The 72,089-nt window shown below is 37.3% G+C and overlaps 3 protein-coding genes and 1 non-coding gene across 5 annotated transcripts; 3 read left to right on the top strand and 1 right to left on the bottom strand.

The window, feature by feature from the left end:
* Positions 1-3,011: 3,011 nt before the first annotated feature.
* On the top strand, positions 3,012-7,263 carry LOC119992773. Its single transcript, XM_038839565.1, has 5 exons — positions 3,012-3,089; positions 3,406-3,498; positions 3,817-5,893; positions 5,969-6,288; positions 6,385-7,263. The coding sequence occupies exons 1-5, from the start codon at positions 3,012-3,014 to the stop codon at positions 7,261-7,263; spliced, it is 3,447 nt and encodes a 1,148-aa protein (XP_038695493.1).
* Positions 7,264-28,699: 21,436 nt separating this feature from the next.
* On the top strand, positions 28,700-33,237 carry LOC119992775 (MDIS1-interacting receptor like kinase 2-like). Its single transcript, XM_038839566.1, has 2 exons — positions 28,700-31,165; positions 31,248-33,237. Exons 1-2 carry the CDS (start codon positions 28,927-28,929, stop codon positions 31,580-31,582), a joined length of 2,574 nt encoding a protein of 857 aa, XP_038695494.1. The 5' UTR covers positions 28,700-28,926; the 3' UTR covers positions 31,583-33,237.
* A 5,954-nt stretch (positions 33,238-39,191) lies between these two features.
* Positions 39,192-39,297, bottom strand: LOC119993894. The gene has a single exon (XR_005466589.1). It is a non-coding gene; the product is annotated as a small nucleolar RNA R71 (small nucleolar RNA).
* Positions 39,298-58,930: 19,633 nt separating this feature from the next.
* On the top strand, positions 58,931-63,249 carry LOC119992619 (ras-related protein Rab5-like). 2 transcript variants are annotated; one of them, XM_038839408.1, is made up of 7 exons: positions 58,931-59,368; positions 59,880-59,957; positions 60,046-60,213; positions 60,797-60,845; positions 61,412-61,485; positions 62,258-62,351; positions 62,875-63,249. In XM_038839408.1, exons 2-7 carry the CDS (start codon positions 59,895-59,897, stop codon positions 62,973-62,975), a joined length of 549 nt encoding a protein of 182 aa, XP_038695336.1. In that variant the 5' UTR covers positions 58,931-59,368; positions 59,880-59,894; the 3' UTR covers positions 62,976-63,249. The 2 variants fall into 2 exon arrangements, with proteins under 2 accessions (XP_038695336.1, XP_038695335.1); XM_038839407.1 differs by having other exon boundaries at positions 58,931-59,346.
* The last annotated feature ends 8,840 nt before the right edge of the window (positions 63,250-72,089 follow it).

Consider the following 72,089-nt stretch of genomic DNA (forward strand, 5'->3'; position numbering starts at 1 on the left):
CGGTCAATTGGTGGTTATCACGAGACATTTGTTTTACATTTTCACAATAGTGAAAGTGTATTCAAATGCCCCGTAAATAGACTTGTTAAGGATTTATTATATAAGTATGTCATATGTGATAAAAAAATTCTCTCACCCAATTTTTAAAATTTAAAAGATATATCTTTTTCAGATTCTAATAAACATTTTTAATCATTATCTAAACTTCATTTGGTAAAACAGTTGTTGTAATTTTTAACGCTAATTCAAAAATTATGTAAAAAAGTTGTAAGAAAAATTGTGAAATAAGGTGAGAAGTATTTAGCAAAATTTTTAGATTATACTAACACATAAGATGTGAACATTATTTTTTATTTATTATTAAGATGATTTTTAATAAAATAAATTTATAATTATTTACAATTTAATAAAACAAAAAATAAAAAAACTTTTGGAGTATTGAGAGGTCCAGCAAAAACCTCCATAGTGGAGCTCTTTCCATTGCCAGCGTTATCGCTAGCTGTAACCACTAGCTTTTGATAGCCGTTTGATGGAGCGGCACCAAACAAATACTTAATGTTTTAAGGGCACACACTACCATTTTTCAGAATGCTCCAATAAGAGAATTGAAAACCACAAATGGACAACAACCCTTGGGTCCTTCTATGAAACGATACTTGAAGTTCCATTTGTTACAAAAAATTGAGTTGTCCATTTTGACAAAATTGACAAACAAAAACAACTTCCACTACCCATCAACTTCTTTTCTTTTTTCTTTTCTTTTTTTTTTTAGGCCACCACCCACCACTTAAATGGATTAAATACACTGCCGAGTGCTTCCACTTTTCTCTCTCCGCATGTAGACCACTAAAACATTTTTATTTGAAAAATGATATAAAAAAATTTGATATAAAAAAACTTATTTTAAAAAATTTAATAAAAATAACATATTACTGAATTTATAAACTTAAATGCGTGTTATATGTTATTGTTATTAAATTTTTTAAAATTATTTTACGAATTAAAATAACAGCTAATTGCCCATCCTCCAAGTAATTGGAAAGGAACTGGATCCATGTGTCACTATTTGGATTGCCAAATTTTGGCATTTCAACTTTTGGGATACCCCCATGTGAATGCTTTTATATTGGGCCACGCCACTTTTAAATCCCTTTTTAACTTCCTCATCCATCGACTATAGGAATTTGCGTAATAATATTAATATGTATGCGAAACAAATATTAAAATAGCTTTTCCATTGTTTTAAAATAGATTGTTAACGAAAAGACATGTAACTCATCAGTTTAGTAGTACATAAAAGTCCAACAGGCTAAATCAATGTAATAACTTTATTCTATTCTTTTATCCCAGAATTCATTGTCGAAAATTTATTATTCTAATATGAATTCCATTATTTTTTAAAGCATAGTTTAAAATTTATTATTATAGTTCTGAATCCATTGTTTTTGAAATTTCATTGAAAAAACAATGGAATTAAGATCCACCCGATAAAACTCATCAATAATGTATCTTGCTAGAAAGAGTTTATGCGTTGATTCTGAATATGTAATTTTTTTTGAAAATCTAACATGTATTTTAAAAGTTAAAACGTATTAAAATTTCATTTAAGAGACTTGGACTTTCATGATCTAACACTATATGGGCTACCTAGCACTATTATTATTTGACTCCATTCAAAATTTTCAAATATCTATATTCTTTTTCTTTTTTCAAATTTTTGACAAAATATCAAATGTTATTGTGAAAAGTTAACTTGATTTCCAACCGCCTCATCTTTTTCTAAAGTTTCTCTCAACCAGAGTTCTCTTGTAATACGATTATGAGGAGGAGGAGAGCACCATCTCTTCCTCCTTCATACACTTTTTATAGAATGTTCTTTTAGTTTTTTTGTTGATTTGTTTATAGTTTGTACATCTAGTCTACAATCTATGTTATGTTCAATAAGCGATATACAAAATTTCTTCACTACACGTAATCACCAAATAAGAAGCAGGCAAAGCAGCTAGAAGCGCTCGCTTCTAGCCCTTTCATTCTTATTCACGAATTGGGAAAGCCAACAGAAATATTCCTATGTAAATGAAATATGATTCTTCTCATTCATTTGTTATGGATTCTTCACAACATCGATTTTGCTGGTGTGTTCCGCCAACAAATATTTGGTGCATAGTGATGGGCCTCCTAGATCTGGTAGGATATAGGCTTTTCTTGATAAAGGGGAAGTCAATAATCTTGATCCAATGCATGTATATTGTTTTGCCTTTTGTTTTGTTTAGTCTGTCCAGATTTATCCTATGACAAGGTTATTCAGGTACATCTCGATGTTGTTAGGTGTTTATTCTTCTGCTTTGTAATTCCTCTGTTGGAGTTTATAAATTTATAGGTTACTAACATGGTACTAGATGTAATATTTACTATTATGAAATGAAGTGACGAGTTTAAACTCTTTTCATAAAAAATAAAGGAAGAAGTTAACTCGATTTCCTAAATGAACGAAATTGCTTCCAACCAACTAGATTGTTCCTGAGTGGTTGACTGAGTTATGGAGTTGACTGTAGATAAATCCTTCTAATTTTTTATGCTGGACCTTATATACAAATGTGCGACAACAACAGAGTAGACAAGCAGATGGCTCAATGTGGCTTTTCTCTTGGTTATCTAAGCTGTAGTGGTCATCCATCCCAATGGGGAAAACAAGAATAAGAACAAATTGACCAGTTGAAGAGTATGACGACGTCCAAATTTTGTACAAAAAAGACAGAATTAATGTAATAAACGGAACGAATTTAAGAGAATTGTCACTTTCGCACACAAGTTCAAACAAAATTAGGAAACTGCGAAGATGATGCATGTATTCATGCATGTTATGTGTGTATGTCATGATGGCCATGATGATGATATAGATCACATAGAGTCGTCGATGACCACCGTAGGTGGGTCCATCAAGTAAATGTGTATGTTTTTGAGGAGCCCACGCGTCACGTCCTGCACGGCTGGATCGTCGGCGTTTTGACATGGGGACCCCAACCCCATTGTCTTATGGCGCACCGCGTCCTAGTACACGTCAACGCGCATACAATAATCTGAATCACGTAACATATAGTAGCAAGCATACGAAAGACTTACGTTTTGACTAAAATACCCCCACACATCATTGACGGAATATAGAAAAAGTAAAACACATTTTAAGATTTGGCCGGAGTTCAACATAAGGATTTGAGAATTCCGTAATTCGTTGGTCTGAAACCAAATATAACGGTTTTAGGGTTCCGCAATTAGTTTATGATTATAAAGTCTACAATTTGAACCCAATAGTTAAAGAGTTGTGTCACGTTACACCATATTATTTTATTTTTTAATTTTTAAAACTTATCGAACTTTTTCTTCACCTTTAAATGTGAATTATAGACTTTAGAGAATTGCGGAATCCCAAAATTTCAACCGAAAAAGATGGGTTTTGGGCAGGCTGTGTTGTGTTTGGATTATGTGATGTTATTACGCGTAATGGAATGGAACGTCTTTGTTTGGTTTAGTCAAAATTAAATAATTAATTAATTGTATGACTTGAATTAAAAAGAACGAGAGACAGAGAGAGAAACGAGAAGTCCGGCTGTTATTTGGTGCTTACGTATCAAGTACGACATCCCACAAAAAAAGGAGGAGGTTGAGCTTATTTATAGTATATGATTATCAATTTATCATGTGAATTGTTGTATTCATTCGGACTCGAAAAGTTGGATACGCATGCATTGGATGAAGTTTCGCTAAAAAACTACCTATTTTTGCATGCTAATTAATGTGTGTAGTTTAATTAATAAGACTTATGAGCCGACTTGGGGAAAGGTTGAGATGTGTGCAAATATTATAAAACAGCAATGGATTAAACGTGGGGATGTTGGAGCTTCTCATTCTGGTCTAAAGCAGTTGAGAGTGAACTTGAAACGGTGTGGTCCGCCGTTACAGAAGTGGGTAGTTAAGGGGAGACAACAACAACTTAATGCTGCTAACCATTTGAAGCATAAACTTGATAATCTTGTGGGATGTGAATCTCATGCAAATCAGGAAGAAATTTCTCTCATTCGACATCAAATAAGTTGTATTCAAGATGAGGAGGAGAAGATCATCAAGCATCAGTGTAAACAACACTGGTTACAAGATGGAGATAAAAATTCTAAATTTTTTCATTCAAGCATGAAGCAGCGACAATGTTCTAATCATATAGACCAGGTCATAAATGAGGATGACTGCTTAAGGGAGTCTGATGATGCTATTCATAATGCTTTCCATGAGTATTATACTCGGTTGTTTACTGCTGGTCCAACCCAACATGATTTATCTTTTCTAAACCCACTAACGAAGGTTGTGGATGCAGGTATGAATGAGTATTTGTGTCGTAGGATCACTAAGCAAGAAGTGTGGCATGCTGTGCAAAGTATTAGTTCACACAAAGCACCCGGGCCTGATGGATTCTCGGCTGGTTTCTATCATTCTCATTGGGATATCATTGGTGATGATGTCTTTGAGGCTGTGATGGATTTTTTGGAGACTGGTGTGATGGATCCTGAAATCAATAACACGCTTATTGCTTTGATACCTAAGAAGAAAGATGCTGTTAGAGTTACAGAATTTCGACCCATAAGTTTATGTAACGTCTCGTATAAAATCATTTCGAAGGTCTTGGCTATCAGATTGGGGAATCTCCTTCCTAAAATTGTTCAAGGCAATCAATCAGCTTTTATTAAAGGAAGGCTCATAACTGAAAATGTGATAGTTGCCTATGAGGCATTGCACACTATGAGTTTCTTGGCGAAAAGCAGGACTAATTATATGGCAGTTAAGCTTGACATGAGTAAGGCGTATGACAGGGTGGAATGGAATTTTTTGAAGGAGGTTATGGCAAGATTGGGGTTTTCGGGCAAGTGGCAGTGGTGGATCATGAGGTGTATTAACTCAGTTTCATATCGGATTCTCATCAATGGATCGACTACTGATATTATTCATCCCACGAGAGGCATTAGACAAGGGGATCCTCTTTCACCACTCCTCTTTGTTTTGTGTACAGAAGCTCTAAGTAGTAATCTTCAAAGAGCACATGAAGCAAATATGTTTCGAGGGGTACCATTTGGAAGGGGTCGAATTCGGGTCTCACACCTTCTCTTTGCCGATGATAGTCTGCTCTTTTGTCGTGTAAAGGGAGAGGATTGGCCATGTGTCCATGATATCCTTTCAGCCTATGGACAGATTTCGGGACAGCTAATAAACTTTGATAAAACCAGCATTTATTTTAGCAGACATACAACTTCTCAACAGCGAGTAAACATGGTTTCTTTGATTGGGGCAGTTGAGGCTAAGCATTATGATCGATATCTGGGTTTACCGGCAGTGGTGGGCAGATCGAGAAGGGAGGCTTTTCTATATATTCTTGACAAGATGAGGAAGAAAGTAATGAGCTGGTCGCACCGTAGTTTGTCTCAAGCGGGCAAAGAAATTTTTGTTAAAGCGGTCCTCCAAGCCATACCAACATATGCAATGCAACTATTCAAGCTTCCTAAAGGTCTATGTAATGAAATGGATCAGATCATGCGAGGAGTTTGGTGGGGTAATTCAACGAATGGCAATTCTAGATGCTGGTTATCATGGGCGAAACTTTGTGAGCCTAAGCATGTTGGAGGTATGGGATTCCGTAATTTTGACTCTTTTAATGATGCTTTATTAGCCAAACAAGGTTGGAGGATTATTACTAATCCGGATTCTTTGTCTAGTCGTATTCTTAAAGCAAAATATTTTCAGAATAGTGATTTCCTTCATGTAGCTAAAGGGAGGAATGCATCCTATGTTTGGTCAAGCTTGTTGGATGCCCGAGCCATGCTCCTAGATGGATTGAAGTGGAGAATCGGTAATGGAGCGGTAACATAGATTTGGAATAGTAATTGGCTCCCTAAAACTTTATGCTATAATTCTCGGGCTGAAGTTTTGGGGTTTCAAAGACTAGATAAGGTGGAAACTCTAATTGATTGGAATAGTGGATGGTGGAACGTTGAACTTATAAAGCAGGTGTTTGGTGAAGAAGAGGCACAACTAATATTGCAACAACCCATGGGTTCACGCTTTATATCTGATACGATTTACTGGTCGGGAACGTCTAATGGAGTTTATTCTGTGAAGAGTGGGTACCATAGATCGATGGAAATTAAGAATCGTGCCTTAGCTTCTACTTCTGTCCCAATTATTAATGTTGAAAGCAAAGTATGGAGGCTGGTTTGGTCACTAGTCGTACCTCCTTCAACTAAGGTCTTCATATGGAGAGCTGTCCATGAAATTCTGCCAACTTATTTTTTCCTACTTAGATGACATATTGGTAGTTCCTCTATTTGCCCAATTTGCCAGAATGCTGATGAGACTTTACTCCATGCTCTTTGGGAATGTCCAGCTGTGAGTGATGTTTTTTGTGCAAGTCTAAAGAAGTTGCAAAAACTTCATATGGCTCACCATGGGAGTTTTGCCCAATTTTGGATGTACATGTCCCAGATACTTTCAATTAGAGAACAAGGCATCATGGCTATAACAATGCGTATGATTTGGCTTAGACGTAATCGATTCATTCATGAAGGTGATTTTATGCATCCTACTCAGGTTGCCCAACATGGCATTCTCACGGCCGATGCTTATGAGAAAGCCCAGGTGGAGACTAGTCTATTGAGCACAACAACAGATTCTGTGGTTTCTTCTCCGGCTTTAAATATTTGGAGAGGCCCATCTTTTAATTTTATCAAAGTGAATTGGGACGCTGCTGTTCACTCACAATCTCAGTGTACTGGATTTGGGGTTATTCTTCGAGATATCTGTGGAGATGTTATGGCATGTAGTACAATGGTGAGGAGGAGTTTGATTGATCCTACTTTAGCGGAAGCCATGGCTGCACTCTATGCAGTTCAGCTTTCCTTAGAGCTAGGATTCAGACATATTATCTTAGAGGGAGATTCCTCAGTTATAGTTGCTGCAATTAAAGGTGAGGAGCTCAACCTTACAAGTTGGCGTTCAGTTATCCTGGAAATTCGAAGATTGCTACTGAATTTTTCTGGATGGTCGGTGTCTCTTGTGCGTCGTGAAGCTAATGCTTCTGCACATGCACTAGCCAAGATTTCCTTCCAGTTTCACGAAGCGAGAGTATGGATAGAGGAGGCTCCAAGTTCAGTCATGCAAGTTGTTAATTCAGATAAAAATTCTTGGGAGAGTTGGCAGCAACATGGTCACCATGAGTACTGACTTAGCCGGTTATTATAGTTTTCTTTCTCTAGTAATTTTGATTATAGTATGTTGATATAGTCTACCTTTTTAGGCTTGTTTCATTCCACCTATTGGTGGCCCGAGTGCTAATTTTGGCCTCATGTTCTTTCACGCAGTCGATGAGTTGATGAATATATATATGGTCCCTGACCTTTTCAAAAAAAAAAGAAAAAGACTTTGTTACGCACATTTCACATTGCTTAGATGTGGGGTGTGATGTGTTAGATATTAGTAGTGTTAGGTAACTTATATAGTCGTAGTCCATGTAAGCCCAAGTATCTTAAACGAAATTTCAAAACTTTTAACTATCAAAATACATGTTAAATTTTTTAAAAGAATTACATATTCAGAATCAGTACATAAAACTCTTTTTAACAAGATCCATTGTCAACGAGTTTTATTGAGTAACTCTTAATTCCATTGTTTTTTTAAATGAAATTTCAAAAATAAATGAATTCAAAACTAAAACAATGAATTGTAAATTGTGCTTTAAAAAACAATAGAATCTATATTAAAACAATAAATTTTGGACAATGAATTATGGGATAAAAGAGTAAAAATAAAACTATTTAATTGATTAAATCAATGGAATAAATTTGTTGGACTCCCATGGGCTACCAAACATATGGGCTATATGTTATTTTCAGTTAGATATAAGGGGGTCCAACTCCCATAACAATTAGCAATGATTTTCCTAACGGTAGGGCCAATGAGGGGCCCAGCTCATTAGTACTGAGGGCAGTCATTTTTTTTACCCTAAGTATACTAGATGCTTATCGCAAATTGAGCTTAAGGCCCCAATCAAAAAAATTAGGCATCCAGTCTACTAATTCTAATCCAGCCCACTAACACACACTCATAAATTGTTAAGCCCAAGCCGACATTCATAAGTTGTCAAGCCCACTTGCTAAGCCCATATCCATCAAATTCTTTAATCACTCAACCCATCTCCTCTTCCTCTCTCAAAAGTTAACAAAGCCCTAAGCCCCTACATAAAAAACCCAAAAAAAAAATTTCAGGGACGTTGTTCCAGGACACCCACACCAGTTTTGTGCCCCTAATGATTTCAATTCTTAGGTCCACCACTGGTTAGGGCTACAGGGTCGGGCCTTCAAGGGGCTATTGCTAGACCGGCTTCTTGGGCCCATTATGAGGTGGATTTGGGAGAACAAATTCGTGAGGGTCTAGAACCAAAACGGACAAACTGCCAATTTTTGAAGGTGGGAAGGGTTCTTCGTATCACACTCTTGAAGTTTCTAGTCTAATAGAAATCGACTCCAAATTTTGGACTATTAGATTAATAGATGGAAAAACTCGTTTGGAATCAAGTGTTATCGACTTTGGGAGGAAATTTGAATGTGCTTATGTAGTATGCCTTTTTCATACGTAATTTTCATGCATTATGAGGAGACAATAGTAGCCCAATTAGTTTTTAGGTGCGTAATTCGGTTTTTTGGTTTTGTTTATTTGGACATGAGATTACAAACATACTAATAGGTAGTCCAAAATTTTAAAGTATGACGTGTTTGTTGTGATTTGTTTATATTTTCTGATGATGTCGTAAATAGAACCGACCTTTCAGACGAATCAACCAAATCGAACCGAGCTGGAATACGTGACTTTCTTCCTTATTGGTTAGTATTCTTCTTCCTTTCTCCCTGAATAGTGAACAAACGTAAACGACGATAAGACCTTAAGCGTGTGCTCAAAGGGGACCCCTCAACACTCGAGTCAACACAGAACTCAACTAGGGAGAATTGTTCGATGTTCGGAGTTTCGCCTCTCTCTCAGTAAGTAATTTAAAGTATTGAAGTTGGAATGCTTACCTGGTACTTGAGGTTCCTTTTATATTAGCTGAAGTGTTATTCTTGTAGTAGGAGTATGACTCCTTCTCATTGTCTTTCATGAAGATTTTTCGGAGAGGATATAATCGAACTTTGTTAAGAGTTGGTGTCCTATTGGGACATTAATTAATCAAACTATGTTTATCTTGGTCGGATGAGTTCAACTCACCTTGGTTGAATAAAGGGAACCTACCTCGATCGGACAATGATGATGTACCTCAGCCGAAATCGAGCTACCTTAATTTGGGTAGTCTTGTTAGGATAGTGCTGAGGAAGGCACCTTGATTGTTCTTGAGGTACTTCTTCACTTTTGCCTAACTGAGATTTAGAGGTGTCACATGGCTATATATAATTAGTGGGGTTATTTTGATGACATCATTTCCTATTTAGAAACATCCAAATCCTTTTTGAGTAGGTTGTCCATTCCTCCTCGAGGGAAAAAAACGTACACGTTTTTTAAAACTAATAATGCTACAGATCCTGGCTTAAATCGTCTTTAACCATTCTAGTGATGATGTGGCTGGTTAACATGACAAATGAAGTGGGCTCACTTCAACTCTCTCAACCTAGGTTTATTTTCCAAAATGGTGCTTCAGTATAGTAAGCAAGTCCTCCCAGGAGCCTTAAAAGTTGAACCTTTAACCAAGGGCGGAGTCAAAAATTAATTTTTTTGGAGGTCGGGGGAACTATTAAAAGTTGACAAGGATTCGGGCACGTCACCATAAATATTTTTAAGATTGTTTACAATATTATACCTATTTAAAATGAAATTAATGATATACATTCATCTTGATATTTGGTGACATAAAATAATCCGAAACGTCAGCATAAATACTCGCTTGCACAAGAAGATAGTAAAGACTTAAGAAGACAACTTAGTCAATGAAGGCCTTAGATGGTACAGTTAGGCCTTAGATATTTAGGTATTGACCTATATATAGAGTGTATTTTTATTTAGATGGCTAAGTATATATTTAAATATGAGCCTATATAATTGTATTTTTATTTTTTTATGTATAATTTTATAAATATATATTTTTTTATCAAAAATCTGGGTGATTACACTAGGAAACACTAAATGAATTTTTCGTACATTATTTTATTTTAAAATTCTAGTCTCCTATGGAAAGAGCAACAAACTTTATGTTTTATTTTGATTTATTTTAGGGTTAAGATTTTGATTCCCTCATGATAGAGTTGAAAATTGAAATCAATTAATTAAGATAAAAAAGAAAAAGTTAATAGAATCTACTTTGTGGAGTGCATGTGATTAAATTGAACGTAAATACAAAGAAATTGACCAACATAAACAACCCGCTACCAATCAGCTCCGTGAAATTAGGCGAGAAAAGTAGGAGGTCCACTTTATTCAAGCAAATGAAATTATGACAACTACACAAAATGCCTCAAATTTTTTAAAAAACCCAAAAAAAAGCAAAAACAGTAATAAAGTGATCAAAAATAAAAAAAAAAATTGGGAAGAAGAGGGCGTTGCACAAATAAAATACACTTTTCACAACTCACATTCATAAAAGCTCGCGTCAACAATAAATTTTACCAAACACATACAATTTATTTCACAGCTTATTTTTCATAATTTATAAATTTATGTTAAAAATGACAAAATAAATTCTACCAAATGAAGACCATTGTACTCTGCCTTACCAAATGTGGTGGATCTGCTGAATTTTTTTTGTTTTTAAAAATAGTTTATTAATTCTACTTAATAATTTTGGTTAACATTTCTTTATACTGTTACTTAAAAAAATAATTTATTAATGTATTATACTTTACCATTTCTTACTTAACATTTTTTTACTTCATAATTTTCTAGTTATTGTACTTAATATTTTTTAATTAATTTTAAAAATATTTTTAATTTATACTTAAAAATAATTTTAATAATAAATTATATTTATTATATGAAATTTAATACATAATCATAAAATTTAATATTATAATACTTTAATTTAACAGTTTTTTCGCTAGCGTCAGCTTTTAGTTTATTAAACATAAGTTCAGTTTTTTTTTTTTTTTAATTTCATAACTTTTCTACTAGTATTGAAAATCAATTCAACAGCTCTACCAAACGCACCCATAAATAGAGTCATAGACAGAGAGTGAATTGAATAAAAACAACGCAAATCACGGATTCAAATTTGGAAGACGCACCACATCCTCATCATCCTCACTTTGGTCGGCAGCGTCAACTATGTCTTTTAACGTTTTCAATTTTGGAGCCCCTAATTAATGGGACCCAATAATCCTCAAGCATCAAGAACCACATGATTATAGTACGACGTCGTATAAACCGAGTTTGTCCTTTTTTTTCGACCTGATAGAAAGATGTCTATATGTGCGACAGAGAACGACCTCTATAATGATACGCATACGCATAAAGTTTATATCAAGCTCTAAATCTTGTTTGCTATGAAAATTAACAGGTTTTTGTGGGATGTAATTGTTGCACTGCTCATGATTGAGTTTGTTTCCAGCTATATTTGCTTAACTAATCACAACAATTGAGTGCCTAATCATGGGATATAGGAGAACCTACTGCTACTGGTCCCAAATATATATTCATTCGACAGTAGTTGCACAGATTCTCCATTTGACGTGGTGGATTAATTTCTTTATCAAACAACACTTTATTTTTTATAAGCAGCAATATTATATAAGCAACCAAGAGTATACAAAAGGGCATCAATGAGGATGGCCTTAGCACAATGAAATAGTAAGCAAATTCAGGTCAGTTACTATAAGGAGGTAAGTTAAAGCCATCAAATGAAGTCAGATGATCTCCTAATCCCTTCTTTTGCAAGCAATTCAGCTATCCCATTTCCTCTTCGACTTCGAATGTGAAGATATGATAGATTACGAATCTGAAAGTTAGATAAGGCGATGGCATTCGATAGCTGTGCAAATTTCTATGGAGCCTTACACTGTTGTGCAACCCATTTGAAAGCATTGAGAGAGTCAGTTTCTAGGACGAGTGAAGATGCAAGCGACATAGAAGACGAGAGAGTGAGTTGTAAGGCTTTGCTCAATTCCCTCAGTTCCGCCTCATTTGACTCGCAAATTCCCACATTGCAGGAGAACATACATCGCAATTGCAGCCCTAAACCCTATCATTTTTTTCTCGAAAAGAAAGGATAGTAGAAAAGAACGCAGCGAGCGTGCAAACTTGTGTTGAAGGAAGAATTTATATACATTAACGTTCAAAAACAAAGTATCAAACTTGTCCTCTGCCTGGCTTTCCCAACGAAGCCCCATCCACATTCCATTTTAATGGCCCGGCATCAGGAGGATCCCATTGTATGTGAGGTGGAGGTGGAGGGGGGGGGGGGGGAGTTTCCTGATTCTCTCCCAAACTTTGATACTTTCAGCAGACTGTATTAACTGGGCATAAGAGTATGGGAAATGGGGATCTATATATGTGTAGGCACCAAAGTTGAAATCTGACAAAGATCATCATGAAAACATTATCCCACTCCACAACTTTGTTTTGGAATATCACCTCATTCCTCTCCTTCCATATGGACCATACGGTAGTGTAGAATAGAAGTGACCACAATTTCTTTTGCATGCAGCCCTTTTCCATGAGGCCATTCCACTGCTCAAAAAAATATGGATATCTCCTGCTTGGCACCATACTATCCCCTACCAATCCACCAGTTTATACCATAGTCTTTTCACCTCGGGGCACTGACAGAATACATGGTCCACAATTCAAGAGCAGAAGCACAAAATGGGCATAAATTTTCGGATGCACTGATAATACTTTTCACCACAAGGTAATTGTTGCACCATACTATCTCTAGTTGGTAACTTTTTAAGAAGTAGGATCCATGTGAACCATGTAAGTAGATGTTGTTGGTGTTAGGTGGGGCAGATGGATTTTGAGCTGTAATTAATTTGAAGTACAATGACTGGACACTGAAATCTCCTTTTGGTGAAAGCTTCCAGACTACCTTCTCTGATCTGTTGGGGCATAGAACAACTCCCGAAAATTCCTGTTTTAGAACCTCCATCATATTTTCCTCCCAACCAAACAGTCTTCTCCACCTAATCTCCATTCCCATCTAAAATTTTTCCACACACCCATCTCAGAAACTAGACCATATTTCTGTTCAGAGATATTAAACGGCCTATTAAATCTCTCACACATAGGGATATTTGATATCCAGATCTCTTGCCAGAATCTTGTAGTTGTTCCACTGCCAGCCACAATTCCAATATCCTGGTGAAAGATCCTGCCAACAACCGAGTATGGGTCAGCAACTGGCGTTACTTTTTCTTTTTGTATCCCCTTGTCAGAGCCTTATTTTAAATGGCAAAAGTTGTCTTTCAAAAGCCTTCATTTCAAAAAAAAAAAAATGATATTCCTGACGATTCCTTACATTTGCTTGTATTGTTTTTGTCATACTTTTTCAAAAAAAATGTTGATTGATTGGGGTAAACGACTGGTCTTTTTTTTTTTTTTTTTTGCTTTTGTTTTTGGGATTTTTGTTTGATCATACTTTTTCAAAAAAATGTTGATTCACCTGAGTACTTGAGTCAAATAAAAAATGGAGTGCAAAAATGACCTCTTTTTTTTTTTTAACTAAAATTAGTTTTGTTTTAAACATAATCCTAGTTCAAATTAAAAAATTTGTGTGGTTTTTGTACACATAAAAAAATTTATTTATCTTTTAATTATTTTATTAGAGACAATGACATCATTTTATGCTGGTTTCATAATGCGGTAAAACTCATTTATTGAAGGCACAACCATGCATTTTACGTTTCTATTCTCCCACTACTCTTACAAATTCTGTAAATTATAAAACAATGGTTTCAAGAGGAAATATAGCACTGCTACATTCAATATATGTTGTAAGTTGTTCTATATACGGTGTAGCCCATACAGCTGCGCAATCGTATCTGTATCTAAACCACTGAATCATAATGAGAGGCAATGGATAACCTCTTGTCAAGCCAACCTGGATAAAGTGATTATTATTAATGAACCCGATTGTGATAGTAATATGTTCATGTGGCGGTGGAGCCATTGATCGTAGTGGCAAAAATGTCAAGCACTGCTCAAAACTAAGAAGATGTAATATGATATTGTACCTTGAAGCAATAAAGTGACCCATGTCTGACATTGTCATCCAGTTCTGAAGTGGAGCTGGTCTATCTGATTCCCAGAAGTTCAATGAGTTGTAAATAGAACATGCCCTATCATAACCACCAAATAAATCAACATACTCTGACCAGAATGTCCTTAACTCGTCAATCAAGTTTTGTTAGACGCTGATCCATGCATCCTCGCCAATACCAAGCGACCCCGCAATAGCTTGGAATCCATAATTTTCATCAGCTCTTACATCTTTTACGAACGTAATGTAATGATGCAATATAAGTGGGAACTGGAACTGACTAAGATATACATGCTTATGGTTAACTGAACTCGATCTTAAACTCTTTTGTGCAGGAAATGGTGGAGTATTGTAGAAAGATGAACAACTGTGTCTACTTGGTTCTTGAGAATGATTCGAATGTCCCTGAGTGGACTCGAATGCAGACGCATTACCACTAGTAGATCCGTCAAATTTCTTATTTGAGCGGGGACGTACTGATGAACAACTGCGTCTACCTGGTTCTTGAGAATGATTCAAATGTCCCTGAACGAATTCGAATGTAGACGGATTAGTACGAGTATATGTGCCTACTTTCTTATTTGTTGAGGTGCCTCCACGAGTATTTGTTTTAACAATCGGATCAAGAGGTGTAGTTATTGATGGATTAATTATCTCCCTCAACTTTTTTAGTAGACTAACTTTACCAGGCCTTGACTTATGTTTAAACTGTTCTTGGAACATTTGTAGCTCGACACTGCAATCGATATCATCATCTTCAAGGGAAACACATGGCAGTAGGTCAAGTTTCTTCCAAAATTTATCAATACATGCCAGTGGTATAGGACGACCTTCATTCATATACATTGCAAGCTCGTGTGCACATGGTAGTCCATAACTCGTATGAACTTTACATCCGCAAGAGTAGATATCTTCTCCGAGAACTTTAGACCACTCAAATTCCACCCAATCTCTAACCTTTTTGTGACAATAACAAATCCCAAATTACATCTTGTCTTATGAACCCATTCAATTAACGATTGACGTGAATTGAATACCTGACAACATATTAATTTTGTTAGAAATTAACTAAATATAGCATATATTAATTTAGTTATTTATCATACCATATTGGTGGAAAATTCATCTGTAACATCAACTACAATATTTTCTTCACTTTCATCTACAAGAGCAGGTACTTCTTCTTGTTTTATTTCATCTCTAATAATATTATCCTGCCAATAATACAAAATGACTTTAATATTTGCAATTACTAAAAATAGTTTTAACAAAAATAAAAACTGATATATTTACCTTATCACTAGAATCACTTGACAATCTTAGATCTTCAGCCCACAACTTTAGATGATCCATTTTTTCTAAACCTCAGATGAGAGAAAGTGATTATAAGCAGACAATTTAGCAGACATTGGGCTATATTTATAGCGAATGTTTGACACACAAATTAATAGAATACACATTTCAATTACACATTCTGAGTACAAATACCAACATGTCTAAGACTATGTGCAACATTGGCGATGAAATGAAAAGGTGAGGCTGCTATGAAAGATATCTGACATAAACAAACAAAGTTGAGTGCGGTGTAAAATATAACTTTTATTTATTTTTATTAAATTAAGTACATGAATAGTGATGTGTGTCAATCCATTGTCAATCTATCATTATTTTTTTGAAATTAAGACAAAAGAAAAGCAAAGCTAAGTTATCAACGTCAGTCACCATTTTTTTAAAATTAAGATAAAGAATAACATGTATTGGTGACTTGTACGAGAAGAAGAATAAAAATCAAATAAAGCTGACAAGACTCTGACAAGGGGGTGTGAGAAGCAAAAGTGGGGGTGCATATAGGAGCACCCGTCAGCAACTAGGGCTTGCACATTTTTCCATAGAGGTGATGTTGATGAGGAGGAGGGTAGTGATGTTGAGTTAAGCTAAAGCTGCCTTCTGGGACTGTACTTCAATGAGATGATTTTCCTCCATAATGCATCTTCCTCCTTTATGTACCTCCAAGCCCACTTAAATATCAAAGCATGGTCTTTTAGTTGGATGTCAGCTATCTCTAATCCTCCACACTCTTTTGGTAGTATGACCTGTTTCCAGTTGACATGGTGAAGCCTTTTTTTATCTGCCAGATCCCCCATAGGAAGTCTCTCTGCAGTCTTTCTAGTTTCTTGGCCACTGTTGATGGGATTTTGAACAAAGACATGAAATATGTTGACAAGTTTGTTAATGCAGACTTAATTAAGATCAATCTACCACCAATGGAGAGTTGCTTGCCTTTCCACTTTGCTAGCTTCTTCCTGAAGTTATAATCGGCTTCCAAGTCTTAGCCAGTTTAAAGTTGGCTCCCAATGGTAGCCCCTACGTACTTGATTGGCAATGATTCAACCCTACAATGAAGTTTTGCTGCCAACTCCTCAGTCCACTGGATACAAGTACCAATACCCACTAAGGAGCTTTCTGAGAAATTTACTTTCAGTCTAGACATAACTTGGAAGCATCTCAATATTCTCTTCACCATCTGGATATATTCCTCCTTAGGTTTACAAAAGATTATAGTATCATCAGTGATCGATACTTTTTATTGCAAGAAATACTTGCAACTCAATACCGACGGGTTTATCCCAATCGCAAGTGTACGTGCCGACTGACAGTAAAATAGTGAATGGGGTCGAATCCACGAGAACTGTATTAATTACCAACTATAACTACTAACAATAGGGTAAATTAAATATCAGACACTTCTAATATTAACTAGCAATAAAATTGAACTAAATATCAATGGATGAAAAACCTAGCTTGGGTTTGGCTTGCCAACTACCTCCACTTATGCACACAGATTAATATGCAATCACACAATTTAAAAGTTTAACAATGTCAATTGAAAGGCCTTGGTCCAGCTGCAGTCAATTAGATTTCCCTAAACAACGATCCTGACTTTGGTCCAGTTGCAAGATCTTTTCTTATCAAAGGAGTCTTGGTTGGTCTATCCTAAGAATTTCCTTAGACAAGCATAAGCACTAGGAAATCGACAGTTGCACAATCTAGGATAATGGTCTATTACCCAATCAATTATGTCCTATGTTCCCAAAACTTGGATCTTACGCAAGTTCTTGTTACTTTGTCAAACACCGGGTCATGGTCATCCGAGTATGTTTAACTAACAATTCCTAAAGTTATGATGTTGATCAGGCATGCATAACAATAGGAAATAAGCAATCAATCCAGAGAACAAAGAATTAAACTTAGTCTGATTATCAATCAAATCTGTGCACAAGGTTTGTGGTAGAAGAATTACCAAACCCTAGCTAGAAAAGAGTTTAGCTACACATGCTCATAATTAAAATCATATAACTACTCATAGACAATGTTCAAATTAATAGAAGAATTGACATCTGTCGAAGGAATTGAACTGTCAAGCGTGATGTCTTCTCTCTTCTCCTTCTTGCCGTCAAACTCTCTCCAATATTCAGTCTGTAATTGTGCAGCCAAAAAGTTGTCTTCACCTAAGCATATCACTGCTTATATAGTGCTTAGCAAGCCCTAAACTGGCCCAATTGTCCTTGCCACATCAGCAACTTAATCACACAAGTCTGATTCCCGCTATCCGCGGCCGCAACAGGTTACAAAACAGGTCACAAATCCCGTCCAATGCCAGCTTTATCCTCCAGTAATACCTGTTCATAAAAATGACAATATGGGCAGTATTTTTGCACTAAACATCATAGAAAAATAGTAATTTTAAGCCCATAAAACTAGGTGTATTTTACACCCAACAATCAGCATACTGAATGTGTGTTAAGGATAATGCATTTTTCTTCACTGTTATGTCTTTAATTAGACCCGTATCTTAAGCCTTTTTAAGCAGTTGGTGCAACCCTTTTGCTGCTACATTGAATAAGAAAGGAGACAAAGGATATCCTTGTCTGATCCCTTTTTGCATTAGGATCTCACTTGTTGGGGAACCATTCACCAGAATTGTCACCTTTGCTGTAGATAAGCACTCCATTACCCAACTCCTTCATTTCTCACCAAAACCCATCTTGAGCATTACTGAATCCAGGTATTTCCAATTCACAGAATCAAAGGCTTTCTCAAAATCCAACTTGAATAGGAGTCCTTTTTCTTCCTCCTCCTTATCAAACAACACTTTGGCACCCTTTGCCACTCAAAGATGACAAGTTTAGAACTAGAAGAGAAGAAAGCATAGTGATGAAGAGAAAAACTTGATCTCATTAACTTAACCTAGAAAAGAAACTTTACAAAGGCTTATATATCTAACCTAAAAGAAAGAATAAAAAAAACAATTTGTACAGTGAAAGGCGCTAACATTGCCGCCTAAATGTTCTTGTCTAAACTCTGCGTTTCATGTTGTAACATCTCCCCACAAGATGAGCGGTATGGATCAATAACGTTCAACTTGCGCAAAAGATAGTGAAGTTGTTGAACTGTAATTGTCTTTGTGAGAAGATCGCTCGGCTGTTCAGCAGAAGGGACATGTAAGAGCTTTAGCATACCAAGTTGAACTCGTTCATGAACAAAATGACAATATATCTCGATGTGTTTAGTTCATTCGTGAAACACAGGATTAGTGCCAATATGGATAGTTGCCTTACTATCACAAAACAAAGGTATAGGTTGAGTAGGTTTGATCAAAAAATCCCTCAAAAGACCATTTAACCAAACCAACTCACTACATGTATTGGCCATGGAATGATATTCAGCCTTAGCTGATGAACGTGAAACAGTGTGCTGTTTCTTAGACTTCCAAGAGATGAGACAACCACCCACCATAATGCAAAAGCCACTAACTGAACGCCGTGAGTCTGGATAGTTTGCCCAATCCGAGTCACAGAATGCACGAACTATGGAAGAAGCAACAGAAGGAAAGAAAAGTCACTGTCTTGGTGAATTCTTTAGGAATCGCAGAACACACTATGCACAGAGCAGGTGTTCATTAGAAGGAGACTGCAAATATTGACTCAAACTGTGAATGATGAAACTGATATCTTGACGTGTCAGCGTGAGGTTCATCAAGCGCCCAATCAAACGACGATACACTGTAGGATCATCAAGAGATAACCAAAAGAACTAGACAAGTGTGTGTTCAGCTTTTTGGGAGAGGACAGAGGCTTAGCATCAAGAAAACCAGTATCACGTAATAGATCCAAAGTGTATTTCCTTTGACTGAGAGCAATGCCTTTATGTGATCTACTAATCTCATCATTGGACCCAAATCCTTCAACTTGAAACAAGATTTTAAATGAGATTTCACCTCTTCAATTAGTTGAGGATTGGTTCCACCAATCACCATATCATCAACGTAAAGTAACAAAGCAATGAAGTGTCCCTTCTATCGGAAGGTAAAGAGAGAATAGTGTGACCTAGACTTTTTGAACCTATAACTAATCAAAGTGGAACAAAAATTTCCATTCCACTGATAAGATGCCTGCTTGAGACCATAGAGGGATTTCTTCAACTTGCATACCAAATGCGGTGTGGGTAGAGCATACCCTGGTGGTGGAGTCATGTATACTTCTTCATAAAGTTCTCCATTCAGAAAATCATTTTGTACATCCATTTGATGAGTGGACCAGTTATGCATAAAGGCCAAAGCAAGAAAAACCCTCATTGTCACCATCTTCACAACTGGGGAAAAGGTCTCAGTGTAATCAAATCATGGCTTTTGATTGAACCCTTGGGCCACCAAACGTGCTTTGTAACGTTCTATCAATCCCTCCTGAGTATACTTGATTTTGTACACCCATTTGGAACCAATAGCCCATCGTCCTATAGGCAATGGAGTGAGTTCCCACGTATGGTTGGCCTCAAAAAGCCTTCAATTCAGACTCCATAGCTGACTGTCAAGCTGGTAGTTTTAATGCCTCAAGATAATTGGTAGGTTCATGTGTGGTAGTGATGGCATAAAGAAAAGATTTGTGAGAAGATGAGAAATTTGCATAATTTAAGGACTTACAAATTGGAATGGTGCAACCTGTTGAGGAATGCTGGATGGAGGCATGCATATTGTGTTGTGACATTGATAGTCATCTATATATTTTGGAGCTCGAGTGAGACGTTGAGATCGACATTAAGATACCTCAGGTGCAGGGTTCAAATAAGACTGATCAGGGTCATCATTAGAAGATAGTGCATCAACTGAAGGGGAAGGTACACCTTCAATGGATGAAGGTGAAACCATAGAGTAAGCTTCCAGAACAGGTATGTTTTCATTATAATCTAAGAAAGGTTTATCTGGGACTGAGGAAGAATTAGACATGAGCGGAATGGTGGGAGAATTTAACATGGGAAAATACTATTGAAATGGGAATTTATTTTCCCAGAAAGTCACATCTCATGAGATGGAGATTTCATGAGTGATAATATCAAAAACCCAAAAATCTTTGACACCAAAAGGATATCCCAAAAACACACATGCATGAACCCGTGGTTCAAGTTTTGTATGAGCATGGGGAGGAATTGCCACATAGCACAAACACCCAAAAACACGAAATTCATTATAATCAGGAGACCTTTTGAAGAGAATTTGGTGGGGGCTGAACTTATCTAATTTTCGAGAAGGCATACGATTTATAAGATGAACCGTTGTCAAAATATAGAAACTCCAAAGAACTTCGGGTAAGTTGGAATGAAAATGGATTACTCTTGTAGTGTTTAAGATAGGGTTGTTATGGTAACGGTAATTACCAATTTACCATACCGATACCGATGCATTGGTTACCGATTTTTCGCATGGACTGGTATACCGTTACCAATAAGGCGGTATGATAAATTTACCGAAATAATTGGTACTGGTAACGGGTGTTAGCTTCCTACCCATCGGTATTTACCGTTACCGATACATGTATACAATATTTATTATTTTTATTTTTATCCATTAGATCTACTTCTCTATTAAATCATAACCATTAATATGTTAGGTTAACTTATTTTATTTATCAAAAATCATTTTTTCTTCACTTTCTCAGACTCACTCTCTCCGTGTCTAACTCTCTCGTCATCTCGTGTCTCTCTATTCCGCTAATCGTGATTCATCATCCAGTCACCACTGAAAGCCAGAGCGACAGAACCGGAGTAACACACTCGACACTATCAACAAGATGGTATATATAGCCCATGTGCTAAACCCTAGATATAAGCTTGAATTGATTCAAATTTCATTTGAAGACATTGGAAAGGATGCTGAAACAGTCAAACAAATTGTGGCTGAAATCAAAAAGTGTTTAGTACAATTGTATGATGCATATAAAGGGGATAGTGTTCAATCTTCCACAACCTCAGGCACCACCACTTGAGTAAATACAAGTTCAAGTTCGCAATCAAGCAACTTTCTCATGTTGAGATGAAACTCAAAAGAAAAAGAGAACAAATGGAAGTTAACAAGATTTCAAATGAAATTGATAAGTACATTTCCGACCCTTGTGAAAAGCTTGACGGTGACTCTTTTGATCTCTTGACTTGGTGGAAGGCGAATCAATCATGGTATCCTATTCTTTCAAAGGTTGCCAAAGATATATTCTCCATCCCAAGTTCGACCGTGGCTAGTGAAAATGCTTTTAGCATGGGTAGGAGGATTATGGATCCTTTTAGAGCTTCATTGACTCCGAGGATGGTAGTGGCATTAGTATGTACTAATGATTGGCTTAGAGCTAATGAATTCGATTTCTATAAGGAGCCAACGGAAGAGCAAATTGCTTTTAATAAAGATCTTGAAGAATTTGAAACAAGGAAGCAATTCTTATGCTTTTGTCAATTATATTTATATTGATATTATATGATATTTGTTACATTATTTGATAATGATATTTGTTACATTATTTGCATAGGTATCTTGAATACACAATCTCTACCTTCAGAACTACCTCCTTCGGCTTCAAGTCCACCAATTCCATAGCTTCATTGAAGAATTTGCCAATTTGGAGTTTGGACAATGACTTGCTTTGTTGCTTAGGATGCTAAATTTTTGCAAATTGCCAAGCATTGCTATTGCACTACGGCAGATTGCAGTATTGGACATGGCTGCGTAGTAGTTCCTATTGGAGTTGTTAATTTGAATTTGATTGTTTGAAACTTTTAATGCCTACTGGAGGGGTGAATGCCTATTTTAATCACTTGTTTGATACTTATTTGGAGTTGTTAATTTGAATTTGTTTATGGCTCTTAGACAGTTAGACTGATGGATGAGTTTGGTTTCATTGTTTGAACTTTGAAACTTTGAATGTCTACTGGAGACTGGAGTATTCTCAACCTGTGAAGATGAACAAAGTCTGTAATCACTTGTTAGATTATTTTAGTTGATTGTCTGCAGGTATAATTCTACTTATTTGGAGTAGTAAATTTGCTTATTTGAATGATTGTTTGTAAATTTAGAAGCACTGGTATTGTTTTAGACTTTCAGGTTAAAATTTGCTTCATTTCTAGATCGGTAAATTTATCGATTATCGGTTACCAATACCGATTAAATGGTATACCGACCGATCATTAATCGATGTTACCGGTAACGGTAACGGATACTAATTATGTGATACCGATACAATCGGTAACGGTAACAGTTACCGTTACCATAACACCCCTAGTTTAAGATGTGTTGGTGTTTGAGCTCGACAATGCCATTCTGTTGAGGCATATAAACACAAGTCCTTTGATGAAGGATCCCATTGGAAGTGTAAAACTCTCTCATGTTAAATTCAACGCCATTATCAGAACGAATGGTTTTCACATTGGCGTGAAAGTGAATTTGAACATACTTGCAGAATTGGATTATGAAAGTTCTAGCTTCAGATTTTGAATGCAAAAGATGTATCCAAGTAGCTCTACTAAAATCATCAACAATGGTAAAAAAATACTTGTATCCATCAATTGAAGTTGTGGAGTGAGGACCCCAAATGTCTACATGAACAATCTCAAAAGGTAAAGTGGTTTGGGATACACTTATGCCAAAAGGCTTTCGTTTCATCTTAGCTAGAGGACAAACAGGACAATGTTCAAAAGATTCATGCAAGGAAGTTGGCAAAAGATTGCTAGCTGACACAGAAGGGTGACTCAGCTTATGATGCCATAACATGCTAGTGGTTGATGGTGTCTTTGGTCCCAAAACAGAATTGATGACAGCTGAAGTAGACTTCCAAGTGTATAACCCATTATGCATGCTTCCCATTCCAGTCTTCTTCAAGGTGGCTGAGTCCTAAAGAAAACAATAATTAGAGTCAAAAGTGATGGAAAACCTTGAATCTACAGTAAGTTTGCTGACAGATATAAGGTTGATTTTAAAAGATGGTACACAAAGAACTTTATGCAATGTGATTTCATTTGACAGAGTAACCGACACTATATGAGTGACCACATGATGTTCACCATTAGGTAATGTGACAAAACGATTAGTAAGAGGGTGATGGAGAAGAATAAATTTGGGTGAACATACGATATGGTCACTTACACCACTATCCACAAGCCAAGACACATTGTGGGAATGAGAAACACTTTGAATGTGATAAGCATTATAAGAGGCATTACCTGCAACAGCGAAAGCAGAAGAGAAATCAGAACGAAGATTACTACCTAATCTGCCTTTAGAGTAAGTGACAGAACTTGCACTTTGTTGAGAACCTGCAGAGGAAGTCATTTTTAAGAAAGTCATCAACTTATTGGCTAATTCAGGAGACATTTGCATATTGGTTTGTCCAGAAGTTTGCAGAGGTGCAAGTTTCGCTTGATTGGCATAGTGAGTTTTATCATTTCGTAGCCGATTTCCCCCACATGATTGTGCTTTAAGCTGTCCCGAAGGATATCCAATGAGCTTGTAACATTTTTCAATGCTATGTCCAGGCTTATGGCAGTAATTATACATCAAGGTCTTCCTTTCCCTTTGATTTCCTTGATTCATATCATTCAAGGTGGGCTGCTTAACAGACATGACAGAAGAATCAGTAGAAAGAGACAGATGGGGTTTATGTGCTAGTTGTCTCTCAAAGTGAAGAATCATAGAAAGAGCTTTCTTAGTAGTGGGTAGCGGATCGACTGTCAAAACCTGATTGCGAACTCTGGAGTAACATTCATTTAACCCCATCAAGAAAGTCATAGTGTACTCCTTTAGTTGGTATTTGGTTAGCACTGCACGCGCCTCACAACTACACTCTAGGATAACATTGTAGTATGCAAGTTCATCCCAGTGTGCTTTTTGTTTGATGTAGTACTCAGTGACACTCATCCCTGCTTGCCTAGTTTCACCCAAAGCCTGACAAAACTCATACACACGCGTGTCATTAGAAGTTGCATATCTCCCTTTGAGATCCAACCAAAGCGCATGGGCTATAGTTGAACTAGACAAGCTACTTGTAATTTCTTGCGAAACACAGTTCAAAAGCCATGTGACCAACACACTGTTACAACGACGCCAAGAGGTAAAATGGGGATCAGTGGTACTAGGCTCATTGCAGGTACCATCAACCAAACTCTGCTTATTCCTGCCTTCCAATGCTGTGAAGATCGTGCAACTCCAGACATGGTAGTTGCTCTCCCCCGTGAGGGTAAAAGAAATGAGCTTAGTGACAGCATAATCACTCGTACTGAGATAAAAGGGATCATCCATAAGGATATTGGAAGACGATTGGGTGATAATCGTTCCAGAAGAAATACCAGCAAAATCGAAAATTTTATCAGTAGCTTTGAGAGTAGTAGACATGATTCCATGTAGAAGAAAAATTGGTAGTTGAAGATCAATAGTTGGAAGGCTCCGATACCATGACAAGTTTAGAACTAGAAGAGAAGAAAACAGAGTGATGAAGAGAAAAACTTGATCCCATTAACTTAACCTAGAAAAGAAACTTTACAGAGGCTTATATTTCTAACCTAAAAGAAAGAATGAAAATAATGAATGAAAAAACAATTTGTACAGTGAAAGGCGCTAACATTGCCTCCTAAATGTTCTTGTCTAAACTCTGCGTTTCATGTTGTAACAAAAGATAAAGATGCATGTCTACATTTATGCAAATTGTTGGTAGAAGACACAAAAAAAATTCCTTGTAGGGTTAGCTTAAACGAGTATATATGTGCTTATTGCTCATGATATTGACATTCCAAAGATGTGTACTTTGTTCCACTAATTATTTAGTCTCAGTCCTGCTCTGGTATGACTAGTAAACCAAACTTATTTTCGAAAGGGGAAAAATCTCACACTAGCCATGTTTAGATTGTAAACGAGCGAGGTTGGCGTAGCTGTGTAAACAGTTAGTTACGATCAATTTTTGACATGATTTAACAAACAAATCGGTTGGTTATTGGTGATTTTTTCGATCAATTCTAAGTATTTTTTTTTGAAAATAACCGACCAATCGGTCAATTTGACGGTCGGTTCAATTTCTATGATTTTTTTAATACCCATATGTTTGTGTGTTTTTACAAATTTTTATAAGATTAGGATAATATACAACCAAACTCACGAAAGTTTACTTCGGTTATGTAAATAACTTGTATGCTAAATTTATCTCTTTAAAGTGATTTTTATGCACCCACATCAAGTTTGGTCATATCTTTCCCAGAAGACATTCAAAAGCATCATGTCATTTGTAGTGAAAGTATTGAAAGAGAATGATTCTGTATATTATTAAAGTGGCTAAAGGGAAGAATACAACGTATATATACTAGGCTACGAGGATGCACTACAAATGAATAAATCAGAGTGCCACGTGGCACATACGTATGAGCTAAACTAACATACACAAAATGGTGTCGTAGGTTAGGTAGGTTCCTTAACAGCCTCCCTCAAACTTGTGAGTAGTGAGACTCTGTGAACGACTCCAAGTTTGTCACTGAAGACAGTAAATTGAGAGTACCACAGATAATCCTACTCGATCGGAATCTTGTCCCGAAACCAAAAAAGAAAGGAGTAAAAAGAATAAAGGCGACCGGGAACTACAAAGGAGGGTTTTGTAATACTTCAAGTGAGGGCCTTTCAATTAAGAAAATGATAAGTCTTGCAATATTTAAGGAAGAGAAACATGATATCTAGGGGATTCTAACTGATAGATCCCTTTCAAACCTTAACCTTGCAGGATGAGTAATGGTGGAAATGGAGGAAGAAGTTACAGAGAATAACAAGAACAGAGAAAGCAAGAACACAGAGAAATCATTTCGTTCATAGACTGAAGCCAAACCAAGTAATTACAGACTAATATATCTAAGGCTAAATCGACTCAACTCTCTAATGTAGTCACGTCATACATGTAGATTCTTATCAACTACTCCCCCCTCAAGAACAACCTTGTCCTCAAGGTTGGGTTAGACCATACTAGACAACTCACAATTAAAACTGAAATATAGGGAGCTGTTGTGATAGTTGTTGAGTCCTATTGTGGCACACCATTAGGAACATTTACACAGAAAACATAAGCCAACTTTCTCCATGTCTTCCTTCTATTGACAAGAACAACAACACTCACATATGTAGCAAAACTAATATCCACATCTACAATAGATGAGATAGCAACCAAATACAAGTTCCACCATATAGTTGCTCGCCAATTCGATTAGACCAAGAATGCAAGAACCTTCGTAAGATGCTGGGCACACTTGATTTGTGAACACATTTCTTGCCCCTACCCTTAACCCTGAATTACGAACAACCGCTGTAATTCCAGGATCAAATGAAAAGCTATTGATTCCATATGATAGAATCATGTTAAGAAGAAAGTCCACAGAAATCTGAGGAAGCATTTCTCATTGGAGCAATTTGTCAAACAACTTGTGTGCATAATGAAATAACCCTTGCAGCCTTTTGCCAAGAAGTGGACAATCTATTACTTCCTCCATTTCACTTTCAGACAGCTTCATCAACATCACTTCTGGTTGCGGCAACTCAACTTCAGCCAAAATGGTTGTATCGATATCTCCGGAAACCATCACAGCTGCAGTCGGTGATCCAAAGGCTCCATCATTGTGGTTGTTTTTTTCATTGGTATCTTTCTTCAATAATTCCTTAATAGACCTAAGCTGCACTGATAGGTTGTTGGATTTCAGAGGAACATCTTTATCAACAGGGAATTTTGGTTTTCTTTGAGCTTGTTCTGTAATTTTTTTGGTGGAGAGTTTTAGCCGTAACTCTGTGTGATCAACTGACACCGTATTTGAGATTTCAGTGTCACTAACTGAAGATCTCTCAACAGATATCAAAGATTTCACCGCAGGAAGACCTAGGTCACGGTGAAGTTTTGCAATTTCAGCGCTGAATTTGGCTTGTATCTGTGATTCCAAGGTCTTGGAGAGACTCATGATCTGATGTGAAAGCCATAGATAAACTCTTGATAGAGGCTTCAAGAGTGGACATACGATTCTCAAGATTTTCATCGACTATAGAAACTTGATTATCCATTGCAGTGGTATGATGAATTGGTTTGGTGGTGATACGCACAAGAAGGGAATAGTATATTCGATTCAGAATCGAATGACTCTAATACCAAATGATAGATCCCTTTCAAATCTTAACCTTGCAAGATGAGTAATGGTGGAAATGGAGGAAGAAGTTACAAAGAATAACAAGACCAGAGAAAGCAAAAACACAGAGAATGAAGTATTAAATAGATTAGGGAAAGTCTACTATCAACATGAGAATACTTAGGAATAACATGCAAAAGACTTGAATAGGATTGATTATGACGAAATTAATTGCCCTAGTGCCTTTTACTTGCTTGGTTAGTGTTCTTGTTTATTTTCTAGTAATTTTGCATTAGTTAATTTAGTTAAATTTACCATCTTAATTTCTTTTGTTCAAATAGAATTTAGGCTTAGTTATAATCCATACTTGGCAAGAGAACTACACGCCATTACATCACCATAGGCGTTTTTGAATACAACCCCAAAACTAGTACGCTTCGTTTGAGAATGAGTAGCAGCATCCTAATTTGCCTCGATGTAGTTTACCCATGACAGTATATCGTAAACAACTCTTGGCAAAACTGAAGTTGGACTTCCCTCTCCCGCCTGGGCAGTTTTGTAGTCAATCGCAGCCAGTACACCTTGGTTTGCAACCTGTGTTGGATGCATAAAAACACCTGCATGAATTGTACATAACAAGGTTACTTGAGCGATTTGTAAACTTGCGAATTTTACACAACAAGGTTCAATAATAAATAAATAAATAATTCCCTTTTCAAGACATCTAGCATCTCATCTGATACAATACATGGTATTTATTATTCGGGTTTCATATGATGACTCAGAAAGAAAGACTTGAAGTAGGAATAATGAGACAGATTTTGACTTTGGCATAGAGAGTCTTCTCTGTCTAAGTCTTCTTAGTAAAGTCACATACAATATCCACTGATTCTCCAATTCCACCTCACTGGCCAGAAGATTCAAGCTTGGACTTGTAGCTCCTTCAAACAAGTTAACTTGAGATTAGGGTCTTGTGAAAAAGCCAAAAAAAATAGACTCATTAGTCAACCACTTGAGAGACAAGAAAGGAGAAAAAGAGAATTTGACTAGACAAAGTGAGATTCTTCTGTGTCAAAGAATTTGACTCAGACAAAGAGATTCTTTTAATTCAAGTCTTCACAAACAACAAAAGCATATATAAATTAAGAGTCGTAGTCATCATTTATATGGTATACTGCAAATAGAAGGGCAAATACATAAACTCCATGGCAAAATCATCCTTTCATAAGTCACTCTCCCTTGTTTTTGTTTTCCCCTTCTTTGTTTTGTTACATGACTCGCTCTGTGTTGCTTCCTCCAAGTCTAACGAACAAGCCGAAGCTCTTCTCAAATGGACAGCCAGTGTTCAAATCAAAAACCAGTCTAGCCTAACTAATTCATGGACTTTTCCTCCTAATAATGCCACTAGTTTGGAACCATGTTCTTGGGATGGAATTTATTGTGAAGATGGAAGTGTTTCCAGAATCAGCCTTGCTTATTCAGGTATTTTTGGCACACTCCATGAATTTCCATTCTCATCTTTCCATAATCTTACACAACTCGATCTTAGCTCCAATGTACTCTATGGTTCCATACCACCTCAAATTAGTCATCTTACCAAGCTCATTTATCTTGACTTGTCAAATAATCAGTTATCTGGAAATATCCCTGCTGAAATTGGCCTATTAATTCATCTTGAGGTTCTGCGACTCGGGAACAATCAGCTTAAGGGCTCAATCACTCAAGAAATAGGCAAGTTAAGGTCTCTCAACAAGCTTTCTTTGTACAGCAACAATCTAACGGGACCTATACCAACTTCTTTGGGAAACTTGACTAACATGACCTATTTGGATCTCTGTAACAATCTGCTAACTGGTTCTATCCCTTCCACTGTTGGCAAATTGAAAAAGCTAACAATGATTTCCCTATCCAAGAACCCAATTTCTGGCTCATTTCCGCGGGAGATGGGAGATTTGAAATATCTTCAAACACTAAGCCTCTATGAAACAAACCTCGCCGGCCCAATTCCAAAATCATTGGGTGGTCTCACAAAACTCACCCATCTGTTGCTTTACAGTAATCATCTCTGTGGATCCATTCCCAAGGAATTAGGAAATCTAACATCTCTTGTTGATCTACAGCTGTACAGAAATCAACTCAATGGTTCTGTTCCGGCTTCGCTTGGTAAATTGGAAAACCTGGAGAGGATTAGTCTAAATAACAACAGACTTTCCGGATTCATTCCACCAGAATTTGGATCAATGACTAATCTTAAGCATCTGGACCTGTCCCTAAATAGTTTCAGCCACTCAATCCCAAAGGAGCTAGGAAACTCGTCGTATCTGGACTACTTGAGTTTGAGCAATAACCAGCTCAGCCATGAAATTCCAATTACACTGATGAACCTATGTTACCTTTCTCAGCTAGATCTGAGCAATAACTTGCTCATAGGTCATATACCAAATAACATTAGTGATTTGGTAAGCTTGGAGAATCTCAATCTCTCCCATAATAGACTCTCCGGTGGCATTCCAGTATGTTTCAATCATATGCCAAAATTGTTGTCCATTGATGTCTCTTATAATGAGTTGCAAGGTCCTATACCATACGGCAAAGCAATTCAAGATCTAGGCTTTGATGCATTGCGAGGGAACGAAAAATTGTGTGGCAACATTCAAGGACTGCAATCTTGTAGTATTAATGTGAAATGCAGTGACACTTCTAATAGATGCAAACATAAAATCCCAATTCTACTCATTCTACTCCCACTTTTAGGAGCACTTCTACTTGTATTTGCGGTCACTGTATTTTTCATCATCAGAAGAAAGAGAAAGGAAGATCCTCGAGCTGAAGAGAGCAATGCATATGATAAACGTTTGTCTTTGATATCATCAGCATTTGATGGAAGAATCATGTACGAAGAAATCATTAAAGCAACAAATGATTTCGATGCCACATATCGCATTGGAAGAGGAGGATTTGGAACAGTCTACAAAGCAGAGTTGCCTTCCGTTGGCATTGTGGCCGTAAAAAAATTTCACTCATCAGTTGATGGCAAGCATGCATTCCAAAAGGAGTTCTTGAATGAGATAAAGGCATTATTGGAGATAAAGCATCGAAACATTGTGAAGCTTCATGGGTTTTGCTCGAATGCTCGACACTCTTTTTTGGTATATGAGTATCTTGAAATGGGTAGCTTGGCATCATTTCTGAAAAGAGAAGAATCTGCCAAAGAATTAGATTGGAGTAAAAGATTGAATATTGTTAAAGGTGTGGCTCGGGCCCTCTGTTACTTGCACCATGATTGCTTACTGCCGATTGTCCACCGAGACATAACGAGCAGCAATGTTTTACTAGATTCCAAGTGCGAGGCTCATGTATCAGACTTTGGCACTGCTAAGCTTCTAAGGACCAACTCCTCCAATCGGTCTAAAATTGCAGGCACCTATGGTTATATTGCACCAGGTATTGAATTTCATCATTCTTTTCATTAAACAATCCTATTATTACACTTTCCTCAAACTTCATTTCAATCTTGAATCGACAGAGTTTGCCTACATGATGAAGGTAACAGAGAAATGTGATGTGTATAGTTTTGGGGTATTATCAGTGGAAGTGATCAAAGGACGGCATCCAGGTGACATAATTGAATCTCTATTGGCTACTCGGGCAGAGGAGAAGATGGTACTAAAAGACATTTTGGACCAACGCCTTCCCCCTCCTTCCCGTGCAATTAAATACGAACTGACAGTAATCCTGGAACTTGCAACTCAATGCTTGGACTCTAATCCAAAACATAGACCAACCATGCATATGATTTGTAAACAACTTTTAACTCGATTTGGTTTCCAAGATCCAGCTCCACAACTATGTTTGGATTAACTAGTAATGTGGAGGCTAATAACTTCTGTTGAGGCCTATAATAAGGCTCTTCCTGTTCTGATGGTTTATTATGTGTGCATGTGTGTTACTGTTACTAGCAGGCCTATCTAGTTCAAGTTAATGTGTTAGACTTCGTCAAGGTTACTGTTGACCATTGACCTAGCATATTATATTTGTTTTAAGTTGTGTGGCTGATGTAAGTCCTTCGAAGTCTTCTTTTAGGTTTGTAAGCACTAAGGTTGATGTAATGAATTATTGAGCTACAAGCTCATGTAATATATGTCTCTGGTTATATTTTTTCTTTGATATGAAGATCTATGTTGTGTGAGTGTTCTGACAGCTGCAACAACAATCATTAGAGCCCTTGAATTCAACAGTGGTATTGGAGCTTAAAGGATCTTAAAGGACCTGTGAAGAAGAAATGTATGTCATTTGGAACCTCAGGTTTACCAACTACTTCTGTATTTTCTGGAGAGGGTTATGATTTCTGGTTTGTGAGAATGGAAGCACTCCTAAATGCTCATGATCTTTGGAGTGCGATTGGGCAAGGGTACGCCCCTACTGAATATAATATCAGCGTCTAGCCCCACCAGGTGGGCGTAAAGTGGGTGGGGGTTAGGCTGGTGATGCACATGCTGATGTTGACCCTTTATGAGGAGATGGCATAGGACAGTAGCATGCTTTTTAAGACAAGCCCTTATATCCACTTGGTGTTGGGTAATATAACATACGAATTTATTTTTTCAGTTTTATGAAACAATTTAGCATAACCAGAAAATAGTATAATTTTCTTAGTTACAGAGGGGACCGGAGTTATGAAAATAATCCTAGGCAAATTCTTTTATTCTCTAAAGATGAGCTAAATCGATAAGGCCCATCAAGTACTGAATTTACATTATTATTTAAATGATTTAAAATTTAACAGTATCCAAATTAATTTAAACATTTATGTTTACAAATGTTATGATTTTGTTTGATAAGTGGTGTGGATGCCTTAGACGCTTGTATGATTGATGACAACACCAGTGGTTTTTCTAGAGGGTAGTGGACTCTAGACAGCCGTCGTACCCATTATATGCTTTGAGATAGTGTAGCTACATTGTCCTAATCGTGTTATGAGACAGTTTGGACTATCTCAACATATCACTTGGTGGATAAGAACAACAAATTACATGATAGGACTAGGAGAGGACGTGGGAATGAGAATTGCAAGTATAAGGAGGTCATCTCTCACATTCTATGATTTAAGTTACTGTTAGTTCTCTACACTCAACCAGAAAATGCGGATGAAAACACAACACATTACTTTATAAACAAGCAAACTTGAGTAAATTACCCTTTTTTCTTTTTCAAATGACAAGTGCCCCCAACAGAAAGCAAACATAATATATTTCAAATAGAACCATTGATTACCATCTTTCTACTTATTCTACAAGGTTATTCTAAAACCCTTCAGTATAGTATATGCAGGCATTCAAAGGGTGTATGCACTTGGGGAGAATTGCTTCAGCGTACTAGATATGCATGTCACTTATAGTGCAAGTGATCCTATTTTCACAGCAAACAATACTTTTCAAACACGATTCAAATACAAGTCTTATAAATTGTGCAGCTCACCCATAGTTCCAAGTCATCCATAATAGAGGAAAAAAGTTCCTTACCTCAGTGTAACAATCTTGACGGACAATGTCGGTTGTTTGTATTTACATAGACTTCACATGATATTCTCCCCTGAAACACATGGCAAACACAAATTAACATTTTGCAGCAGGTATTGCATGACAAGTAGGAAAGAAACAAAGAACATGAAGAGAGATAGAAAGACAGGGTAGTGAGAGGTTAAACTTTAAAGTTAACAACTACGCAGTTCACAGTAGCTGTATCTCAAAGTTTTGTATGTCAGCACGAAAAAAATTAACCACGTTAAAGGGAAAGCTACATTCAGTGCCTGTCATAATTATGCTGCTATAAAGCCTAACTTGAACAAAATTTTGAAAGTAAAATAAACCTTTCTTTTAAATAAGGCAAGCGAAACAACAACAAACAAAAAGAAAGGGGCTTAGGAAGGACCTAGCCCAAACAAGTGGGATGGTGGGTCGTGCCCACTATCTAGCCAGTAGCCACCATTGAAAATTATTAAAAGAGCACCAAGGAGGTGCTGCCCAGCAAAGCATTACAGACGAGAGATCAATGAAATCATCAATTAATTCCATATTTTATAAGTTAACAATTGTCAATCTTAAGGGACTGACTTACTGCTAAGTGCTAACTCATCTGTTGTTATGCGACATAGTTGTTTATATGTTCCTACTTGAACATTCAAACGTAAATGCTTCTCAGCATTCTTATAAGTTAACCCACTACTGAAGTAGCAGTTCTCGAAGTTCTCTTTCGGTCAATAAGGAAACCATCATATCCAAATTATTTTGCAAATAGGTTTTTTCAAGCTTATTTTCCCACCTGAAACCCCTGTTTTCATAGGACCCTCATAATCATAAATGAGTCAAACCAGTTACTTCTTAAGTAAGTTCAACCTGTTGAAGTTGTGGTAAACACTATACGTAAACTAAGAATATTGAACCTGAAAATATAAGCAAAAACAAACAAAGCCTATTTCAAAATTTAGGGGTGGCTATATGATCATTTTGCCAATCATATCTCTCATGTCTAATGACAATTTCAATCAGTGTTCACTGCATTAGCCACCCTTTTTCTACTATCTCCACCCCTTTTTATTTTTCTTCTCAATTACGATCATTGTACCTGTTTTGAGAATCATACACCAAACCAATATGTCATGAATAATAATCCCGCATTGCCTTCAGACAGGCCCAAAGCAGTCTTTATTCGAGGATCCTGGATGAAACCATCGAAATTAGTATTCCTATTCATAATGCAGACAGGAGGAGCTTATCCTCTTAGCATATTTCTGATTTCAGCAAAAACATAGGAGTTACTAACTTAACTTACTACAGTTTGCAATGCGCATAATTGTGACAGTTCATTTCGCTGACACATACACGTGTGTGAGTGAGAAAATTCAAGGAAGCTAAAGCAAAGCAGAGAACAAATTCAAACCCCATACAAGAAAATCTTCACCTGAAAAACGAGAGAGAGAGAGAGAAAGATTACCTGTATCGAAATGTTGAATTTATATACGACGATATTCTCGCCCTCAATTTCCCATCATGAGAGCGGACAAACCCTAGCTCTCTCCCTCTGTACCCGACCGAAACAACGAGCGAATAGTAGTCGAGGGAGAGAAACTCATTATTGCGGGACCTTGATGGTGAGGGAGAAAGAAAGGTCGAGCGTGATTTTGGCTGACGAGTTGACTCGGATGTGGTTGAGTTGGAGTCGGACGACTTTGATAGATGGATCATAGGGGTACAAGAAGGGAGAAAAGGAGCACGGGTAGAGTGGATGTGACGCAGCGGCGGAGATATGGAGGCGTGCGGTCGTAGTCGGAGAGAACAACGACGTTTGGAGGTTGAGTATCAAGAGGAACGTAGTAGACAGTGGTATGCGGATGCGGATGCGGATGCGGATGCGGACGCGGACGCGGACGCGGACGCTATGTTTTGGCTGGGGTGCAAAGTCAAAAGTTCGTTAAACAGTAAGTAAATCCGTCTTTGAGCTAAAAATAAAAAAATATAACAACTATATGAGGCCTGTTGGAGTTGGACCGTTGCAGCCCATTTGGGTATTTCACTGCAACCCAACTTTGAAACACTTTCAGGCCTACTCTAATCAATCCAAGAAAAAATTAAGGCTTTTATGCATAAGTTGAATCAGAAGAAATGCGAGCAGATAAGGACAGCTTTGAAGAAAATTGTGGAGGAAGAGATTGCCTTCTAGAGGCAGTGATTCCATCGTCACTGTTGCAGGGTGATACTGCTTCTTCTTGTTTTTTCTCCTTTATATTGGTTCTTTATGATTATATCATTATCTGCATCAAAACTTAGCAAGCACACCAAGTGTTTGAAGAAAGGCCTCACCCAATTTGCATCAGTGACGCTTCGGAAAACAACATCGACCCAATATTGTCTCAAACTATGAGACATACTTATTAATTAAATTATTATTTTATTTTAAAAGCAAAGATTCCATTTCAGTCAAGGTCCATCACAAAAAAAGAAGGAATTTTAGTCAAAACATGATCCACAACTTTTTGTAATTATCCTATATAATTGAGTGGGTGGAGGAAAAAGATGATCAATAATAGCTCATGTGGATAAAAAAATTGTCGCTTTGATAGGTTGATTCAAGTTAAGAATATATTTTTGATGTATATCACATGAAAAATTAAACTTCAATGAATCTTCTTGCTGGAACATTTTCTTACATATACATACAATACAAAGTCTTGTTTATTATATATATGATCTCTCTTTTTCTCCACATATGGTAGTACTGGAGAATTGGAGATGCAGAAATAGTACTTCATGTAGAGTCGACAGACTTAGGAGAAACAGAAGTTACACTAGAAGAATTATCAGAGGGCATGGATTTTGACCTCTTCATCCAAGCCGATGCCGATGAATTTGATCGATGAAACCTGCATCGAAACGACCCTTGATGTGTCGTTGGCGAGCACAAGCACTGGCCTTTCGGCGAGCTTGATGTTGATGAAACCACTGTCATCCCTTCTCCTTTGTGATTGCCTTCTGTGTAAATAGTAACTTTGGGGCTACTGTCTGATGCCATCTGATCTTCTATAGAAGCTAACTCTGATGTATAGGCAATATATGGGGAGATATATAATATAATGGTCACCTTTACATATATATATAGTGTGAGGATGGAACAAACAATCCCAATCCAAGTATTGCTCTATTATTTGCTATTATTTGTCAATATTTTAAGTTACAACCAGCCCGAAGATAAGCCTAGATAGTTCTCTCTTTTTTAACTGTCAAAGCCAAAAGGATATGGTACTGATGGTTTTTCCTCTATCCGATACAGTAGATCTATATGTGGGGACGGGAAGGCGCTTTCATATACGCGTATGTCTTATGAGTCTATTTGATTTTGTGGATGAGAAAAATAAGCAATGCCTAGAGAGCATGTCATGTGTCACATGAATAAAGTCTAAATACTAAGCTTCCTGAAAGTCGTGTTGAGAATAAAAATTGAGAGAGGATAACTCTCAACTCCTAAGAAATATCTTAACCTGACGTCTAGAGACTCCAGGAGATCAGGATCATGATATTTGATCATACCATGGCACTCCAGAGACTATAATATCAACATCAATAGCCAGGAAATGCTCTATCTCATTACCTATTGTAGATACCCGATTCTACAATCATTGAAAAGTTAAGAGTATGCTGAGGTGGACCACCTATAGTCCTTCGAAACAAGAAGGCTGGTAGCTGATAAGACTGGGGCACCGGTGTGGTGTCTGCCCAATTAGACTCTAGCATGAGAGTTAGCGACGTTACTCTATAAGTAATGCAAGTATGGTGATGCTTGTGAATGATTATGAGGTAATATTTGGAAAGTAGGGTAAGGGCGAGAGAGAGGTTTTGAGAGAGAGAGGGTTTGTGTTTGGTTATCGCTTCTGCCTATTGAACATCCCTCATATCAGGAAGTATGAGGGTATTTATAGGAGTTGATGTGTCAAATATATACATATATTTGTGCATCCTTTACACATAAGTTCATTGCATTTTGAGTTGATTAAGAGTTAATATTGCCTAAGAAAGCTATATTTGCATATTATAGGAGTCAAGGCAAGATAGGGAGGAAAAGAGTGCAAAATGAAGATTTGGAGCCTAGTACTGATTTTCGATCGATCGGCCATATTCCCGATCGATCGGACCTGCCAAAACACCTAAAAATATCATCGAGACAGATTGTATTTCCGATCGATCGGACTATTCCCGATCGATCTGAGTACTATTCACAGCACTGCGCAGTTTCGCGAAAAAGACCCGAATTCACGTGTTTCTAAGCCAAAACGACCCCAACTTGTTTTTGAAACGACATAAGAGTTTGGAGAAGTATAAAAGGACATAAGATAGGGTTTTGGAGGAGAGCTTGGAGGCTGAGGAGCTGGATTTCGTGCTACCTCCATTGGAGAGCTTGGAGGCCACCTTGGAGCTTGGAGAAGAAGAGGATCTACAACGGGGTTTCCTCTCTCCTTTTCTATCCTAGTTTCTATGGTTGATTTCCTTCGTTTAATGATGTATTTTGCTTCCATGAGTGGCTAGATTTCCTACTAGGGTCTTAATGTAACCAAACCTTGAAGATTCAATAAACTTGATTTCCTTATTTCTTAATTTCTCTCTCTCTTGATTGTCTATGGGTGTGATTAATGCTTTTGAGTGTTTGGCCATCATTCAATTGATTTGCTGCCTAGATTGAGACCGGAAGGAGATATCTAGGGTTTGCCTCAAGCCATAGATGACATAGGGTGCATGAACCATAGGAATATAGGTTTGTGACTTATGCAATCGCTAAATGATTTCCATAGTTCGTAATGGGTTTTTGATATATTAATCCGATTGTTAGGAATAACAGGGATTTATATTGAAAATACGTTTGATGTATCTAGGAATAGAACATTGAATAGGTTGGGAAATCGATTGTCATTATTGAGAGATGAATTAGGGATTAAGGAATCAAGGGAATTGAATTGGATAGGTGTGGTGAAGTTAAGTACCCTAGTGCTTTCCATCCTTGATTTCATATTTGTGTTTGATTTGTTTTTGTTCTTTTTAATTAGTTTAGTAAAAATCAAAAAACCAATCGCTAATCCTTTTCTCCAATTTACATAATTGTAGCTTGTTTGACATTGATTTCTTTTGCCAACACATCCCTAGTGGAAACGTTAATTTACTCATCTTTATATTACTTGTGCGATTTGTGCGCTTGCAATTAAATCCATATCAAGTTTTTGGCGCCGTTGCCGGGGATTGAGGCAATTGTTTTTTGTGTCAAATTAGGTTTTCAATTGTGTTAATTGGTTTTTATTTTTCTGCAGAATTTTTGTTTTCTTCTTGCATGAGCTTGGGAAGACGTTCTATTAATCCGGAATTTGTGCTATTGATTGGAGATTGAAGGACTCTTCACAATCTTAGACGGGAGCTTATTAATAATCAAATGGAAAGCATGGGAGACAATCAAGGAAGGGGGAATGTTGGTGGAGCTTTAAATGTGAATAATGGTAATGGTGGAGGTGCTAATCGAAGAAATGGTGGTGATGAAGTTGAAGGCCCTCCTAGGCAATTTGACCCTCGCTCTCTTGAGGATTGTGCTAGGCCTACTTGGGACACAAATCCTTCAAGCATCCGCTATCCTCCTATCAATGCTACTAATTTTGAGATCAAGCCGGCTATCATCAACATTATCTCCAATTCGGTTGTTTTCTATGGTCTTCCTAATGAAGAGCCCAATGTTCATCTTCGCTCTTTCTTGCATGTGTGCACTACTTTTGGGATTAACGGAGCTTCTAAGGATGCTATCTTGTTGAGGTTATTCCCATTTTCTTTGAGGGACAAGGCTAAGGGATGGTTGATGTCCTTGCCTCCCAATTCTATCACCACTTGGGATGAGATGGCAGAGCAATTCTTGACGAAATTCTTTCTTCCGGGCAAGGCGGTACAAATTAGGGTGAATATCATGTCTTTTGCCCAAAAGGATTTTGAATCATTTTATGAGGCTTGGGAGCGCTTTAAAGGAATTATTCGAAGTTGTCCAAATCATGGCCTTCCGGAATGGGTAGTGTACCAAGCTTTTTATAATGGGTTGAGCATGCATACTAAGGAGACTATTAATGCGGCTGCAGGAGGTTCTTTTATGACCAAAAATCAAGAGGAGGCTAGGGAATTACTTGATAAAGTGGCCAAGACCACTAACTCTTGGTCCTCGGTGAGGGGGAATCCAAAGCAAGGAGGAAGTTTTAGAGATGATGAAGTTATGTCTACCTTGGCTATTATGGCAAAGAAGATTGATGCATTGACACTAAATCAAGCTCAAGGAGTACATGCTATGCAAAGCACACCTTCTCATATGTCTTGTGCTTATTGTTGTGGACGCCATCCTACGAGGGAGTGTCTTATTGCTTGTTCATCTAATCCTAGTGAGCAAGTGAATGCCATTAGTGGAGGTAATTTCAATCAACCCCGCAATGATCCTTATTCCAACTTCTACAATCCGGGATTTAGGAATCAACCCAACTTCTCTTGGAGCAATACTCAAAATGTGCAAAATCCTCAACATCTAGTGCAGCCCCAAGAGAAGAAGATGGATATTGATGAGATGTTCTCAAAGCTTGCGGAAGGTCTTGATATGCTTACAACGCATACCTCCCAATTTATGACAAGGACGGAGCAATACATGAGTAAAACCGATGCCACTCTACAAGCTCAAGCAACTTTGATGCAAAACTATGGAACTTCCATCCTGAATCTTGAGGTACAATTGGGGCAAATAGCTAACAATTTGTCATCTAGAGAAAGAGGTACCTTGCCAAGCCAACCGGAATTGAATCCAAGAGGGAAGGATAAAGAGCAATGCATGGCAATCACTCTCCGGACTGGTAAGGTAGCTCAAAATGCTGCTGATCTTGATGCCGAAAAGGCAAAAATTTTGCAGGAAAAGGGGGAGTGCAGCAGAACCAGGGAAAAAGAAGCTGAAAAGTGTTCAAGGGCTATTTCCGATCGATCGGACCCCATCCCGATCGATCGGCCAGCTGCAGTACATGATGAAAAATGCAGAAATGAGAAAGATATGCAGAATCGGTTTACTGTGGAATTGGATTGGCCCGATAGTTCTCTTCCTGCACCTCCAGTCAAACCTTATGTGCCTCCAATTCCATTTCCTCAAAGATTGAAGAGCACTAAAAAGAATGATGATCAATTCTCTAAATTTTTGGAGGTATTCAAGAAGCTTCAAGTGAACATCCCCTTTGCCGAAGCTTTAGAGCAAATTCCTTGCTATGCCAAATTCATGAAGGAGATCTTATCCAAGAAGCGGAGATTGAAAGAGCATGAAAAGATACAGTTAACCGAAGAGTGTAGTGCCATTGTGCAACGGAAGCTCCCAATTAAGCAAGATGATCCGGGAAGTTTCACAATTCCGTGCACCATTGGAAGCACCTTGATTGAAAGATCTTTATGTGATCTTGGAGCTAGCATCAATTTGATGCCATTGTCGGTTGCTAAGCAAATTGGGAAGAAGGAGATTAGTCCAACCACAGTGTCTTTGCAAATGGCGGATAGATCTATCAAGTATCCTATTGGCATGGTAGAGGATGTCTTAGTGAAGGTGGGTGATCTTATGTTTCCGGTTGATTTTCTTATTTTGGATATGGAGGCCAACCCCACTACTCCTATAATCTTGGGAAGACCATTCTTGAGTACCGGGAGAGCTTTGATAGATGTTGAAAAAGGGAAGCTTACTTTGAGAGGTGCGGGAGGTGACCAAATCACTTTTAAAGTGTTTGGAACTAGGAGGCAAGAGGAGATTTCTCAACAATGCCTCCAAGTAGAGCATATTGACATGATCATCCCCGACACTCTTGAGAAGAAAGTTCCATATATTCCGGTGGAAGTTCTTTTAGGCAAAAATTCCAAGGTTGAGCATGAAGTTCCTAAGACAGCCTCCCAAGCTGCAATTGAAGTTCAAAAGCCTCAAATTGAAGATCCCAAGGAGAAGAAAAAGAAGAGCAAGAAAAAGAAGAAGAGGAAGACCAAGAAAATGAAGAAAAATGTCTATTCTAAGGAAATGGTGGTGATGAAAGCTTATTCTCCTTGCATGGAACCTAAGCAATCCAATGTTAATCCTAGGAAGCCATCAAGGGGAGTCTACACCACAACTCTCAAGGATCCCGGTTGAATCCAAAAGGGAAGTCGGGCTGAAGACTTTAAACCAAGCGCTTTCGGGAGGCAACCCAGGTTTTATTGTTCTATCCCTATCTTTTTAGTTTTATTTTCACCTATTCCATGCATTGAGGACATTGCATATTTTAAGTGTGGGGGTGGGAATTTAGGTTTCTAGTTTTTGTTAAATAATAAAATTTTTGACTTCAAATGCCTTATGTCATGTCACTCTTGAGTGTATTTGGATGAATTTTGTGATCCTTGAAACATTGATGGATCTTGCTATGGACATTCTTTCCAATTGAGTTTTCCTATCTTGAAAATTGTTTTGTCCATTGTGCCTTTGTGAATATGGAACACTTGATTGTGGGGTATGAAATATGACTTGACTTTGGCATTTGTGGTTGTTTGAGATCAATTTGATTCTAAATAGCACTACTTGAGCAATGAAAAATGAAAAAAAAAATAGAAAAAAAAAATAATTTTTGTTTATGAATAAATGGTTCATAAGTTTTCTGCTGAGTAACCGGGCCTCTTGCCTAGCAAGCAATGAGTTTCGCGTAAAAAGGTAGGAAATGAATGTTAGAGTACCTTGGTGACTAGTTTAACCTCGTAGCCTTTTTGACTCGGGTAATTAGATCCGTTGGGGTGTCTTAACACCTAGTGCCCTAAGCCAACTGGATTGGGAGTCATTGGTCGAAAGCTCGTTACATGGGTCATGTAGAAAGCTTAAGGAGGTTGAGCATTGCACAAGTCACCTTTGAGAAGAAAAAGAAAGAAAAAAAAATGTGAATAAGAATGAAGTTTGAATAAATGCTCATTGTATTCGCTTTTTGATTCTTATTGTTCTTGGAAGACTTCATGGTCATTGTTTATGTCACTTTGAAGCCAAATATCAAGTGAAATCCATTATGTGCATCATTTCTTGAATTTATAAGCAAAGTGGATGAGATAATATTCTTGAAGGAATGTTTTTATTGGTTTGAATGCCCTAATGTTTGGTTTGTTAGTATGGATAGGGTTGCAATTGTGAGTTAATTTTATACTCTTGTTGATGGCATTAATTTTGGCATTGAAGTTGTTTAGTGTTTGTGGGTATCATTCTGGTAAACCCTCAGGAGACACAACTCCTCCTACTAGGGGCACCTAGGGGTTTAAAGGCTTGTGACACATGCTAAGTGTCATCGTGAGCCCTACGAAAGTGGCATAGATTAGTTGCTTATTTGGAGTAGGTCTTTGTTGTTTTATTTTTCATTTGAGCTTAACAGAAAATACTCTTTCCCTCCTTTATTCATTCTCAACTTGCTCGAGGACGAGCAAAGGTTAAGTGTGGGGGTGTTTCCCGATCGATCGGAGTACTATTCACAGCACTGCGCAGTTTCGCGAAAAAGACCCGAATTCACGTGTTTCTAAGCCAAAACGACCCCAACTTGTTTTGGAAACGACATAAGAGTTTGGAGAAGTATAAAAGACATAAGATAGGGTTTTGGAGGAGAGCTTGGAGGCTGGGGAGCTGGATTTCGTGCTACCTCCATTGGAGAGCTTGGAGGCCACCTTGGAGCTTGGAGAAGAAGAGGATCTACAAGGGGGTTTCCTCTCTCCTTTTCTATCCTAGTTTCTATGGTTGATTTCCTTCGTTTAATGATGTATTTTGCTTCCATGAGTGGCTAGATTTCCTACTAGGGTCTTAATGTAACCAAACCTTGAAGATTCAATAAACTTGATTTCCTTATTTCTTAATTTCTCTCTCTCTTGATTGTCTATGGGTGTGATTAATGCTTTTGAGTGTTTGGCCATCATTCAATTGATTTGCTGCCTAGATTGAGACCGGAAGGAGATATCTAGGGTTTGCCTCAAGCCATAGATGACATAGGGTGCATGAACCATAGGAATATAGGTTTGTGACTTATGCAATCGCTAAATGATTTCCATAGTTCGTAATGGGTTTTTGATATATTAATCCGATTGTTAGGAATAACAGGGATTTATATTGAAAATACGTTTGATGTATCTAGGAATAGAACATTGAATAGGTTGGGAAATCGATTGTCATTATTGAGAGATGAATTAGGGATTAAGGAATCAAGGGAATTGAATTGGATAGGTGAGGTGAAGTTAAGTACCCTAGTGCTTTCCATCCTTGATTTCATATTTGTGTTTGATTTGTTTTTGTTCTTTTTAATTAGTTTAGTAAAAATCAAAAAACCAATCGCTAATCCTTTTCTCCAATTTACATAATTGTAGCTTGTTTGACATTGATTTCTTTTGCCAACACATCCCTAGTGGAAACGATAATTTACTCATCTTTATATTACTTGTGCGATTTGTGCGCTTGCAATTAAATCCATATCAGGAGTGAAAAAGGTAGGACGATTAAATGACGTAGTTATGCAAGTGGGATGATCAGGCGGTTAACGTATCGGAGAGTGTGAATAATGATGGCCTGAGGTAAAGTATTCTCCAAGCATTGTGGCTAAGGCTTATGAATGGAGAGACAAAACGGTTAAATGGAAAGTTGTCAGAGGTTAGGTATACAAGAAGGTAAAGGCTAGTTTCTAATTGGGTAATGAGGTCAGTCACCTAAGAATATAAGGGTTATAGACTAGGGCGGGTAGCTATGAAAAAAGTTGGTTACAGACTTTATGGAAAGGTGTCAGTTGCAGGCTTTACGGTAAGGTGGTGGTTGATATAACAAGAAGTATGTGGCTTTATGATAATGCAAGTGAGTGAGCAGTAAAGTGAATACATACAAGTGAAGCGTTCATACCTGGTATGGATTTTAATCCATATCTGATGGCGTGTCCAAGGTCAAGCGCCTGCGATGCTGTCAAACACTTCCAAGGAACGAGGTAAAACTTGTCTGTTGAACGTGGTAGAACATGTCCGTTGAGTGAGGTAAAACCTGCCCGTTTAAACGATTTATGCTTTGGCTTTGATAGCTAATGTGGCACTATGTTGACCATGATTTGCTGACATGGCGTCGTTGAATTGTCAAAGTGGGGCCATGATCGATTTTGGCCACTACAGTTTGTCCCCCGCTCTCTGAGTTATAAAGTAGCTTAGAGAGTAGTTCAGCTGTTGGTTCTGTAATCCTGTTGTATAGATAAGAAAGCAAGACATGCTGTTGAATTTTGTCAATTTTGTTGAGTGGCCCAATTTGATAAATATAGAAGCTCTTTGGGTGGCCATTAGCTTTGGCGGGCCCAAAGGAAAGTTTGCTTTCTTGGCGATCATTGAGCTAACGGGCCTAAAGGAATATTTGCTCCCTAGGCGTCTAATGTTCTAGCTGGCCCAGGGGAATGTTTTGCTCTTTGGATGACCATTAGCTCTGGCAGGCCCAAAGGAAAGTTTGCTCTCTTGGCGGTCATTGAATTAATGGGTCTAGAGGAATATTTGCTCCTTGGGCAGCTAATGTGCTAGCAGGCCCAAGGGAATGTTTTACTCTTTGGATGCCCATAAGCTCTGGCAGGCCCAAAGGAAAGTTTGCTCTCTGGGTGATCGGAGTGCTGTCGCGCCCTTAGAGGTGTCCTTCATATGAGAGATTTGTCATCGAGCGAGTGCCCACGTATCAGTTTACAAAGAGTTTGATGAGTTCTTTAAATGGTCAGTAATCGTAGTTGTAATAAATAAAGGATAATTTCTATGAAATAAATGTATAATAAACAAAAGTATGTTTAAATGTATAGCATAGTTGGGTGAGCACTTGTCAACCTATTGTATTGTCTTTGCAGCAGATTTAGGCATGCTAAATGTAGAAAGAAAACATTCAATTGCCTAACTTGTATATAAAACCTAAAGTCAAAAAATATAAATGTCTTGAATTTCGACAACGTAGTCCTTGATTGGGGTGTGTACCAAGTATTGAAGATCAAAGCACTCTCCTAATGAATATAAAATTCTAAGAGTTTTAATTTGAATTGGGCAAGATGAAGACTTATGTTACGAATAAATAAGGGAGTTTGGAGAGTACAAAACTAATTACTATCCTTATTTAATGGTAAATAAAGGCTCATATTAGAAGTATTATTTAATATTTAAAAGCTCTGAGGAAAGGGGAAGCTGTGCGATAGGGGAGCGTAGCGTACAAGTCATTAATGCGTTGAAATTCGCGTATAGCTTTATTCAGGCAATTACATATGAAGGATCACACATGCCATTTGGTAGGAAACCAAAAAGTTACAATTTATTTATTCCCTAACTTAATGCTCTTACACGTGATAAGGAGACTGACGGTGTAAATTGAATTATTGATGCACACATGGTGCGATACGGTCCAAGTATTTATATTACGTCAGTGTTTTTGTCAAACGAAGAGACGCCTAAGTTAGATATTTAAGACGACTAGGGTTTTCTCGATTAGTGTTAGGTAGCATGTAATCATGTTCTTTGGGTTACCAAGGAATTTTCGTCGTTTTATGGCTATATAAGGGTTTCGTTAGGCTATCTTCTTCACACGTCCATAGAAAGAAAGAATTTCCTAAGTGAGAAGCTTCTTCATACGTCCATATATTTGTAGAAGGAAAGAATTTCTTGAGTGAGAAAGCTTCTTGAGAAGTCAATTTCTAGAAGGAGAGAGATTTTACAGAGGTTTGTGAATACAAACCAATCATGTCTGGTTTGCTTCTTTCCTTCGTGACTTTTGTGTTTCTTCTGAATTTCGATAGCTATGGCTAGAGTCAGGGAAAAGAAGGGAAGAGGCAAAGCTAAGATCGAGGCGTCGCTGCGACCGCCAGAGATTGATTCCTCAGTCGGATCTCGTATTCTTCCGACGGAGTTTAGCCCAAATCAAGACTTGGCAAGGAATATCTGGCTTGCCTGAAGGAAGCTTACCAATTGCCAGATGATCTCCAAGTTTCTCCTATAGGCGAGGAAGTGAGGGTTGATTCCGATGTTACTCGTGAATTATCAGTTTACAAAGTGATGTTACAAATTTCTGATAGACGATTTTATTGTGGCAGGTGCTCAACAAAATTGGGATCGCTCCCAGTCAACTGATGCCTAACCCATATAGGATAATTCTCTGCGTGCAGTACCTTGCTGAGAAACATAAAGTGTCGTTTGGAGTGGAGGATTTGCTATCTTTGTATAGTTTTAAAGAGCACAAAAATGAGAAACTGCGAGTGATGATGAACATCAAGTGCAAGGCGCACTCAATAGTGTTAAACCTTGCCTCCAATGATCATGGCGAGGAATGGAAACATGAATATTTCTGGGTACGAGGAAAATCTTTGTGGGGTGCAAAAATTGGATACCTTCGGTGGAATAAACCAAATAGTAAGGTTTTTATACTTTTTTAAATTTATTTCGCTTGCCTTAGTGAATCTAACATCCGTTTTATATTCCTATAGTTCCAAAAAAAAAAGAGTAGAAAACGTGGAGAGTGAAAAAGAAGCTAACAGGAGAACTGAGGCGGCTAAGAAATTAAAGGCTTTACCTGATGAAGAAAGAGATTGGGCAACCATTTAAGGAGCCTTTCTTTCAACGAGTGCCAAGGCTTTCCAAAAAGGTATATTTTCTTCTTAGATTAAAAAATTTTGCTCAACTTACAAGTGGTTTATCATAGATTCCAAGAAGATCAAGAGGAGTTTGTGCGCCGAGAGCAAGAAGAAAAAGAAAGAAAAGATTGTTGAGGCGACGAGGTAGCAGTGAGCGAGGAAATAGTTCTTCAATCGAGCATTAGAACACCTAGAAAAAGTAAGAATTTCAATATTTTCATTTTTAAATGTGAGTTTTGGGTGAATTATACGTTTTAATTTACTATTCATATATTTCTTGTAGCGGTTCCTAAGAATGGCAAACAGTTCTTGTGTCCCACAGAATTGTTGTAAGAGATACGATGAAGAGAGCCGAGGAAATACCTCAACAAATTAGTGATATTCGAATTGAGGAGATAATAGAAGGTGAGTTCACCGAAGACGTTGGGGTGGCTGACCCCCAAAATGTTCAAAATATTAGGGCGATCGAACCTCAGAATGTTGGAGCGAGTGGGATTGAAGATGTTGAAGCGAGCAAAGACCAGGAAAAATGGAGGCATGTCGAGATGAGGAGCAAGAAGAATGAAGAAAGAAGAAAGAAGAAGAATGCAAAGGGAGAAAAAGAAAGAGAAGCGAAAGAAATAGAAGAAGAAGCGAAAATTCAAGAGGGCGAGAGGGGTGAAGTTTAGAAAGAAATACTTGATCTTTTTCCTGATATGCCAGATATGAGGAGTGCTAATTTTGGAGCCGAAACTGGTGAGCAAAGAACTTGTGTTGTTCAAGGTATGCTTGTTAGGCAAAGATACAAACGAGTCTTTAAGAAAAGAAAATGATATGATGGTGATGAGGGACCATCGCTTGGTGCAAAAAGGGCACGAACATGTGCCAAAAAGTTTCACAAGGTTACTTCTCAAGGTGCTCGATCTATCTCGTTCTTGCTGCCAATGAATATCTCCTTATGTAAAGCTTCTGCTCTTGCCCGACAAGTTTGACAATCTTCTTTTTTGAAAGGACGACAAGATTTTAAGTAGACGTGGTCTGGATCAAGTGTTGGAGGAAAGTATCGTGCAAGCTTTCCAACATTTTCAAAAGATGCTTTACATGAAAAAGGAGTTTGCCACTCTTGGGAATGACATAAAATTTGTACTTGATGGGAGAGCAAGAGCCAGAGCCAGGGTCGGTCGCCTCAAAGAAAAGTTTGCGGATATGGAAAAGAAATTAGATGAGATGACACAACATCTTACAGTGAGCAACTGTTCCTATCAACAAGCTGCCAACTGAGGAAGCACAAAGATGGCAATCCAATTGAGGAAGCACAAAGATGAGGCGGAGAAAGAGAGAGATGCAACGAATGAGGCTCGAGCGGTCGATCAACAAAAGGTGTTGAAAATTTTTCATGTGCAACATAACGAAACTTTGGATAATCTCAAGAGCACTATTGAGGTATTTTCCAACAAAGAAAAATAGATGGAGGAAAATCTAGCCCAGTCGAAGAGCGATAGAGCCAAATTCAAGAAATAACTCTAGATAGTTGGAGGCCTTGCTACTACAGAGCTTAAGTTAGAACTCTTTCAACAATTCAAAGAAGGGAAAATGGTTGAGTGGCGAGTCGATGAAGAAATTTCCAACTGTGAATCAGTGTTGAAACTCGCCAAGAAGAGAGAGAAAATAGTGGAAAGTGATGAAGAAGTAGAAAATGAAAGTGAAGAAGAAGTAATTGAAGACGAAGAAGAAGATGATTTATAAAGGGCAATAGTGAGCCAAACAATACTGGTCAAGCAAATGAAGAACTTCAGGTGGGAAATCAGCCAAAACTCATTGAGCCTGTGAGGAATGCTTTACCTGATGATAATCTAGAAAACTCGACGAGGGGGGAAAAGAACTCGACCAACATATTTCCTTAAAATTGCTACTTTGCTAAGTTTTTGTTTGTAGTTGTACTTCTATCTTTTAATCTTAATGAATATTATGTTGTTGCATCATTCAATGCATGTTTTATCATATCAATCAACTGTACTAAGTTTGTTGCCCTCCTAAATTCTTGTTAAAAAATCCAAGGTAAATGAAATAAATTCATTCGCCAGAACTTATAGGTGTTGAGCGCCTAAAAACTTAATTGATCTATTTCATATTAACTTGTCAATTATCCCTGTCCCCTAGTTCAAGTGGAAAACAAAAATTCTATATAAACTAGAGAATATAACTATAAGCATGGAAAAAATAGATGCACAAAGTAAAGTTAGTTGACGGGCAACTGACCGGATTTCTGTTGTGCCAGTTAGGCGTGCAGAAGCTGGTTGACCGTCGCTAGCAGTCATACCTTTTAATTGTTCTCACCCTCCTGTAACCTGCATCCAAAGAAACAGATGACGAACGTCGAAGCGTTCGTTGTGGAATAAGTACTTGATCAAAAAAGATTATATGTTTAAAAGCATACTATGTGCACACTAGATTTATTTTTTTCGAAATGATATTGCTTCAAGTGGATGATGTTCCAGCTGTTAGGAATATTGCGACCATCTTTTTCTTGAAGTCTGTAAGCTCCTTGACCCACTACCTCGGTAATTAAGTAGGGGCCTTCCCAAGTTGGATCGAGTTTGCCCGCACTAACTTCTATTGTATTTTGGAACACTCGTCGAAGTACCCAGTCGCCTACCTTGAAAGACCTGGTGCGAATGTGTTTTGTTGAAGTGTTGGGCGACCTTGATATTTTAGGCAGCAGTTCTTGTCAGAGTTTTCTCCCTAAGCTCATCAATCGTGTCTAGTTGATCATTCATCTGCTCCCAATTAGCTTCTTCATTCACCCATTGGAATTTAGTAGAGGGCAATCTAGCTTCGACTGGAATTCCTTCTTTCGAATCGTAGGCCAATGAAAATGGGGTGTCCCCTATTGCATTCGTTGTCATTGTCCTATAAGACCACAATACACCTGGAAGCTCATCCGCCCAAGCTCTTTTGGCTTTTTCCAATCTTATCTTCAATGTGTTAATGTGTTGATCAAAGTTTTGTTGAAAGCTTCGGCATGTCCATTGCATTACGGATGACAAAGTGTGGCGAACAACAATTTGATCTTCCAATGGTTGCAAAAGCTTTTAAATCCATGGCTAATGAATTGATAGTCATTGTCTGCTACTATCGAATACGGCACGTCGAACCTGCGAATAATATTTTTTTAGACAAATCTTTTCACCTCTATTTCCTTCACGTGACGAAAAGTTTCAACCTCAATCCATTTGGTGAAGTAATATATCAACGCCAAAAAACTATTCTCATTGGCCAAAGGTGGTGTGAGACTTGGGCAAATCTTTGGCATTTGTCACATCGGCACACATAATCAGTGGCGTCCGTCTGCATTGAAGGCCAATAATAACCTGTCGAAAGTGCTCAGTGAGTTAAACTTCGTCCCCTAGAATGATTTCCACATTCCCCTTCGTGTAGCTCACCCAAAACATAATGAGCTTGTTCAGGAGTTATGCATCTTATTAAAGAACCAGAGTAAGAGCATTTATAGAACAAACCTCCATACATAGTGTATCTAGCTGCGTTCGCTTTTAGGCGTCTGGCCTTATTTCTATTGTCAGGTAGTTGGCCCTCTTCAATATATCGTGCCAAAGGAACTATCCAACTATCTTGTGATGGTTCTAGCGGTGGTTCGTCAATTGTCAACATTTTGTCTGGGCCCACTGCTTCATTTAGAATTGCATGCCTCTTGCATATTGACGACCATTTCAGATATTCATAAAGCATCGGTTGTCGATCCGTTGTCTGGATTGAGGACCCTAACTTGGCGAGTGCATCAACATGGGAGTTGTTTGCCCGATGGACCAATGTTATTGCAAACTCTTTAAAGTTTCGTAGCTCTTTTACTAACTTCAAATATTCTATCATTTTTTGGATCTTTCGCCTGATAAGACTGTTTAAGTTGGTTTACTAAATTTTTAACCCCCAAATCCATGGTGAGTTGCATACCAACGATCAAAGACTCATATTCTGCTTCGTTATTTGTTACTCGAAACCCACAACGTATTGATCGTTGAAGAATGCTCCTTTCAGGTGACACCAAGACTAAGCCAAGTCCACTTCCTTTAATGTTACTGGCTCCGTCGACTGAAAGTGTCCATTTTCCAATAGTTTGAACTGACAAGCACAATAGTTCTTTTTTACTGCCTCTTCCATAGAAAGAGCGAAATCAACAATAAAGTCGGCCAAAACTTGAGATTTGATCATCGTGCGGGGTTGATAAGTAATATCATGCTCACTCAACTCGATCTCCCATTTCGTCAACCGTCCCAATTTGAAAATAAGGCCGCAACTTCCGTGTCAATGTGATGAGGGCGAGGGCGAGCTTATCCATCTGACTGTATCTAGTTTTGGCGTCAAGTAAACTCTTGCTCACATAATACAATGGTGTTGCTTATAGTCTTCTTCCCTTACTAGAACTATGTTGACCACTGTTTCAGATATCGCTAAGTAAATGTACAACTGCTTACCCGCCTTTGGTTTTGACAAAAGTGGAGGGGAAGTTAGATATGACTTTAAATATTGTAGAGCACTCTCATATTCTTCTGTCCACTTGAAGTTGATTGCCTTGCGTAGAGTAGCAAAAGACTATGACACTTGTCCGACGATCTAGAGATAAAACAACTAAGCACTGCGACTCTACCAGTTAACTCCAAGACATCTTTCACGCAAGTTGGCGAGGAAATGCCAAGGATTGACCTAATTTGATCTGGGTTGGCTTCAATTCCTTGTTCGGTTACCATAGACAACAAATGATCCAAGTGCTATTTGGCGAGCAAGGACTTCATCATCATATCATCTATGTATACTTCCATCGTGTTCCCCAGTAAACTGCCGAACATCTTGTTGACCAATCTTTGATAGGTCGCCCCTGCATTTTATAGCAATAGATCCCTTGCTCAGTAACAAATGTCATTTCTCTTGGTCTTCAGGGCGCATTAGAATTTGATTGTAGTTTGAGAAAGCATCCATGAAACTCAACGTCTCATGACTCGTCATGGCATCTACCATAATATCAATATGGGGAAAAGGATAGAAATCTTTCTTGGGCAGGATTTATTCTAATCCGTGAAGTCAATGCATACTTGTTATTTACCATTCTTCTTTCTATCTAACCACAATGACATTTGCCAGCCAATCGGGGTTGTTTACTTCTCTAATGAATCCGTTATCGATCAGCTGTTGAACTTCTTCATTGATTATTCGGTTTCACTCTGGGGCAAACTTCCTCCGCTTCTACTTAATTGGCGGGTGACTGGGATCAACTTGAAGTCTATGTTGGGTGACCTATGGATAAACCCCAGTCGTATCGGCATGAGGCCAAGCAAAATAGTGGTGATGCTTGGCGAGGAACTCAATCAATTTTTTCCTTAGATCCCTTGATAGGCGAGTGCTAACTTGGACTTTTCTTTCAGGAAACCCCAGGCAAATAGGGATCTCGTCTAACTCCTCCATATATGGTATATTGGGCTCGCCGACGATCCCCTCATGCTATAATTACTATAACTGTGGACTTCTTATAACACTTTCATAAGCCCAGTTGCTCGCCGTGTATCTCCTTGATACCAAAATCAATTGAAAACCTCAGTACTTGGTGATAAGTTGATGGGATGACTCTCATCTCATGAAGTCATGGTTGCCCCAAAATTAAATTATAGGCTGATGGCCAATCTAGCACAAGGAATCGTGTATGCGCATTCACTCCACCAGCATACATAGGTAGTGCTATCTCGCCCTCAGTGATCTTACTTTCTCCACCAAGACCAAAGAGATTTGTTGAATGCCAGATGATATGTGCTTCATCAATATGCATTTGCTTCAAACAACTCAACATCAAGATGTTTGATGAACTTCCGTAATACGAGGGAGCGCATCTTCCATGCTTTTGTAGTCATATTTGGCAATCTCCTCATGGACCCCGCATCTAATAGGATACCATTTTTTAAGGCGTAGAAGACTGTTTTTGGATTATAGTTGGGGATACACTCTTTCCCTGTTGAATCTAGTTAAGAAATCTCGAGTTGTCTCTGTAGCTCATTGTATGAGTTTAAACAAATCTTTCAAGCATTTGGGTATCTTTTTGCTACCAGTAAAATGCATGAGGAAAGCGTCGACCAGCTAGGCGAATGATGATATTCCTCCATTTGGCAAACTAATATACTACTGGAGGGCAACTAATGTCAAACTGGATCCAAAGCCCTTACACATGCAAGCTTCTCTCACATCTTGTGGGATGGCAGTTGCCAACATCTTCTGTTTATAATGTGTCGCATGCTCGTCGGGATTTGTTGTTTCGTCATATAATTTCATCACAGGGGCCGCAACTCCATAGAAGGGATATATTCTCTCCTTGTCGAAAGTCTTTCATTTTTGCTTACGAAGCTTTTCATTTTTCGTTTCTGCTACGGCGAGGCGATCAAAGTTTTGTTGCGTCTGCTCATTCATTGTAGCTACTTGGACGATTAATTCAGCGACAACGTTGTTATATGAAGTTGACATGGTGTTTTAGATGATTTTGGAAACTGATTTCTTGCTTCGTTGAAAGACTATAGAGGCCTCACGATGGGTGCTAAATTATAGATACCCAATTCTACAATCGTTGAAAAGTCAGAGTATGCTGAGGGGGACCACCTATAGTCCTGCAAAATAAGAAGGCTGGTAGCCTATAAGACTGGGGCATTGGTGTGTTGCCTGCCTAATTGGACTCTGGCGTGAGATTAAGTGATGGTAGTCTGTAAGTAATGCAAGTATGGTGATGCTTGTGAATGATTATGCGATAATATTTGGTAAGTAGGCTAAGGGCTAGAGAGAGGTTTTTAGAGAGAGAGAGGGTATGTATTTGGTTATCGCTTCTGCCTATTGAACATCCCTCATATCAGAAAGTATAAGGGTATTTATAGGAGTGAAAAAGGTAGGACGGTTGAATGATGTAGTTATGCAAGTGGGATGATCATGCGGTTAACGTATGGGAGAGTGTGAATAATGATGGCTTGAGGTAAAGCATTCTCCAAGTATTGTGGCTAAGGCTTGTGAATGGATGAACAAAATGGTTAAACGGAAAGTTGTTAGAGGTTAGGTATACAAAAAGGTAAAGGCTAGTTTTTGATTGCGTAATGAGGTTGGTCGCCTAAGACTATGAGGGTTATAGACTATGGCGGATAGCTATGAAAAAGGGTACAAGCTTTATGAAAAGGTATTAGTTGCAGGCTTTACATTAAGGTGGTGGTTGACATAACAAGAAGTATGTAGCTTCATGATAATGCACGTGAGTGAGCAATAAAGTAAATGCATACAAGTGAAACATTTATACCTGGTACGGATGTTAATCCATACCTGATGATGTGTCCAAGGTCAAGCACCTGAGATGCTATCAATCACTTCCAAGGAGCAGGTGCCTAATTTTATGGGTCACTCGTCAGTGAGCAAATGTTCGACGGGTGTTCCTACTTGCTTTCATTTGTTGAACGAGGTAAAACTTGTCTATTGAACGTGGTAGAACCTGTTTGTCAAGCGAGGTAAAACCTGTCCATTTGGACGATTTATGGTTTGGCTCTGATAGCTGATATGGCACTATGTTGACCACGATTTGCTGACATGGCGTCGTTGAATTGTCAAAGTGGGGCCATGATCGATTTTGGCCACTACACCTATCAACCCCTACCCTTATATAAACGAGGTTGAGGTTGAGGTTGAGCAAAGGTACGCTACACACATTCTCTGATTCACGCATGATAATTTTGGAATCACTATTACTATTAGAACTTCATGAGTTTGACACTGACCTGACGTGTGGATCGTCCAGAAAATTGCATCCATAGGTTTGTTTCTTTTTTTCCCCCTTAAGAGTGTATATGTTGCCAAATATGTTAGCTTATAAGTTGTCCAGGCAAGAGATCAACCGCTTTTGTCTTTTGGGATAAGAGTTAATGATGTAACGAGTCTGTAATGTTCGAGCATGCCACAACTTACTGTCAGTCCAAAGAATTGATATCGAATTACGCATCAATCTGATTTGTTACCAAACGAGTTGTGTGCAACTAAGAACACAAGACTGCTGGTTTGAGGGTGCGTTCCTGAAAATGACTTAAAATTTATTGAGTGTCACATGAGAAAAGCGGGAAAAGTACTTCTATTGAAATAATGAAAATAATACATCAGTGGAATGTATTGGAGTTTTCATTGCGAATACATCATGAAATGTAACATTATGCATGCTTTACAAGCTAAACATAAGAAATAGCCACGGAGACTACAGCCACGGAGGTTTGAAAGGAAATAATCTGGACTAATAATAGTTGATCGGAGTCATACTAAGAAAGCAGTAAAGTTTGTAGACGCATAGTCTATGTTTGATGCGTGATAGTTTCAATTTATGGTGTTGTTCCTTCTTATAGTCTTCCTGATCTTTGATGGTGGTTCTTCTCCTGTCTTCTAGGCATGATCTTGACACGACATGACATGGTTGATCATGGAGTAGTGGTTGCTGATTTGCTACTCAGGTTACTTGCCTAAATTCCCCTATAACCTTTGGGTATTCAAAGTGGGTGGATCAATGGTGATGGATTCAGATTATGGTCTTCATTCATGGAGGTCGTTGGGACACAAAGAACGTGTATCTTGCCCTACTCCCTGGAAGTAGGCCTCTTGTGTAGTGTTGATGAATTTAGGTTACTAACTTGAAACGTTTAAACATTCGGTGACGAAATTGAAAAATAACCTATATCGGTGATGACATGTTATATTAACCAAAATAAGAGTTTATTTTGTATTCTTCTAAACTGCTTTGAGTTTATCCATTTGTTAACAAACCTTAAATAGAATAAAACAGCTCTAATGATAAATCCCTGGATTTTAGCTCTTCTAGACAATACACCTTCAAACACCTTGATTTCTAGCAACATGATCCTAAATTTCAAACCTGATAAGATCATTATTCTTCTAAAATGAACAAACAATTAAGCATATAATCTCCTTTCTTTACTACGTGTAGCCTGATGATTCGTTTAGAGTATCCAATGGTGGGTCCCATGCTGCCATGATATGATTAGAGGTCATATTAAGTATACGCTCTATTACATATACATAACATGGAAATAAATTTATGTTCTAGCAAAAATTTGTGTGTACACGTCAACATTGTGTTGCTCTGAAATGTTGCCATGCTCATTGAACAAAATCATATATTGTATATTAATCACTATAAATTCATTTTTATTAATCATTCATCTTTAAATTGATGTATAGTCTTCCTACATTGATCAAATACATATATCATAAATATTAATTTATCATTAAAATTAATGTATCACATTTTCGATGTAAAATTCTGCACAACATACACGTCGACATTGGGGTCCAAACTGTGAAGTAGACGACGAATCTCATACTTGTAAGAACAATCAAGTTAGTGTTTTTCTCAAGAATCAATCAAGTATCTAATGTTGTAAGGATATGGTACTTGTTGATTTCCCTATATTCGATAGGGATAAGTATTGGAAAAACCCTTTTACTTTCAAAAAAAGTTCAAACAAGCCCTTGTACAATTTGTCGAGCTAAACAAACCCCTCTACTTTGTATTTTTGACTTAACAGGTTCGTTGTATTGAATTTCGTTATAACAGTGCTGACATGACCGTTAAAATATATGACATGGATTATACTTGTTGACGTGTTATTTTACAATCAAAATAGCCCCTGTACTTCAGACGATGGATAAGGTAAACACCTCTACTCTAAGAAAAAAGACAAATGAGCTCATGAGCCAAAATAGTGATTAACTCAATAATAGTCTGCAAATGTTAGTCAAGCAGTGAAGGTCTGTACGAACATAGACACAACTATAGATACGAGTGTTGTTCCTGCATTGAAACTACTCTATAAAACAACCAAATTAAGGACAAAGATCATAATCTATTGATTGATGGGGGCATTCCAAATGCTTGTAGTCATTACTACCACAAAAGTTCCTCTCTACATGATGTTGCTATTCGAATATTTGGATTGATAAAATGTTAAAATTGAAATTGCTCACGTAGCCCCATTGACCAAGATAAATCGATCCAAAAAATCATCACATACATCTTTGATTCAAATCTGAAAACAAAAAATAGAGAAATAAAGATGGTAACACCATTTATTGCCCCCAAATTGACTAAGGTCAAATTTTTGACATGTACAAATACAACCTTTCGGTAGAAGAAAGTCACCTTGAGAGGGGCTTCAATCTTCCCGATACACGAACAAGAGAAACTTTAGTCGCCAAATTGATGTGCTTGTAGTAAGATTTGGCAGTGAAGCAACCACGTTTAGTTAAATCTTTGATGCTAGTCTTTTTGATCTTCGGTTTATTAATATCAAGAAAAAGCCTCTTTATGAGTTACTAGAATAGAACAAATTTCAACTTTAGGTTACTAATTTGGAATATTTAATCATTCGGTGACGAATTGAAAAATGACCTATATTTCGGTGATGACATGTTATATTAACCAAAATAAGAGTTTATATGAAAGTATGAAACGTAAGGCTCCATTTGTAATCACACAATTCTTGAGTGAGGTTTTTGTACTTAATCCAATCTCTTCAAAGTATGGATAGCAACCAAACAATATCCGGGTCAGGTAATAGATACCCGCCCATAAGAGCAACCACAATGGTTGTATTTTGATGACCCAACAGTAGTATTTTATGTCACTTTTAATGGACCATTGAAAAATATGGGCTACAATGGTTGAGGTGTTGTTCCAAATATGTTGGCCCAATCTTGTAAGAATGGACTTTGACATGCCTTCTACCTTGCTTGCTTTAGGTGAGCTTTATTTAGACCCCCAATTTTTACGGTAAAAGAGTATTTTTCATCTCTCAACTATTGATCGGGTTTCATTTTCGTCCCTTAGCTCTATTTTTTCCCTTTTTCATCCTCGAACTATGAGAAAGTACCATGTTTATCCCTTGACTAAATCCGGCCATTGAAAAATCCTACGTGGCATCATATTGTTCGTCAGATCATGTTTTTCCCAACCTCAATCTCACTTAAAATGACGAAAATGATACTTTTCAATAGTTGAGGGACACAAATGGGGAAAAAAAAACTTAGGGACAAAAATGAAACTCCCCCATAGTTGAGGGACGAAAAGTATCTTTTTGCCCAGTTTTTATTAATCACACCCGGATTATCTACACCTCATAGAAATTGAAAAATAACTAACCACACCCCAAAATAATAAAAAATTGACACATTTATTAAACACATCCCAATGACAAAAAAACATAACAAAGAATGATCTCTTTTTTTTTGGTAAAAAAAAGATGTATAATACACGAGGGCATGTCTCAAGAAAGTCTGAAAAAGAAAATTTCAAATGAAAAGACAAAACTTTTACAACAAGTAGCTCAAGTTAACTAAGAAGCTATAAGTTGTATCCTAGAGAAATAGAGGAACTGCACCAAAACAGATCCAAAATCTGCACCAACTATCTTTAAAATTCTGCACAAAACAGCTTCAAAATTTGAACCAAAGCAATCCCAAAATCTACATAACACAGCTCCAAAATCTGCATATCATCGTCATCCTTGATAGAGAAGTTGAAGTCATGATTTATTGTTTTCGAGAGAATTCACACGAGGTTTTTGAGAACGATGGCGACAGGCGAAGGAGTCAGGAGGATTCTGGAGATCAAGAACTAGATATCAGAGATAAGTTTTAAATTAAGTTTGGAGTGGGGTGTGTTAAACCTATATATGGTCAAACGTAAATTGATCAAATTTTAGGTGTAATTAGTAAAAACTATAATGTAAATAAAACTCCCCCTTGCTTTATTCCAACTGGGCCCACCACGATACCAACTCCCCCTCCCCAGTTTGGATTGCCCATCCTCTTTCCTCCATTTTTCCCCTGACGCAGGCCTTCCCTTCTCTTAGATACTTCCTGGTTCATCCCGTTTCCCTGCAGCACATCAACCATGGACACTACATTTTACCAATAGAGGTCATTCTCACTAAACCATTGATTAACTTGTCCAGTAAATTCAAAATTGCTTATAACCAAGTGTGACAATTATCGACGATAATTGGAAAGTTTAGGAAGAATCGAGATCGAAGTTGATTTTTGAGATTAGATCTAGAGAGAGAACTACAGAGCTACTTCAAGCAATCCAACTTACCAGTCAATAAGAGGAGAAGAAACACAGACGAAAAGGCCAGCTGTAAGCATCCAACTTACCAGTCAAATCCAGGCAACTACCATTCTTGTTTCTACTTTGAAACTCCCACTCCTCAAAACCATTTTCATCAACACAACACCAAACTTTCGTGTACGCAGCGTAACAAGCTCTGGCAATAGCTTCTCATTTGCTTTCTCTTGTGTGTGTCAATTTCGTTCTCTCTTCATACCCCAGGTCACCTCTCCAATGTCGAGGCCAGGCAGCAAGATTATACAAGCCAAGCTGGTGGTTATGTCTTCCCTTCTAGGTTTATTCTGATATGCGTTCAAACTAGTAAAATTGGTTTCGATTCTTTAAATGTATTGAACGAAATTGGTCTTTTATTGGGAATTGTAGGATAAATTTATGGAAGCTCAATTGTTTTACCAGTATCTTTCTCCATGGGTCTTCGTGAATCGATTTTTATGTGCTGAGATGTTGCATGGAGAGTATATGAATTGAGTAATCTGATCATAAAGCATTTCAACCTAATCGAAATTGAATTGGTTCTTTAATCATACTCTTGCCTTAAAATTGTTCAGAAATTACTCTGCCCATGTTTGAGGGGTATCAGATATGGGGGTATCATATATTTTGTCCCACTTCACAAAAAGTCAAAAATAGTCTTGTTTTGGTATTTGACATTCAATTTCCAGTTTGAATTCATATATGAATTTTAAATTTTGTATGCAAGAACTATTTTCTCGATGCATTTCCGAATGATTATATCAATGGTAGGAAGGGTTTTAGTTTTATGACACAGTTGATACTCTTCCCAGGTACTTCTTGGGGATATGGGAACTGGGAAAACAAGTTTGGCATTGAGATTTGTCAAAGGCCAATTTCTTGATTACCAGGTACTCTCAATATTTATCTTCTCAATTTTGTTTACCATGTTTTATGGCATCATGGCTTTTATGAACTCGGATTCATGTTTAAATCCAGGAATCGACAATTGGGGCTGCCTTCTTCACTCAGGTTCTTTCACTTAATGAAGCCACCGTAAAGTTTGACATATGGGACACAGCAGGGCAGGAGAGATACCACAGCTTGGCGCCTATGTACTATCGTGGTGCTGCTGCAGCAGTTGTGGTGTATGATGTTACAAGCATGGTAGTTTTTTGTCAAATCTTTCATCGTCATCTTTATTGCTCGCTTTCTAGATGTCAATGGCCATTTCTCGTGGGTTTCTTAATTAGTTCCTTAAAGTAATGAGCTTATTCTGCTCACATCCCGCGAGCATAGAAACCCAAGCCTAATCAATCTATCCATATTTCTTTAAGTTGGCGGCAAAGAAAAAAAGGTTCCAATTTTCAATTTTCACTTGGCCATATTTATGGTACAAGCCAAATTGGGAAATACATTCTTTGTTGTTAAAAGTATAAAACAATATCCCCCTTCTATAGGACCAGATAGTTCAGTAGTTTCCCCTTTCAAAATTTTCATAATATGTCTGCATAGTTGGCTTTTTTAAATGTTCGTCTTAGATTTTATATGGCATGTTAACTATTTAGCATGAAAATGATCAATGACATCCAATCCTCTCTATGTTGAGCTGCTTGGGCTCTTAAAATGCCCCCCTTATGTGTTATGCCTTATGTATATGAACCATGGTTATTGTTAGTCTGATATTTGATTAACAAAGGCAATTCAGTTCAGAAGCCAAGCCATTCAATATTATGGTTTCTGTTTCCAGGAGTCATTTCTACGAGCAAAAAAATGGGTTCAAGAATTGCAAAGACAAGGTAACTGGCAGAATATATAAGACATTGTCTTATTTGTTTCCTACTGTAGAAGCTATGGATGTACCTTCTCCGCTTTTCCCTTTACTGTACTTTGAATGTTTTAGACCTTCTGTATCAGATCCTTAAAAGTTAAAACACTTTTTCCTTGTTACTGGACTTCTTTCAATAACATTAGCATATTGGAAACCTTCAAGTGTGCAAATCAGAAAGTTCTTCTGCGTTTGCGTCATATCATTGAAGATATTTTTAAAGTGCCAGCATGCTGTGATTGTTCCTAATGTTTCAACTTTCAAGCAGCTTGTATACCTTTTCAGCCAATTTCAAAGTTCAAGTACATTTGAATAGTTTTTTGTTGAATATTGAAGATGTATATGTATTATTTTGACATGTCTACAATTTGACAAGTGAAGTTTTTACCGAGTTGATAGCTGACAATTAGATTGGCTACTAGCTCGCAACTACCTCCTTCAGAGTTTATTGACATATGAACACTATTATTATTTTTCCGCATACTACGAATTATTCAAATAGATTTTCTTCTAATTCACATATTTTTTCTTTCTCAGGAAATGCTAAACTGATAATGTTCTTGGTGGCAAACAAGGTTGATTTGGAAGATAAGAGAAAAGTGGGAAATGAGGTATTTTCCCTCTTTCTTATTTTGGTGTTTTGCGCTATCTTTCTCTCCTGTTTTGTGAGGAAATCTAGGGTTGTTCAATTGTAAGTAAACCTAAGACTTCTCCACACATGAAACTCCAGTTCAGGTCAAATATACAAATATGTAAGGACATTGATTATTGCTTAGGCACTTATGTGTAATGAAGTTCAGACTTAGTTCAGTTATCTAAAATATAAAATAAACTTCTAATCCAGTCAATATATTGGATATGTATTTCTTTTTATTGACCAAGCACAATGAAAGAAACCTTGTTTCCTTAGATAAAAAGTAATTCTTAGTAATCATTCATTAAGATAATTTGCGAGGCAACCGTTTGAGATGGTATGACCATGTACAATGTAGAGATAGCAGTGCGGCAGTAAGGAGAATTGAGGGAATTTGTTTAGGATAGAGTAGAAAGTGAAGATGAAGACGTAAAAAGAGATGGCTTGAAGTAGCAAAAAATGATATGGATTCAATAAGAATTTATGATCGTAGATAGAAATGAATAGCGGAAACGAATACACATTTCTCATAGACTCATGCAGATGATGATAATAATGATGATGGATCATTCTTTAGGCCATGTGTTGATAAGTACATAAATTTAATAAATGCATTGTAGATTTTAAAATTGTCTCTGATACATTTTCTTTCCATTCCATTTCTTTTGTTGAATGATGGAGAAGTCGTTTGTATATTTCTTTTATTGGTAGCTTGGAGAATTAAAACCATGACTCGGAATTTTTCGCAGGAAGGGGAACAATATGCCAAAGAAAATGGCCTCGTTTTCGTTGAGACTTCGGCAAAAACTGCACATAATGTCAACGAGCTCTTTTATGAAATCGGTAATAATTTTTCCTAATTTGTTTGCTTATATGAAAGGCAAATTTTCTTTTGTACTCTTTTCTTGGAATGTCTTTCATGTTCAATTTTTATCACTTTGGTACGATTAGGTGGTTCATAGGCTTCCAAGGGGTTAATTTACATTAACCAAGGATTTTACTTTATCTTCCATTTTAGTGAATAACTCAGCTTATCACAAAAAAAGGTTCATTTTTTTTTATGTAAATTGATTGAATTACCAAAGATGTCTCAATTCAGGATTCAACGGAAAAAGTAATGCTTGATTGTCATGCATAGCCTATAATGCCCAGCCTGATGAAGTAAGTATTTATATGCCCAGCCTGATGAAGTGAATTGCGAGTCAGAAAAATAATTACATAATATGCCTGAAATCTCAAATACTGGATGGTCATAGTTAATGTAACCCCAGATATATATGCAATTTTCTTACCGTTTAATTTAAATATTAAGATTGAATCTCCTAAAACCCGACTTCTGTTCTCATGGAAACATTCTCTCTTGCAGCAAAGAGATTGGCAAAGGCTACCCCTTCACGTCCCACTGGAATGAGATTGCATAGCAGACCACAAAATAGTGGAAGGAGATTCTTTTGCTGCTCAGAATAAAATTGCACAGCAAACAGGGATAAAGACGCTCATCTCATGTTCGTGGATATGATAGAGAACACACAATGCAGTCAAGTATATATGTTTTTAGGACATTGTGTTTGTTCTGCATTTTTTTGTATGTTTGGAGAACAAATGATCAAAGGATTGATTCAGATGTCAGGGTTGTGCTCCCAACCCGTGTTCTGTAACATTACTCGAGAGCCAACAATATCATTGGAAACTTTTGTGCCTTTAAATTGTCGGGATACACGACGAGATAATTCTGTGGCAACTACATGTCCCAGCCAATTCTCCTTTCACAAATCTTTCTCATTTGGAGGATTGAAATTGCAGAAAATACCAGAAGGCAAAGTCCAGACCTGCTCCTATCCTCAAAGCCAGCACATTTTGATTAACATGCTCCAATCCCTGAGTCTCCCCAAAAGTTTCCAGCACTGCCAAGCTTTCAACTCCTATAACCTATATGGCTTGTTCGTACAATCCAACTACAAGCACATGATTCATCAATCTAGCGATAGAGGGGGAGAGGATGTGAAACTCTATCACCACTTGCCACAATAAAATGCAAGTATGAGCCGATCATTTCAGCTTTAACATTCCAAAACATCCGTAGGATATTGTCTGGCAAGTCCATGAAAATTCATCTATAAGCTCCCGCCTACGGGAGAGGTTTGAATAGTTGGTGGTTACATGACTAGCATGCTCCAGGCAAGCCTACAAAAAAATCATATATGAGCTCACGCGCTATGGGAGAGGATTGAATTCCTAGTGGAAGAATGATGTAGGACAAGTAGAATAAGAAGGCCCGGACAAGTAGAATATGAAGGCCTATTGTTTAAGGTCTATTAATTAAGCCCACAATGTTAGGAGACCCATCTAGTTTACTTGGTGGCCAAGTAAACTTGGAGACTAAGTTTATTTAGAGGATAAATTTTTAATTTTACTTTTTTATTAAATTTTCTTAGGGGACAAGTTATTTACTTGGTAGTTAAGTTTCTAGGTCTATATAAAGACCATATTGTAACCTTTTGAGAGATTATCTCTTTCATTATCAATCAATATATCAAAAACCTAGAGAGTTTTCTCTCAACCTAAGAAACACAATAAAATATGCTATTCTGTTGCACTCAAATACATAACTATCACAAAATCAAAAGAGAGAGATCGAAGCTACGACTCTTGAAACATACCTTAAGCAATCGAAACTCGCATCCACCATACTAGACTAGAAACTAGAAATCAAACCTAGCCACTCCTGATATTGAAGATAAACAACCAATTTTATTGATCAAAACTAGTGTTTATAGCAAAATCAAGAGAAAGCTTAACAAAAACTTGAGAGAATATGCTAACCTAAGAGAGAGAATGGGATGGAGGCTACTCCCCCAAAAGGAGAGATCCCTTCAAGAATGGTGTTCTTAGGGTTAAAAACACCCTATTTGGTAATGAAAACACCCAACTACCCTTATAAGATCAATCCCCATTGGTTACAATTAAGAAATACCCGAAAAACCCTTCAAAAATCCGTGTTGCAGTTGTTTGTTCGTGACAAGGTGTTCGGACGGTTTCTTAAGGTGTCCGGACACCTGGGCTTCATCAAGTTTTCGTCATAGGCTCTGTTTCATTTTTCAAATGAGGTGTTTAGACACCTAAGTAGGATGTTTGGACAGAGGTGTCCGAACCCCTTGAGAGGTGTCTCAACACCTCAATGTAAAAATGCCCAAAAAGGTGCTCTAAGTTGTCCGAATTAGATCCGATTCCTACAAAATCAAAAGGAAACATTTGTAAGTGTAAAACTAAGCTAAAATACAATAAAATACATTAGCTAAGTGCTCTAACATCCTAATTAAAGGACATTGGAACGTCAAAATAGAGGTCCAATCACACCTGCCAACTTAGACGTTGTAGTCCCTAGCAATGCAAAGACTATCTAAAAATAATAACAACTACTAAATAAAATCCTAACTCACTCTCGTAGGCATCACGGTTGCATTTAATGCATGCAACAAGCCTTTAAACCCCTAGGTCACCCTAGTGGACGAGTTGTAGTCTCGTGAGGGTTTAACAAAGCGGTACCCACAAACACTTGCCAAGGGATCCACACCTACTTTGAAAGCACAATAAATGATTCTTAAGTTCTTATACGTAAGAGGCAAAGTTAATCCCCCAATTTCACTAGTCAAGAACATGCAATATTTCTGAACAACCAATCTCAACCCCCTCAAAGGTGACCAAAAACATTTTGTACTATGAAAAATGTATGTGCAATCAAGCAAAGCAACTCAACAAATTCACACAAGTAAAACCTTGTTATGAACCTTTTTGGTGTTCATAAATCCCCAATCCCAATTGCAAACAAAAACATAAAATGATTGTGCTAAGTGGATTGCAATTTGGATTGACATAGCTTTGAGAAAGGAATCACCTACAAGAGCAACTAATGCATCCGTCAACTCACTTGCTTACTGCGAATCAAATTCATCACTCGATTTAATGGGTTGTAATGTGGCTATGGGACAAGGTGGGAAGAATTTGGAACTAGGTAACAAGTTACAAGGTTAAGTTCAAATATGAGAGCTAAATTCTCATTTTGTCACCCCTTCCATTGTACCACAAATTCAAACTACTTCTCCTCCTTTAAACAGAAAGGATTAGCTTTATTGCATACTTCTCTTTTTGGTGTTTTTCTTCTCTTTTCTATTTTTCTTCTTTCCTTTTCTAATTTTTTCTCTTTTTTTTAGTTTATTCTCCATTTGTACAAGCTCAATCCCTCTTTTTTTTTTCAAAATAAGGAGTAGTATCAACACCGACTTAATTTCAATCTCTTACTCAACCTTGCAGCCAAAGGTGGAAAAATTTTGGGAAAATTGGCTCACACAAGGCTTGTAAGTGAATTCACGAGGCTAAAAGAAATTTAAGGTTTATAGTCACTCACAAATGAATAGGCTAAGCGCAAATCTCACAACCTAATGACTCCTTCAATCCTAAGTTCACAAGCAAGTGGCGAATGCAAAGAGTCACACTTCTCAGTAATCAAATGTAGTGAGTGTAAAGCTATTGAACAAACTCGCTTAATAAGTTGAGCAATGAAGAACAATAAAAGAATCACCCAAAACCCAATATATATCCATGAAGAATGGCTCGAAAGAAAGAGTACAGTAAAAGGGAAATTTTCAAGCAAAAGGATCTAAAACACAATCATACAAGTGCTTCAGTGCTAAGATGCTTTCTCAACTACACATGCAATATCAAATTATGTCTCAATCATCCCAAAAGAAATCGATCATAATTATCCCACTCAATTACATGCAACAATTTCGCGAAAGAAATTAAGAAACCTACTCTACACTTGCACATTTGATCAAGAATAAGAAATTAACGTTCAAATTGATAGTGAATCCCAAAAGTGTCTACCCATCCCTTCCTAAAGTCCATCTAGCATGTATGAACAACAAAGCACAACACAATAGGATGGAGGGTAAGAAGTCATACCATACTCTTCAAAAGTGGTTGGAATCATGAGCAATAAAGTATATCCTAAAAAAGTTAATACCAACCACACTATCCCAATATGACACAACAAATTTTTTTAAAATTTTTTAAAATTTTGATATTCACAAAAGCACACCAAAATAAGAGTAAGAAAATCATGACATAACTCACAACTATTTCACAACCCTCACCCCCCAATTTGAATGAGACATTGTCCCCAATGTCTAGAAAATGAATGCACAAAGAGTGTGAAATTGTGAAATGGATTGTGAGCACACGAAACACACCAAAAAAAATGCAAAAGAATTCTAAACTAATCCTAAACACACTATGTACAAGAGTGATTCAACCATGGCACGAGGGAGAGGTGGGATCCTTGAGAACCCAAGAACATCCTCAAAATCACGACTCCCGTGTTGAGGAACGTGGCGCATCACACATGATTTGGTCCCCTTTTCCCGAAACTCACCTAAAATGAATTGTAACCAAAGTTTGGGGAGCCACACTTTTCTAATTTTGGTAAAGATTTTATGCGTGAAGTGGCATTTAGAAGACTTTTTAAATCCACTTGGCAAAGGTATCTTTTTCGACTTTGGAGGACGCTTTTGGTATGTTTCAACATTGAGTGGGGAGGGCTTTAATACTCCTAAAAGAGGGGACAAATGTCCCACACCGTAAATAGGTAAGGATTTCAAAACTTTTTTCATAACATCTCCCTCAATCAAAAGTTGACTACCTTTCTCAATCAACACTAGCACACCCTCAATTGAATCCTTTGCAAGTGTCAACTTTAATTTTTCCACAACATGAGAGTGAATAAAAAGCTTAGGGACGTACTCAATTGCCCTCCCAAGGTCTAACTTGTTCCCCTTTTTTCTCACTTTATTTTCCTCTTTCTCTTCACTCTTCTTCTCTTCTCTCTTTTCCTCAATCTTTTCAACTTGATCTTTTTCCTTGTCTCCACATGCTCTATCCACATTTATAGTATTTTCCACCTCATCACCCACTTCTCCACTAGTTTCTCATCCTTACTTCTCTTAGGAGTCATGTTTTGTCAACCACTCTCTCACTCCTTGAGGTAGTGATGGATTGTTCTTGTTCATGTACATTCAATCCCCTACTCGAAGTTTCGTCTTGAGATTCTAATGCTTGGGTGAGCTTTTTTAATTGGCTTCTTAAATTTTCCAAGGCTCTATTGGTCTGCTCACGAAATTCAAATCTCCTTTGATTCACATTCAATTGAGCTTCCATGAATATTTGAAGCGTATCCTGAAGTGATCTTTTTTGGGGTGGGGTACATGGTTGGTAAGATGGTGGAACTATATTTTGGGGTGGAGGTTGTGCTTGCCTAGCGGGTTGGTACTCGTGTGCTTGAATGTAGTAAAAGGGAGGAGGAGGAGCATGCACATTATGCCCATAATATGCATATTGGGAACTTGGGGCGCATGAAGTATATGATGCATGGGTGGTATATCAGGAGGTTGAAAGATATGTTGGGGTGCATTTTGAAATACATGATCATGTGAAACATTTATGGTCACATTTTGCAAAGAGTTGTCATCTTGAACAATTTGTGGCACATTTTGCAAAACATTGTCTCCTTGGGCATTTGGTTCATGCCAAGGATGTAACAATTCCTTTATGTTCACAGTTTTCAATAGACGGCACAATGTATTCAAATAAGTGTTTTTTCTTTTTGAACACTCCCCGCATCACTAGCATGAACACTACTCCCTCCCCCATTTCTACTAGAGTCATGTGCACTAGAATTCTCACTAGGTAACGACATTTTGGCACAAAGTTTCGATTAAGTACAAAGAGAACAAGATAGCAATCAAAGAGTTTCAAGCAAAGAGGTCTCAACCAAAGGTGCATTCAAAGCAAGAATTAAGGAGAATAAGCAAATACAAAGATAGATCAACAATAGGTTTCCAAGAAAAGATGACCACACCAAGTCTGCAAGCAAGTAGTAGGGAATAAAAAATGTGCAAATCCCATCCGTCAAGTTCTCACTCATTTTTTATACGATTTTCTCTCTTTTCAGTTTATTTTAACTACACTAAATTAAATTATGGAAGCGGCAAAAGAAGGAACAACGTTACCCTAGTTGCGCGACCGAGTTCCTTCCTTATTTGATGGCGAAAAATGTCTACTAGCAAGCGTCTACAAGCCACCCTCCATCTTCACAATTGCGCCCCCGGCAATAGCGCCAAAAACTTGACCAATACAAAAATATGCGTGTGTGTACTTACCCCAAGTGTAGCGTAGTCGATATGTAATAAAATCCGGGAGTCCAGAGTCGAATCCACAATGAAGTAAAATGCAAATTTTGGTGGATGAATGCAAACAACTAACTAAAGAGTTAAACGCAAAGAATAACAAATAAAGTATGGAAAAGGAAAATGGTAGAAGGCTCGGCAAGCATGCGTGTTTTGTAACCAAACTAAAACAAGAGTGAAGACAACAATTAATTAAAAACATCTAGCCTCTAATCCTTCCCGATGGATACTCATTTCTCATGCTCAAGGTACAATTATAAATACGCACAACCATACACAATGCATTGTGCGATACCATTAACTATGCATATGCAAAGTAAATTGGGCATGAAGACTTCGATTCCTACATGGAGGCCATCGGGCCTCTTGGTCTACGATGAACGCAAAGGGGTAGGCACCTAGTCTTATGGATTAATGTTCCCCCTTGGGCTCGGCTTTGCTAGCACCCTAGTTTCACACTCAAATACCAATTAACCATAATTCTCCTATGCATATTCCGTAAATTTCACAAAATCCCATCATCAATACACACAATTAATGGTTATGCAATTTAACTAAATATATTGGAGAAATCATGCATTGGGTATTAACAATTCCTAATCACGCATGTTAAATCACGTTCCTCTACTACACGATGAATACAAAGAACACAACACACCAATTCTTATGTACTAATATTCCTCCTTGGGGCTTGGCTTTGTTGTCGAACCCAATTCACACTCAGAGACTAAGAAACACAATAAAAAATGCTATTCTCTTTCACTCAAATACATAACTATCAAAAAATCGAAAGAGAGAGATCGAAGCTACGACTCTTTAAACATACCTCAAGCAATTGAAACTTGCATCTACCATTCCAGACTAGAAACTAGAAATCAAACCTAGCCACTCATGATATTAAAGCTAAACAACCAATTTTATTGATCAAAACTAGTGTTTACAGCAAAATCAAGAGAAAGCTTAACAAAAACTTGAGAATATGCTAACCTAAGAGAGAGAATGGGATAAAGGCACTCCCACCCAAAAGGAGAGATCCCTTCAAGAATGGTGTTCTTAGGGTTAAAACACCCTATTTGGTAATGAAAATACGTAACTAACCTTATAAGATCAATCCCCATTGGTTACAATTAAGAAATACCCGAAAAACCCTTCAAAAATCTGTGTTGCAATTGCTGGTTCGTGATAAGGTGTCCGGACGGCTTCTTAAGGTGTTCGGACACCTGGGCTTCATCAACTTTTCGTCATAGGCTCTATTTTTTTTTTCAAAGGAGGTGTCCGGACACTAAGTAGGATGTCTGAACAAGGTGTCCAGACACCTTGAGAGGTGTCCTGACACCTCACTACAAAAATTCCCAAAAAGGTTCTCCAAATTGCCCGAATTAGGTCTGATTCCTACAAAACCAAAGGGAAACATTTGTAAGTATAAAACTAAGCTAAAATACCATAAAATACATTAGCTAAGTGCTAGAACATCCTAATTAAAGGACATTGAAACCTCAAAATAGAGGTCCAATCATATCATCCGCGACTATGTGTTTTAGCTTGTAAAGCACATTCTTTTTTTGATCAAAATGTAAGTATATATTGAAGATCAAAACAGAGAGAAAGCACCCAGGTAGAAACTAGCCAATCATTACAGAGAAATAACCAGGAAAGGAAAGAAGTAGAGGTTAACCAAGACACTTAAAGCACATTCTTACTTACATTCCAAGATGTATTATGAATGAAAATTCTAATGCATTTTAGTGATGTGTTGTTTTTCATTTTGTTAGTGAAACTACATTAGAAAAGGTTTTTTTTTTTTTTTTTTGGTTTAAACCAATTTGAAGCCATCAATCGTAATAAAAGTAGCTTTGAAAAGCACTCATTAGAGAGTTCAAAATTAGAACATACAAACAACAGGTAGCTAAGAATAATAGTTGGCTCTATTTGATACGATTAAGTATTGTGATATTTATCTTGTGGGTATGTATCAATGGGGCCGAGCATTCAGAACAAACACTAATTTGCTTTTTCTTTAATGATGAAGATATTTATGTAAATTTTGGGTGTTAGATCGTCTCATTTTTTTTTAAAAAAAAAAATCCTTGACAAGTTGTATAATATGAATTTGGACCTGATGAGTCGAATCTAAATCTCGCTACATTCCCCCAAAAATTATCCCCCATTTTAATCTCCCGTGAGAAATCAATTGATTATGAATAAAGATGTAGGGTTTCCTAAACATCCAACACTAATTATGGATGGAGGTTAAACTAAGGGTAAGTATTTGGGAAACCAAACATTTTTCTTTTCTATGGAGTCTCACGAAGTAGGGTATTGAGTAACGGGGTTGCGCCACGTTATTCCTTACTAAACACTAAAACTACGACTGAGTGTCAAAAAAATTTTAAAGTTAAATTAATATGATTATTGAAAACAAAAATAATAAATTTCTATTATGACTCTCCAATCCAATTTGATTTCATAATTTGATAATAAATATAATTCTTATAGTTATAATATCTATTAAATTCAAGTACAGTTATGACGTAGTATGGTATATATATATTTTTTTATAATTTGCCCTTCAAGTGTTCATAATAATAGTTAAACATCTCCTTATCACCAAACATGTAAGTTGAGTTATTTATGACTATGAGACTCATAATTGAGTGAAACTAATCGGGTTCCTAGACTAGCATAGTGAAAATAGTCTCGTATTTTCCTTCATATAGGGTCTACAAATTTTCATAATTAAAAAAAACTTTAAAACAAGAAACCCTAGAAATAACTCATGGAACGCGTGAGAAATTGTTGGGCATGTTTGGTAGAGTTTATTTGCTGTCAAAATAAACTAGCTTATAAGGTGTTTGGCGAAATTTATGACATAAGCTAACTTATAAGCTCTAAAAAAATCTATTTAAATTTAATTTAAAAGATAAAATAATTTTTTTTATAATATTAGATATGATATCATCTTAATAAAAAAAGTAACGAAAAAGTGAAGGAAAAAAAAAACAAACATAAGCTCTAAAATAAGCTTCAATTTGGACCTTATATTTTTGGAACTTATTAGAGCATATAAGTTAGTTTATGTGGGTTGTTTGACAAAACTTATTTTGAAACTCATAAGTTAGCTTATAAGTTAGCTTACGTGGATTGTATTATTTGGAGCGGTCGACAAAATAATTTTTCAAAAAATGATACAATAACATGGAGTTCATAATATAGGTGATAATATAACCCCAATTTGAAATACCATAAGTGAAACTAATATCAGCGGGCCTTTCCATCTTACTTACCAAGTCCATTGTTTTTGTGGCGCCACTACAATCTCCACACATTGTTTTTTTATAGT

The sequence above is a fragment of the Tripterygium wilfordii genome, chromosome 23 (assembly GCF_013401445.1).
Source record: "Tripterygium wilfordii isolate XIE 37 chromosome 23, ASM1340144v1, whole genome shotgun sequence".
Lineage (NCBI taxonomy): Eukaryota > Viridiplantae > Streptophyta > Magnoliopsida > Celastrales > Celastraceae > Tripterygium > Tripterygium wilfordii.

What these genes read in the sequence shown, in the direction of transcription:
- LOC119992775 (XM_038839566.1), top strand. Translation starts at nt 28,927, where the DNA reads ATGGCAAAATCATCCTTTCATAAGTCACTCTCCCTTGTTTTTGTTTTC. An exon ending in CTATGGTTATATTGCACCAG is followed by an intron (nt 31,166 to 31,247) that starts GTATTGAATTTC and finishes TTGAATCGACAG; the next exon opens with AGTTTGCCTACATGATGAAG.
- LOC119992619 (XM_038839407.1), top strand. Translation starts at nt 59,308, where the DNA reads ATGTCGAGGCCAGGCAGCAAGATTATACAAGCCAAGCTG. An exon ending in AGATTATACAAGCCAAGCTG is followed by an intron (nt 59,347 to 59,879) that starts GTGGTTATGTCT and finishes TACTCTTCCCAG; the next exon opens with GTACTTCTTGGGGATATGGG. An exon ending in CGAGCTCTTTTATGAAATCG is followed by an intron (nt 62,352 to 62,874) that starts GTAATAATTTTT and finishes TCTCTCTTGCAG; the next exon opens with CAAAGAGATTGGCAAAGGCT.
- LOC119992773 (XM_038839565.1), top strand. Translation starts at nt 3,012, where the DNA reads ATGGGGACCCCAACCCCATTGTCTTATGGCGCACCGCGTCCTAGTACA. An exon ending in ATTATGTGATGTTATTACGC is followed by an intron (nt 3,499 to 3,816) that starts GTAATGGAATGG and finishes TTAATTAATAAG; the next exon opens with ACTTATGAGCCGACTTGGGG. An exon ending in TGGATTGAAGTGGAGAATCG is followed by an intron (nt 5,894 to 5,968) that starts GTAATGGAGCGG and finishes CTCGGGCTGAAG; the next exon opens with TTTTGGGGTTTCAAAGACTA.